This window comes from Aulonocara stuartgranti (genome assembly GCF_965226115.1).
Source record: "Aulonocara stuartgranti genome assembly, chromosome: 15".
In the NCBI taxonomy this organism is placed as follows: Eukaryota; Metazoa; Chordata; class Actinopteri; order Cichliformes; family Cichlidae; genus Aulonocara; species Aulonocara stuartgranti.
In genome coordinates, this window is record NC_138951.1 from 42,971,241 (window position 1) to 43,041,982 (window position 70,742).

Here is a 70,742-nt window from a genome sequence, read left to right on the forward strand (position 1 = left end):
CTGCAAGATATCTCACTATTTTTGACTTTTCTGAGCCTGTCAAGTCCTTCTTTTGACCCATTTTGCCAAAGGAAAGGACATTGCCTAATAATTATGCACACCTGATATAGGGTGTTGATGTCATTAGACCACACCCCTTCTCATTACAGAGTTGCACATCACCTAATATGCTTAATTGCTAGTAGGCTTTCGAGCCTATACAGCTTGGAGTAAGACAACATGCATGAAGAGGATGATGTGGACAAAATACTCATTTGCCTAATAATTCTGCACTCCCTGTACAGTGGTTGTGAAGAGTGCATTCTTTTTCGAAATGCCACCAAAAAGGACAAACCCGAAGCAAGTGGCGACTGAAACGACCGACCTTGGCGAGGCCTCGGCTGAAAATGACGGCGCTAAAGCTTACGCGCCCGCTAGTTCTGCACACGAGGAGTACACACAAGGCAATAAACAAGTGCTGTCTGCAATTGTTACTTTGGACGCCAAGATAACTCAAATGAAAGTGGACATTTGTGATACTCTGCGCGGGGAAATTGCAACGCTGAGGGCTGAAAATGATGAGGCCATTTCAGCTTTGAGAACTGTGATGGAAAACGACAATGTCCACCTGAAGGATTTATCAGAATCGGCTACAAGCACTTCCAACTCCGTGGTGAAATTAGAAGAAAAAGTTAAACAACTTTCTAGCAAAGTGGAACAACTGACTGAAAAATGCATTGATCTGGAAGGGCGTTCAAAGAGAATGTCATGTGACCCAGTATTCTGAGTTTCTTGGTGTTTTTGTTATTCTTTTCAGTCTAGTTTCATTTCAGTTTATCTAGTTACTAGGGGTGCAATGATACTCGTATCGATATTGAACCGTTCGATACAGTGCTTTCGGTTCGGTACGCATACAGTATGTATCGAACAATACAAAATTTTTAATTTATTTTATCAACTTTCCTTCTGACGATGCTGTCTGTGTTGAGCGCGGTAGCTCGTCAACGGAGATTTGCCGTGTTGTGGCGTTAACGTCATTTCAGATTAACGCTGACAGCACTACTGGGAACACAACGAATATGACTGCACATTTACTCCGACATCATCCTAGTGCAAAGACACGTGGAAGCAGACAAAAACAACAAGCACGCATGCTACAAACCATTTCTCTGTAATAAACTCTCTTTTCCAAAGATGAGTGATTCCTCAATCAGATACAGGGCTCGCAAAATCGCTAGCCCGACGTCCCGGGGCTAGCAATTTTTCCAGTCGGGCTACCAAAATCTATCTCTACCCTGCTTGTCGGGCTATCGTAGGAAGGAAAAATATATGTCAATGCTTTTGCATTCTTTCGGAAATGTAGCTGGGTAATTATGTCATTGGCATCGGTGAGCCACTGACAATATGTGACATATTGAAATCACGTTTGAATTTGCGCTTGTTTTTTGCTTTCACTTTGCAATCGCGCGAACTGTGTATAGAGAGCGTCAGCACTGATTGGTGAGTGACGATAATTTGCGCACCAATTCCTCTGACATCGTCTTATCAATCGTTAGCTTACTATGCAAACATGACAAGTGAAATCTCCCGCAGCTTAAACATGTGAGAGGTTGATCGCGCAGAGAATCGCTGAGCTTATGTGAGTGCGTGTGTAAAAGCAGCAGGATATTTTAGTTCTGCTGAGCCAAATAAGACAGGTCAGGGTGAAGAAGTGACAGCCAAAGAAAAGCTTACCACAAAACGGAGAAGTTATGACAAATCAGACTATAAGGCAAAAAGAAAGTGCAGCTTTATGGTTTCATGGACAAAATAATTTCTCTGGCTGCAATATGATGAGCTAAATAACCAGGGGTGCACATAATTATATTTGTTTTTTGTTAAGTTGCCTAATAATTATGCACAGTAATAGTCACCTGCACACACAGATATCCCCCTAAAATAGCTAAAACTAAAAACAAACTAAAAACTACTTCCAAAAACATTCAGCTTTGATATTAATGAGTTTTTTGGGTTCATTGAGAACATGGTTGTTGTTCAATAATAAAATTATTCCTCAAAAATACAACTTGCCTAATAATTCTGCACTCCCTGTATTTAGTCTGTGTGTTTCCGCTGACTCAGTGTCAGATTGTCTGTTTTTGTTTTTTTTGTTTTTTTTCCCAGATCGTCTGTTAACCTCACCACAGTTTTCATAGGGTTACCTCATTGTTTCACTGTGTTTCCTAGTTTACTCAGTGTTTATAGTTTTGTCATAGTTTTTTCACTGAGTGTCACATCCTTCTGTTAACACAGTGTTCATAGTCCCCTTAGTTTCCCTAGTTTCATGTTTTTCTTCTGCAATCAGCCACAGTGGCTCGCTTTATTTTTGAAACTACGTTTTGTCTCCACCATCTCTGCATCTGGGTCTACCTCATTCTTCACACCCGCGCACCCGCCGTGACAGTACGATCTGACCATGTCAGACCCAGCGGACAGTCTGGACGAGATTGGGGAGGAGCTGCAGCGGACCAGCCGGCTCATGATGCGCATCTGTGGGTGCACGGACCCCAGAGTGGTGTCCACTGGGTTGGCGGCCATAGACGCCATCCTTCAGAAGGCGCCGCAGCTCCGGCAGTTTCTCCAGCTTTTTGAGGCGTTTGACTCACTGGTCCCCCTGAAGGAGGAGCTTCGCGCCCGCGCGCTGGCTCAGAGTGTTGAACGCCGCCTCAGCACCTACGACTCCGACCCATAAACGGTTGTCGTTGTCATCGCTGCTGCCTCGTGAGCCGGAGGCAGTCACAGTCCGGTCGTTCAGTCTGACGTCACTAGCCGTATCTGGGCCTAAACTCCGCTGCAGGTCCATATATCAAACGATCACTATGGCATTACTGAGAGTTGAAAAACTGTCTAAAGTCTTTCATCTTTAATAAAATGATCAGCGTTCTGCTCTACCAGGTGTAACAATTGAGTTTAACATCCAGGCATCCATGAAAACGGAATTTATGACATTTAACAGAGTTAGAAGTTAGCAGGAAGTTAGCTCGCTAGCTTCTATCTAAATACAATATAGTATGTCCTGACTGCGGGGTTTTGGAAACAAATTAAAACGTACAGCTCTGTTATCACTTCCAGCGTAAATGAAGACAGAAAACTAAACAGCAGTGACGTTTGTAGGGTTACTGAAGTTTGGCTAGCTTTACCCTACCGCCTACTGGTGTTGGCCAGAGGGGCCGATGGCGCAATATGGCAGCCTCGCTTCTGTCAGTCTGCCCCAGGGCAGCTGTGGCTACAACCGTAGCTTGCCTCCACCAGTGTATGAATGCGAGAGTGAATGAATAGTGGCATTGTAAAGCGCTATAATAAATCCATTATTATTATTATTATTTTTAGGGGCTTTTTGAAATTAAATAGAAGAAGATACAAAACATTAAACATGTTAACAACACAAAAGCCATATTAAACGCAGACTACTTTGGCCCGGAAGCAGGATTTGTCACGTCATCACTTAAAGACCGGATTAAACTTTCTCCGGGTGTGGGTGTCACTACCCAATCCGTACCGGAAACCCGATCGGTACCACACATGCGCAAATCTTACGTCCCTTCCTCTATTTGCCAACATTGCGACAGTTAATGTATTTGAGTGACACGGTTAGCACCCAGTTAGCTCCTAGCATTTCTCAACAGCTCTGCCTGCCCGGGACATTTAAACAATGGATAATCCGTTTACAAACATATTCATGTTTTTCTCCTCAGCAGAGAGCCTCCCCCGATTTAACAACAGCGCCGTAAAATAAGAAGAATAGCGCCTAATTACAGACTTAATAATACTAACTTAAATTAGTATATAGCAATATGTCACATGAAGATTCATCAGCCAGATTAAGTGTTTACTGACAATTGGCAGTGATAGTGGACATCTTCGCACAGACAAGCATAAACACACTTGACTATCACTAAATCAAATTAAACATGCATTTGTCATTCGGTTTACTTCAGTTTACAATACGGTTCATTCGCTCGGTCAGCAGGTGGCGGTATCCTCGTGCACTGAGGAGTAAACTGCTGTTAAATGAAACAGAAGAAGAAAAAATCTCCACATGCGCAGTAAGGATCGGGGAGTCCTGATCCGTAACGATCTTTTTATTTTTCGTTTTTGTCTACATTATATTGAAATGCTTGATTATTGCAAACATTTTAAGAGATACTTATTATTCTTAACATCTTAACAGATACTCTGACCTGTAACTATCGTAAAACGCTACTAAATAATGATTATAAAATATTAGCTCTATTGCTAGCTAGAAGAATTAAATATATTTTGGATGATATTGTAGATGAGACACAGTCTGGATTTATGACAAACAGGCACATCTCCAATAGACTCGTCTTGGATATTCTGGACTACTCAGCATTAATATCTGATGACTCATTTATCCTAATCCTAGACTTCTATAAAGCCTTTGACTCAATTGAGCATGAATTTGTATTTCTTACACTTCAGAAATTTGGTTTTGGTGATATCTTCTGCAAAGCTATCAAAACTCTGTATTCCAATGCAAATAGTTCTATTAGAATGAAAAAGGGCACCACTTCTCGTTTTAGTCTTAATCAAGGGGTACGCCAGGGATGCCCGATTAGCCCTTATATTTTTTTTCTTTGCACCCAAATTCTTGCCTCTCATATTTCGAATAGCACTGTGAAAGGTATAAATATAGCAGACAGAGAGATTGTCATCAGTCAATTGGCAGATGATACCACAATTTTTCTTAAATATGCCAGCCAAGTGCCAATTGCTTTACATGTAATAGAGGATTTCTCAAAAGGGTCTGGATTGATGTTAAACTTAAATGTCAATTATTACCTGTCAAAGAGTGTAATGTTCAGAGTCTTTGTAATATAACAGTTAAAAATGAAGCAACATATTTAGGTCTGATTATCTGCAAAGATCAAAAAGACAGAATTTCACAAAATTTTCCCCCAATTATTAAAAAATCTCAAACCAAATTAAATCAGTGGTTGCAGAGACATTTAAGTTTAAGAGGAAGGGTATCTGAAAAGCAGAAGGTCTGTCTCGACTGACTTGTGCAGCAATTTCTCTGCATGTGGACGGCAAAACTTGTAAGGACCGAATGCTCTTCAACTTCCTCTGGAAAAATGGGACACATTACATCAGAAAAAGTGTATTGATGAATGACTATGAACACGGTGGTCTCAATATTTTGGATTTTACTACTCTAAACAATACATTTAAGATTAATTGGGTTAAACATTTTCTTAAAAATCCGGTATCCATTTGGAATTTTATTCCTCACTACATTTTCTCTAAGTTTGGTGGTCTAAGTTTTATCTTAGGTTGTGATTATAATATAGATAAGCTTCCAGAAAACCTTTCGATGTTTCACAAACAAGTTCTATTAGCTTGGTCCCTTATATATAAACACAACTTTACACCCCATACGTATTTAATTTGGAATAATAGGAACATAGTGCATAAAAATAAATCATTAATTTTTTTCTAGGTGGGTTGAGAAACAGATTGTTTTAGTAAATCAGCTGTTTAATCCTAATGGGCAGCTTATGCCTTATTCAGAATTCTTAAACACTTATAAATTTTCAGCCACACCCAAAGAATATGCCATATTATTTGATGCAATACCTACGGGTATTATAATGCTTTTTAAAGGTATTCAACCTTGTATATCATCTGTTTCTCTCCCCAACCCTGTGGATACACCCATAGGAAGAATCTGTTTAAAAAAACCATAGTAAAGGTAATAAAATAAGATTAGTCCCACGAGTGGGAAATTTCATGTTAAGGCTGCCGACCTATTGCACGCAATGGCGGCGCCAATAAGAATATCCGTGCTTTGTTCCAGACAGAATCTCTAACTGTTCTCCTTTGTCAGTGACATTAACTGGAAAAGACTATGGACAATTCCTAACAAGTATCTGGTAACGAATAAAGTAAAAGAAGTTTCCTTTAAAATACTGCATAAATTTTATTCTGCTAATCATTATATGACAAACTTCAAAAGGGACATAAATGTGAGCTGTGGATTTTGTGGAAGCCATCCTGAGACTGTGCAGCACCTCTTCTGGATCTGTTCATGCACTAGAACATTTTGGAAAGACTTCAGTAGATTCATTGCTGGACATCTCTATAAAGACTTTACTGTGAAACGGGAAAATGTTGTATATTGTTTCTTTTGAAGGCAAAAAAAAAGATGATGTTTACTTTATAATAAACTTGTTAGTTATCTTAGCTAAATTTTATTTTCACAAATGCAAATACAGTAACCAAAAGGCTAGTTTTAAACATTACTATAATGATGTTTTATGTTACATAAAATTGATTCATGGATCACTTAACAAAAAGGCTATGAAAACTATTACTATTTGTAGTAATTACAAATTATTTGAATGTTTGTAATTCTTTGTATTACACCCCCTGGCATATGTTAATTTTGTTCTGGTTGTATACATGTTCTGTATACTGTTTCTCAATAAAGTTTTTAAAAAAAAGATCGGGTAGCGACAGGGGTGCTCCGCTGGGAGGGGCGGAGCTGCGAGACTGGGTCAGTGTGCACACACAGAGAGCACTTCAGAGTACTGCGTCTGGTACTGCAGCAGGTAAGTGGGTGCCGGTTCAGTTGTGTTTATGTGTACTGAGTACATGGTAGCGCTCCAGAAAGCTACAAACTTAACTTCTTTACACCGAACCAAACTCCGTCTAAAAATGTGCTGATTTTTAGTGTCGCATGCTTTTCCGGAGGCTCGCGAGGTAAAAGTTTGGTGTTTCCGGATGAAAGCGAATCTGTTTTTAATTCGGCATTAGTGTTTGCTCCAAACTTCACGGGACTCCGTGAGAATCTGAATTTTGGCTTGCCAGGGCTCAGCTCCTCACTGTAACACGGTCGTTCACCTCAATGAAGACGTGCACGAGCCGTGCGGGGCAGGGGCGGATCTAGAGAAATTTTCTTAGGGTGGCATGAGGGTGGCAAAGAAATCAAATGGGGTGGCAAAATCAAAGCCTTTTTTTTTTCAAACACATATGCAGGTGGTTACATATGGTTAGTTTTGATTATATGTACTGTATAGCCTGTATAATAAATAAGTATGTAGCCCAATAAGTATAAAATCCTGAAAGCTACACAACATGAGGCGGTCTATTTACAAACACAGGTCTAACTTGAGTTTCACTGTTTTTTGTTAGAAAACAGTCACATTGTTACAGCTTAAATTACACAAAATGTCAGAAATCTGCACCGTCATGAACAAACATGTAAACCTAATTTTTCATGATTTGTTGGATTAACTCACTGAGGTCTGAAATACAACCGGCGATTTTGACTCCTTTTGAGTTTACGTTTGTATTTTTTTCCCCTTGCCTTGTTTGGTATCTTTTCAGCTCAACTGAATTTAGTTGTTTTTTTCACTGACATACTGCATTAGTATTACTGATCTGAAATCACACAAAGAACTTAAGATCCTAGTAGTAATTTTTTTACTGTAAAAAAAAACCACAGACATGTTGAGTAAATTTTTATAACTTGAAATGCAAATATAAATTGTACATTTTGTAAACATAAAGAACTATTTATCTAAAAATGCAGCCAATACACCTGCTGTTTTTTTCATTTTGTATAACCATTTAAAAATCTTACTAAAACTAAAATGAGAGAACAATCAGGTGTTGCAATAAGATGCCCCACAAATGATGTGTGTCAGTAAAAACAGGAGAACAGCACAGGGAGAAACCTGCAGGCCTGACAACAGCAGGTGTATCACTCCGCTGGTTTTCTACTTAGTCAGAATCAGAATCAGAATCAGAAAGGGTTTTATTGCCAAATGTTGAGCAGGTTTACAACATTAGGAAATTGCTGCGGTGCTTCAGTGCAAACATACTGTCATAAAAATATAAAAATAAGAATAAGAATTAAAAGTGCTAAGTGGATAGATATATACATGATATATACATGAGTGCAGGTGGTGATCAGTGCCAAACATGGAATGATGCAGTGAACACAGCGTAGGGTCATGTGTTAGTGGTGGGAACAGTCATACGGTTATTGTTCATGTGTCCGACAGCAGAGGGGAAGAAACTGTTCTTATGGCGAGAGGTTCTGGTGCGAATGGACCGGAGCCTCCTGCCTGAGGGGAGCAGGTCAAACAGACTGTGTCCAGGGTGAGAAGGGTCAGCTGAGATCCGAGCTGCACGCCGCAGTGTCCTGGAGGTGTACAGGTCCTGCAGAGATGGGAGTCTGCAGCCAATCACCTTCTCAGCAGAGCGCACAACACGCTGCAGTCTCTGTTTGTCCCTGATAGTGGCTCCAGCGTACCACACGGTGATGGAGGAGGTGAGGATGGACTCGATGATTGCAGTGTAGAATTGCATCATCGTCCGTGTTGGCAGGTTGAATTTCTTCAGCTGCCTCAGGAAGTACATCCTCTGCTGGGCTTTCTTAATGACGGAAGTGATGGTGGGCTCCCACTTCAGGTCCTGGGTGATGGTGGTACCCAGGAAGCGGAACGAGTCCACAGAGGTGATGGGGGTGTCAGTCAGGATGATGGGGGGGAGTGGAGCTGTGTGCTTCCTGAAGTCCACAATAATCTCCACTGTCTTCTGGGCATTCAGCACCAGGTTGTTGTGGCTGCACCAGGACACCAGACGTTCAACCTCCCTCCTGTAGGCAGACTCATCCCCGTCCGAGATGAGCCCAATGACGGTGGTGTCGTCTGCGAACTTGATTAGCTTGACAGACTGGTGGGTGGAGGTGCAGCAGTTGGTGTACAGGGAGAAGAGCAGAGGAGAAAGAACACAGCCCTGAGGGGAGCCGGTGCTGATGGTCCGGGAGTCCGAGACATTCTTTCCCAGCCTCACATGCTGCTTCCTGTCCGTCAGGAAGTCAGTGATCCACCGGCAGATGGGATCAGGCACATTCATCTGGGAAAGCTTGCCTCGGAGATGGTCTGGAAGGATGGTGTTGAAGGCAGAGCTGAAGTCCACAAACAGGATCCTGGCGTAGGTTCCTGGGGAGTCCAGATGCTGCAGGATGAAGTGTAGGGCCATGTTGATGGCGTCGTCTACAGACCTGTTGGCTCTGTATGCAAACTGCAGGGGGTCCAGGAGGGGGGCCGTGAGGGTCTTGAGATGGGAGAGAGCTAGGCGCTCAAATGACTTCATGACCACAGATGTCAGAGCCACGGGTCTGTAGTCATTTAGTCCAGTGATCCTAGGTTTCTTGGGGACAGGGATTATGGTGGAGGACTTGAAGCAGGCAGGCACATGGCGTGCCTGCAGTGAGGAGTTGAAAATGCCAGAAAACACTGGGGCCAGCTCGTTTGCACAGTGTCTGAGGGTGGCAGGAGACACACCGTCTGGGCCGGGAGCTTTTCGAGCATTCAGACTCTTAAACTGCTTCCTCACATCTGCTTCATGAATATGAAGAGTTGTGGTGGGAGGAGGTGGTGTGAAATCCTCTTTTGTGTGGGGTGAGGAGGGGGGTGTTGTAGGTGAACAGTTTGAAGGTGGTGATGGCTCTATGGAGGGGGAAGAGGTGGGGGAATGAGTGTCCAAAGTGTCTCTATTGTTGGGGCCGTTGGAGGTGTGAAGGCTGCCTGATGGCTCGTCAAAACGGCAGTAAAAGTCGTTGAGGGTGTTGGCCAAGAGCAAGTCATCAGTGGAGTGGGGGGTTTTAGGCTTGTAGTTGGTGATATTCCTAAAACCTTTCCACACAGAGGCCGAGTCATTCTCTGAGATCTGCTGCTGCATCTTCTCAGAGTGCTGATGTTTAGCAATGTCCACTTCTTTAGTGAACCTGTACTTGGCCTCTCTGTAGCAGTCCCTGTCTCCGCTTCTGAACGCCTTTCTCTTTTCCAGCCACAGCTTTTTGAGTTTAGGAGTAAACCAGGGTTTGTCATTGTTATAACTCACCCTGGTGCGTGATGGCACAATGCTGTCCTCACAGAAGTGGATATAGGAGGTGACAGTGTCCGTAAACTCGTCCAAGCTGTTAGAAGCAGCCTTCATTGTGTCCCAGTCTGTAGACTCCAAACACGTGCGAAGCTCCTCCACAGCCTCGTTGCTCCACAGTTTTTTGGTCCTCACGACAGGTTTGGAGAGCTTCAGCCTCTGTCTGTACGCGGGGATTAGGTGGATAATGACGTGGTCAGAAAGTCCGAGTGAAGCGCGGGGCACCGCGCGATAGGCCCCGCTGATCGTGCTGTAACAGTGGTCTCTGGTCGGGCATTTAATATACTGCTTGTATTTGGGAAGCTCATGGCTCAGATTGGCTTTGTTAAAGTCCCCAAGAGCAATGATGAGAGAGTCCGGGAATGTCCGCTCCATGTGCAGTATCTGCTCCGCGAGTGCGCACTGAGCTGCCTGCGCATCCGCATCTGGCGGGATGTAAACAGCAGCCAGGATGAATGAAGCAAACTCCCGCGGAGAATAAAACGGTTTGCAGTGAATGACAAGGTATTCCAGAGAGGAAGAGCAGTGCTGAGCAATCACTGTTTCATCTGTGCACCAGCCACTATTAATGTAGAAGCAGACACCTCCACCTTTGGTCTTACCAGAGAGAGAGGCCTGCCGGTCAGCGCGCAGCAGATGAAAGCCCTCCAGCTTGAGCGCGCTGTCCGGGATGTCCTCACAGAGCCACGTCTCCGTAAAACATAACACACAGGAGGAGGCAAAGTCTCTGTTCATGCTTCTCATCAGGGCCAGTTCGTCTGTCTTATTCCTGAGTGATCGTACATTGGAAAGGAAGATCCCAGGAAGAGCAGTTCGCAGTCCACGTCTCCTCAGACGCACGAGTGCGCCGGCTCGCTTACCTCTCTTTCGGCGTCTCACTTTCCTGATCAGAGTCTGCAGTAAATCTGCCGCGGATGCGACAAATATTGGAAGTAAATCCACAGGTGTTGTAGTCCTGTGGTTAAGAAGCTCTTCTCTGGTGTAAGAATATCCAGAGGAGTGCCCAGACACAGAAGTTATGCACAAAAACAAGACAGAAGTAACGCACTGAAGCACCAGGGCATCCATACGCGGCGCCATCTTGGATCGTGACAGTGTTTACATTGCAAATGTGCCTTTGTGACATTCATTAGTGCCCTCACTGACACACAAAACAAAACAACGACTACACAACACAATAACTAAACACTCCACACTAAACGTCACAGATCTGCCACATCTAAAAACTCTCTCTCTCGCTCTGTCTCGCTGCCGTTACCGTCACTCCTAAAACTTTTCCCTCTTCCTAAAACACCAAATCACACATGTTGACTTTTTTTAAATTGGCCGACATGGTGCATTTTCCACCGATAGGAGAGAGGTGGCTTTTCTTCCTTTCTTTACTGTTTTCGTGCTGTCCTTACAAAACGCTTAAAACACACACACACAAAAACGTGACGACAGTATTTAGAACAAAGCGTGGCTGATATATTTTTTTATCATAACTCTGGATTTACTGGCCTGTAATTAAAATTTAAAAACTTTGAAGTCCGAATTTTCAATGTGGCTGAAACAGAGACTCAGCGGCTGCAGCTTGTTGCTGTGTCAGCTTACATCAGTCATGTGATTTGGAGGTGCAGCGTGTCCGTGGACCACAGAGGGTTAACAACACTCACCTTCCATTTCCACAGTGTAACATCCACCCACCTGTGTAAAAAGCGAAATTCCCATGGTGTTGTTCAGAATGTGCTCTGGCACAATCATAAGCATCGCTTGCTACTGAAAACAAGAAAAAAGCCGGTCCTGCTATGGGCTGAACCATTTGTTACTGGTGAGGGGGGTTTATATTCAGTTTTAGCATTTATAGTCACTGTTGACTGTAACTACGCTCAAACTGTTAATGCTATCTTATTTTAGTAAACAACACTGTCATATCCAAAACTGGGGTGGCAGGGGATCATTTTAGGGTGGCACTTGCCACCCCATGCCACCCTTCTAGATCCACCCCTGGTGCGGGGACGAGCGACGTCAAATTCACGTAGTTCACCTGTAGTTGATGAGACAGGTGAGGCCGACACGTACAAAGACACAGAAGGCGGAAGCAGCGTGTTGGTCCTGCAGGACTCTGCAGTCTTTAAACTTTTTTTATTCTGCGTGTGCGCACGCGCGTGGTTGCTGGATGGTCGAAGTTAAAGACTGTGTCCTCCCTCCGCTGAGCTGTGCGATCCTCACGCACGTGTCACTGCCGTGGCAGATGTTTAATGATCGGATCCAGAGCAGTCTGTGCACCTGGAGCATGATGAGGAGGACACGGAGCCATGAAACTTGAGGAGGTTCCCCTCATGTGTGGAGGCGCAGCCGTCACGGCACACTCCTGCTGGGACACCACAGAACAGATGAAAAGTGTTGAGGTCACAGTGGGCTGTCCTAGTTTGGGGCATGTCCCTGCTGTCCTCCTGCACCTTCACCTGTCTCTGTGAGCGTCTGTTGTTATGCCTGAACCTGTGAGGTTTTATGGGACATCAAAGTGACGACCAGAATGCTATCAGGCTCATCAGACTCCTGCTGATTTGTTGTGGGGTAATAAAGACAGCAGTTTTCAGTTTTATTTGTCATATGCAAGTTAGCACAGGGTCAACATTGCAATGAAATGTATTTGATGAGCAGAAGACAGTCACTCAGCAGAATGGTACAGTGGAAAAAATAGTAAAGAGCAAAATGTTAATAAAATATAGTAAAAGAAAAAAGATTAACAGTTAACAGACTAAATATATATATGTATATATAAATATATGTACACTAGTGATTGAATAAAGAAAATCTTATATAGGAATGTGAGGGGGGGGGGGGGCAAATGGGATATTGCACAGTGGCAGGAATGAGCAGCAGTACAGACTGAACAGTACAATAAATTTTTGCATTTAATACAGTATTGCACTTTTTTTTCTCTTAATATAAATACCAATAAAGTGGAGTGACCAGGGAACCAGCAGCTCTTTAAAGTGTCTGAGAGATGAAAGAAAGCTGACTCACTCAGTTTAATGTTTAACTCACCAGTTAGTTAATAATCAATCAACAGATCAATATAAAAAAAACTGCATGTCATGTAGGCTGCATGTTACATAAGACTGCGTGATGCAGTACTCCTTTCTGAACATGAGTAGTACTACTTTATGTAAGACCGCAGTACCTCCCAGCACAGAGCTCATGGTCGGGGTCATTGTCGGGGTAACGGCTGTCCTGTGGGCACATTTCCATTTCCACAGTGTCAATCTGGACTGTACAACTCATAAGGTCAATGTTTGTGTTTCGCCTGTTGCCCTCATGTTTATGACATCACCAGGTGTGTTAATGACATCAGAAAGTTTTTATTCTGGGATCAGGGTCTAGCCCGACTCGCCGTCAGGAGAACTTCCTGTTGTTATGAGTGGAGGTCACGAAGGTCGTGTCAGCGTCACGCTGTTGTCCAGGTGACCGTTATACTTCGCCCACGTTCCTCTGAGCAGTACAGGGAATGTCCCATCAGACCTGTTTCACCAATCAACAAGACACCTGCTCAGCTGCTCATTCATAAGGCGATTAGTTGATTCTCCTAGCAGCTGATTGGTGATTCACTAACACAGTACAGGTACATGTAGTACAGGTGAGTTCAGTACATAATTTGATTTAAAACAACTGACCTGCTGTTTCCATGGCTACAGTGTCCTGCTCTGTGATTGGCCCCAAAGATGTCGTCAGTGAAGGTGCACCCCATAGTGAAATCAAGCGCTCTGATTGGTGAAGGGCCGGTGTGGGAGGAGTCAGAGCAGACCCTGCTGTTTGTTGACATCATAGGGCAGAAAATCCACCGATGGAGTCCTGCGACCAATCGCATCCAGTCTGTGGAGACAGGTGGGCCAATCAGCATTTTCACCTGTCTGACGCTTACCTGAATGTTGACCATGTCTCACCTGTCCTTCTCCCCTCAGCTGACACAGTGGGCTTCGCGGTTCCTCGCAGGTCGGGCGGGTACGTTGCAGGTGTGGGTCGCAACATTGTGGCTGTTGATTGGCAGACGCACAAGGTGACATCACTGGTGGAGGTCGATGAAGACAAACCGAACAACCGCCTGAATGATGGGAAGGCTGATCCGAGTGGACGACTGCTAACGGGTCAGTCTGCACACCTGGTTACTGTCTTACCTGCCTGTCTCTCTGTTGCTATGGTAACAGTGGGATGTGTTTTAGGTACGATGTTAAAAGATTACCCATCCGGGGAAAGGAAACAAGGAGCTCTGTTCTCTGTAGCCCCTGACCTCACTGTGACCAAACACCTGAGCCAGGTAACTTAACCTGCCTGTGATACTGACTAAGATAATCCTGTTGGTGTTCTTAATCAAGTGGCTGTATTAGGGCTGTTCGATATAACGATATATATCGGATGACGATATAAAGACATCTATCATTTCATATTACGCTATTGTTTGTTTCGTGGTGTCATAAAATAAACTGTTTACGGCAATATTTATTCATGGTTTTGATGGTCACTGTAGTTATTATTAATTTCTTAAAGTTCTCTCTTTCTCTTATATTTAATATAACCACACTACGGACGGACAAGCGCCTGTTTTTACGTGTTGTCGTTAGCAACAACGACGGTAAAACCATCGCGTGGCTCCGCTGTCCGCTTGTTTGTTTTCCACGTAAACCTTTCACAATAAAGCTCAAGATCCTGTTGAGACTTTTCAAAATAAACTGAATCACGTGAAAGATGCAGAGAGTTTACGGATGAGAAGAAAAAAAAAGAGCCGTCAGGTGCTAAAAAATAAACCTTAGACTCAAACTTTGAAAGAAAATGGTGGCCGTTACAACTATCCATCCATCCATCCATCCATCCATTCGCTTCCGCTTATCCTTTTCAGGGTCGCGGGGGGCGCTGGAGCCTATCCCAGCTGTCATAGGGCGAAAGGCGGGGTACACCCTGGACAGGTCGCCAGTCTGTCGCAGGGCCAACACACAGGGACAGACAACCATTCACACTCGCATTCACACCGCCGTTACAACTAATGTCTAAAAATGTATAGTTTCATGCATCAGTAAAAGCACTCGAATCCAGGTAAAGGACGCCCAGCTGGAAAAACTTCACACAAGTCGAGCTGCCCGAGATTCACAGAATTTACAGAAAATATTATATTTTTGTGATTTATATCGTTGTCAGGACGATAAATGTCTTATATCGGGATATGAGATTTTGGTCATATCGCACAGCCCTAGGCTGTATTAATGACATCAGCCAGGTTGGCAGCTCATTAAACAAGACAGTCAATGAGCCGTTGATACCTGACCATGTAAAATAAATGTACAGTCTCACTGTACCTGTCTGTCTCACCCGTCTGTCTCACCTGTCTGCCTCACCCGTACCTGTCTGGCTCACCTGTCTGCCTCTCAGGTGGACATCTCTAATGGGATGGACTGGTCTGAGGATCAGAAGACGTTTTTCTACATCGACAGTTTGGCTCTTACTGTCGACGCCTTTGACCACGACCCCAGCACTGGACACATTGGTACCTGTGTACTTATGCTGCACATTGTGTGTGCTTATGGTGTAGTACATCTGTATTTATAGCCGTGTTTCCTAGGTAATCGCCGTGTGGTATGCCACATTCAGGAGGGGGAAGGGATTCCCGATGGGATGACTCTTGATGCTGAAGGTCGTCTGTGGGTGGCCTGTTACGACGGAGGGCGGGTCATCAACATCGACCCTGCTACTGGTTAGTTCTGGTTCTGATGATTAGTTCTGGTTTCTGCCGATTCTGGGTGTTTCTGTAAGTGCAGTCATTTTAAAGTGGTGGTGATGATGATGATGTACCTGTCATACACTCACAGGTGTGCGGCTGAAGACGATCTCTCTGCCGGTGACGAAGACCACCTCGTGTTGTTTCGGAGGTCCAGACTACTCTGAGCTCTACGTGACCTCGGCCAGTCTTGGCCTCAACCAGTCTGAGAGCAAACAGCAGCCCCTGGCTGGAAGCACCTTCAGGGTGAGTTGGCAGCTCATGTGTTCCCTTTTAATAAACTTTTGACACTTGACTGTGAGAAGATGATGAAACACAAAGAGCTCTCAGACTGTTTACAGTAGATGGACGTACTCAACTTTTATGTCACTGACCCAAACTGGAGCTCAGACTTCTTGGGTCATGTGTAATATTGTAAGGTAAAGACCCTGCAATAATACAGAGATATCCCAACAATCAGACAACCCCCTACAAGCAAACACTTTGGCGACAGTGGGAAGGAAAAACTCCCTTTTAACAGGAAGAAACCTCCAGCAGAACCAGGCTCAGGGAGGGGCGGGGCCATCTGCTGCGACTGGTTGGGGTGAGAGAAGGAAGACAGGATAAAGACATGCTGTGGAAGAGAGACAGAGATTAATAACAAGTACGATTCAATGCAGAGAGGTCTGTTAATACATAGGGAAAGGAAAAACTCAATGCATCATGGGAATCCCCGGCAGCCTACGTCTATTGCAGCATAACTAAGGGAGGATTCAGGGTCACCTGGTCCAGCCCTAACTATATGCTTTAGCAAAAAGGAAAGTTTGAAGCCTAATCTTGAAAGTAGAGATAGTGTCTGTCTCCTGAATCCAAACTGGAAGCTGGTTCCACAGAAGAGGGGCCTGAAAACTGAAGGCTCTGCCTCCCATTCTACTTTTAAATACTCTAGGAACAACAAGTAGGCCTGCAGAGCGAGAGCGAAGTGCTCTAATAGGGTGATATGGTACTACAAGGTCATTAAGATAAGATGGGGCCTGATTATTTAACACTTAGACCCCCGGAGAGCAGTCATTTTGGTTTTCTATCTTAGACCCCTGCGGAGTCATCATTTTGCGTTTCTACCTTTAAAAGCCGGAGAGCAGTCAGTCAAATGCTGGAGTCGTTCATATGTATATTAGGTCGTTACCTAGGAATTCTGGAGGGAGGGGAGTGGGGGTGAGTGATTGAGGGGGTGGGGGAGTGGAGTGTTTCAGTTTGCCATCTTAGGGAGAAATCAACACATGTCCTTTGTATGTCCTTTGTTGCTGACATTTATTGATGAAAACAGTACAAAAAACCAACCATTTGTACACATATTTACAAATAATGATAAAAAGTGAGTGAGTACATTTCAACATTTTCAGCAATCACTCACAATCCTGGCACTGCCACGGTATCTGTCGTCTGCATTTACCACATGTGTACCTGTAGCAGTGAACACATCGCACAGTGGCCTGATTTTTTTTGCATCTGTGTACTTGGATTTTAGGTCGCAAGCCACCCAAAACTTGCTCCATGCACCACTCAGCAGGCCATTTGTAAATATGTGTACAAATGGTTGGTTTTTTGTACTGTTTTTATCAATAAATGTCAGCAACAAAGGACATACACCCATGTGTGTTGATTTCTCCCTAAGATGGCAAACTGAAACACTCCAAGTTGGTGACTTTTGGAGATTTGTTTCCCTGGATGATTGAGAATGCATCAAGATGAAACACAAAAGGAAGCTCACCGCTTTTAGCAGCTCCCCCACCCCCTCAATCACTCAGTGAGTGATTGAGGGGGTGGGGGAGTGGAGTGTTTCAGTGTTTCAGTTTGCCATCTTAGGGAGAAATCAACACATGTCCTTTGTATGTCCTTTGTTGCTGACATTTATTGATAAAAACAGTACAAAAAACCAACCATTTGTACACATATTTACAAATGGCCTGCTGAGTGGTGCATGGAGCATGTTCATTGGTTCATGGACCTCCCTGAACTAATGGCATTTATGGCAGCAACAAAAGCGGTGAGCTTCCTTTTGTGTTTCATCTTGATGCATTCTCAATCATCCAGGGAAACAAATCTCCAAAAGTCACCAACTTGGAGTGTTTCAGTTTGCCATCTTAGGGAGAAATCAACACACATGGGTGTATGTCCTTTGTTGCTGACATTTATTGATAAAAACAGTACAAAAAACCAACCATTTGTACACATATTTACAAATGGCCTGCTGAGTGGTGCATGGAGCAAGTTTTGGGTGGCTTGCGACCTAAAATCCAAGTACACAGATGCAAAAAAAATCAGGCCACTGTGCGATGTGTTCACTGCTACAGGTACACATGTGGTAAATGCAGACGACAGATACCGTGGCAGTGCCAGGATTGTGAGTGATTGCTGAAAATGTTGAAATGTACTCACTCACTTTTTATCATTATTTGTAAATATGTGTACAAATGGTTGGTTTTTTGTACTGTTTTCATCAATAAATGTCAGCAACAAAGGACATACAAAGGACATGTGTTGATTTCTCCCTAAGATGGCAAACTGAAACACTCCACTCCCCCACCCCCTCAATCACTCACCCCCACTCCCCTCCCTCCAGAATTCCTAGGTAACGACCTAATATACATATGAATGACTAGCCAATTTAGCTTCCACTTCCACCATTTGACTGCTCTCGGGTTTTATAGGTAGAAAGGTAGAAGCCTGGGGATGCAAGACCTTGTATGTGAGGAGCAGGATTTTTGAATTCAATTCTGGATTTAACAGGAAGCCAATGAAGGGAAGCCAAAACAGGAGAAATCTGCTCTCTCTTTCTAGTCCCTGTCAGGACTCTTGCTGCAGCATTTTGGATTAACTCAAGGCTTTTCAGGGAGTTTTTAGGACTTCCTGATAATAATGAATTACAGTCGTCCAGCCTGGAAGTAATAAATGCATGAACTAGTTTTTCAGCGTCACTCTGAGACAGGATATTTCTAACTTTAGAGATGTTGCACAAATGGAAGAACTCAGTCTTACATATTTGTTTAATATGTGCATTGAAGGACTTGTCCTGGTCAAAAATCAGAATCAGAAAGGGTTTTATTGCCAAATGTTGAGCGGGTTTACAACATTAGGAAATTGCTGCGGTGCTTCAGTGCAAACATACTGTTATAAATTAAGCTTAAATAGACATGAAAATAAAAATGAGAATAAGAATTAAAAGTGCTAAGTAGATAGATATATACATGATATATACATGAGTGCAGGTGGTGATCAGTGCCAAACATGGAATGATGCAGTGAACACAGCGTAGGGTCATGTGTTAGTGGTGGGAACAGTTATACGGTTATTGTTCATGTGTTCAACAGCAGAGGGGAAGAAACTGTTCTTATGGCGAGAGGTTCTGGTGCGAATGGACCGGAGCCTCCTGCCTGAGGGGAGCAGGTCAAACAGACTGTGTCCAGGGTGAGAAGGGTCAGCTGAGATCCGAGCTGCACGCCCCAGTGTCCTGGAGGTGTACAGGTCCTGCAGAGATAGGAGTCTGCAGCCAATCACCTTCTCAGCAGAGCGCACAACACGCTGCAGTCTCTGTTTGTCCCTGATAGTGGCTCCAGCGTACCACACGGTGATGGAGGAGGTGAGGATGGACTCGATGATTGCAGTGTAGAATTGCATCATCGTCCGTGTTGGCAGGTTGAATTTCTTCAGCTGCCTCAGGAAGTACATCCTCTGCTGGGCTTTCTTAATGACGGAGGTGATGGTGGGCTCCCACTTCAGGTCCTGGGTGATGGTGGTACCCAGGAAGCGGAATGAGTCCACAGAGGTGATGGGGGTGTCAGTCAGGATGATGGGGGGGAGTGGGGCTGTGTGCTTCCTGAAGTCCACAATAATCTCCACTGTCTTCTGGGCATTCAGCACCAGGTTGTTGTGGCTGCACCAGGACACCAGACGCTCAACCTCCCTCCTGTAGGCAGACTCATCCCCGTCCGAGATGAGTCCAATAACGGTAGTGTCATCTGCAAACTTGATTATCTTGACAGACTGGTGGGTGGAGGTGCAGCAGTTAGTATACAGGGAGAAGAGCAGGGGAGAAATGTCTGTGAAGGTTCTCAGTCATCCAGGTCATCGTAGTCAAAGGAGCTTGCAAAGAAAAGCGTCTGGACTTCTTTAAGTTGCTTGAAGACGTTTCACCTCTCATCCGAGAAGCTTCTTCAGTTCTAAGGTCAAATGGTGGAGAGTCCCAGATATAAACCTAGTGGGAGTGACCCCCCACAGAGGGACAAAAGGACCCCCTGATGATCCTCTAATCGCCTGAGCCAAGGTGGGAAACTGAGTTTCGGGTGTGTTCATTGTGAAACCTGGCCCCACCTTATCATGTGATTTCCTGAGGTCAGATGGCCCAGGATGTGAGTGGGCGTTAAGGCGTCTGGGAAGGATCTCAAAACTGGATTATAGATGGCAGAGAGTTGGTGTCGTAAACCCCCGCCTCTGTTCAAAGATGGTCGCTCACAGTGGACATAGATGGCTTCTTTCACTCCTCTTTCAAACCATCTGTCCTCTCTGTCCAAAGTGTGAACATTGGCATCCTCGAAAGAGTGACCTTTATCCTTAAGATGCAGATGGACTGCTGAGTCTTGTCCTGTGGAGGTGGCTCTTCTGTGTTGTGCCATGCGCTTGTGAAGTGGCTGTTTGGTCTCTCCAATGTAGAGGTCTGAGCATTCCTCGCTGCACTGTACAGCATACACCACATTGTTAAGTTTGTGTTTTGGCGTTTTGTCTTTCGGGTGAACCAGTTTCTGTCTGAGCGTGTTGCTGGGTCTGAAATACACTGGGATGTCATGCTTGGAGAAAACTCTCCTGAGTTTCTCTGATACGCCGGCTACATAGGGGATGACAATGTTGTTGCGTCTGTCCTCCCTCGCTGGTGTCTGATCTTCTTTTCTGTGCCTCTTTGCTGACTTTAAGAACGCCCATTTAGGATAGCCGCACGTTTTGAGTGCTTCCTTTACATGTGTGTGTTCCTTCTTTTTCCCTTCAGGCTTAGAGGGAACATATTCTGCCCGGTGGTGTAGGGTCCTGATTACTCCAAGTTTGTGTTCCAAAGGGTGATGGGAGTCAAAGAGGAGGTACTGGTCCGTGTGTGTGGGCTTCCGGTAAACTTCGATGTTGAGTTTGCCGTTCTCTTCAATGTGCACAGCGCAGTCCAGGAAAGGCAAACAGTCGTCCTTTGTGTCTTCCCTGGTGAACTTGATGTTCTTATCCACAGCGTTAATGTGCGCAGTGAAGGATTCCACTTCTTGTGTCTTGATTTTGACCCAGGTGTCGTCCACATATCTGTACCAGTGGCTGGGTACTCTTCCTTTGAAAGAGCCAAGAGCCATTCCTGCGGTTTAACTCATTGGTGTGTGTTATCTGGCTTCATGGACAGATAGAGCTGGGTGTCATCTGCATAGCAGTGAAAATGCATGCTACGTATACTAATAGTTGGCTCAACAGTGCTCTGACTGTTTGTCAGCCTGGCTACAGAGCTGAAGAGAAACCTGGGGTTCTTATTTTCTTCAATCAGTGACGAATAGTAAGATGTTCTGACTTTGCAGAGGGTTAGTGGTTAGGGTTAGGGGTTATGTCTCTAGGGGCCACCGCATATATTTATATGTAAACATATAAATAAATCCACTTTTTTTTTTACATTAGTAATTTCTTTTGTGCATAATTTTATATTGTTGTTGATAATAGATTAATTAAAATGGTAAATGGCCTGCATTTGTATAGCGCTTTTCTAGTCCCTAAGGACCCCAAAGCGCTTCACACTACATTCAGTCATTCACCCATTCACACACACATTCACACACTAATTAAAGCAACAAAACAACCTGAAGAGCTGGTTGGGAGCCGAGAGAGCCGGCTGTTTTTAGTGAGCCGAGCCGAAAGAGCCGGTTCTCCAAAAAGAGCCGGAATTCCCATCACTACTGCCCTGACTCGTGTGTGTGTGTGTGTGTGTGTGTGTGTGTGTGTGTGTGTGTGTGTGTGTGTGCGCGCGCGCATGCACAGGTCACAGGACTCGGGGTCAAAGGTCGACCTTCATACGCTTTCTCCGGATGAACTTCAGGAGAAGACCTGATCCATCAGTGACCTCTAACAGCCAATCACAGCACAGATCAACATGATGAACTAATCAACATGTTTACTGATTACTTGTCAATCAATCAGTGTACTGATACATGATTAACAATCATCAATAACACAGATTAATGATGCTTTGTGTTGGAAATAAAACCTGAGTGACAGAGGGATTGTGGGTAATGTAGTGTCAAACAGAACACACTGCATCATGTTGACAAGGTGCGCTTTATTAACACACCAAGTGCAGAATCACCACCAAACACAAACACAGACACGTACAAGCATTGCTACACGGTGATCTAGAAAATGTCTGTACATGTAGAAAACGTTGTGCTGCCATTTTTTTGTCTTCTTTGAATCTAAATGATGAAGAGGAGAGAAGGGGAGGGGCTTCAGTCTGAGACTGGACCTCTAAAAGGAAACGGGGACTGCAGAAACACCACAGAAACATCAGTGGGAGTCGAGGTGTGTCGAGCACAGAGCCCCACCTGCCAACTTCACTGTCGTCGTGAACCTGCTCAGGTGGATTCCGGTCCACAGGTGGGAGCTCCTTGTGTTTCAGCTACAGCGGCCCCTCGGTGCCACACTCCAGATTGCAGCGCTGAGTCGTGACCTTTGGGTGACCAGCTTTGCAGGTGTGTGTGCATGAACAGCTGGAAAACAGCATATTGTGGCTGGTGAGGCTCTGCAAGTTAACAGGCTAACTGACAGATGTGGGCTCAGGAGGGTGGAGAAGGGGCGGAGCCACAGATAGAGTGATACTTCAGTGAGGCTCTGGTACCTGCAGTAAGGCCAGTAGATACAGTAGAACACAGTAGAATATAGTGAAGGTAGAACCCTGTACAGTTAAAGAAACAGACCGGAGAAGCCCATGCACTCTGACCCCCCCCCCCCCCCCCGACCTTTGACCCTTCGGATGTTTGTTAGCCCTCGTGGTGTGAAAAGGCATGTATGCACCTTTGCTCCAGTCCAAACCCAAATGCTGCTCTACAGCATCGTCTGTGGCGAGGCACAACTTTGTTTTTAGCACCGCGGGTTCTCGGTTGTCACGCCAACGGCGTTCAGAGCCGCATGATCTGATTACAGGAAGTGGAATTCTACCTGACCACAGACCACATGATCTTTGTCAGGAGAGGTCAAAGGTCAGATTCAGTCTGTAAAGTGCTCTGAGTAACATCTGCTGGGAAGGTCATGTGATCTAATCAAGTGTTATTTTATGTCTGTGGCGAGGAGGAAAGGCAATGATTAGGACTATATCAGTTCAGCTGGAGGGACGCTGCCCCCTGATTGTTCTGCCACGCTGCTGGACTTCAGTCAAATGGTGTTTAAAACACCTGCTGAAGTGTTTAGCTGACAGCCAAAAAGCCAATCACAGCAGGACAGGGCATCCTTCCGATCGATCCGGTTTAGCTGAGGTCAGGTGTGTGGGCGCCCAGTCTATGCACAAAGAAACCAATAAAATAACATAGAAAACATGATGTCATCAGTTAGAGCGATCAGAAAAGTTCAAAGTGCTAATTGGTCCCATCAATGAAAAGTGGGCGTTGTCACTCTTCGTGACTTCTCAGTAGTGCTCCTCGGTGTGGGCGGGGTCACAGAAGAAGCGAGAGCTGCGTTTGGCAGTCCGAGCCGTGAAGGGGACGGTCTTCAGAGCTGTAGATAAGCGAATAAACAGTCAATCAGAGGACAGCTGACACGCCTGCTGTGGTCACTCACGTGCCTTGGCAACATGTTTACCTGTTATGATATCCTCGATAGCGCCGTCCTTCCCCTCATAAACATGGCGGCTGTCTTTTCCTTGGCGCCTTCTGAGCTCCGTGATCAGCTCCTGCTGCTGCCGCTTCCCTCTGTGGGACGGAGACTGAGAGGGGGAGGGGCTTCAGTATTAGACGCTGTGACACGTCACGTCACCTGATCGATCGATTAGTGATCTGAATAAACCTAAATCTGACCCCCTGGAGCCTCCTGACCAATCAGAGACTGTTGAAATCATGATGTCAGCGAGGACAAAGAATTACTGAGCTTCTGTCATGGTCTCCGTGCCTGCCCAGCTGGCCCCGCAAGGCTACATGTGTTTGTTTTGCTTTCTCTCTCTCTCTCTCTTTCTGGGCGGAGCTCACTGCGGGCTCCCGCCCTTGGCCCACACACCTGTCCACTATTTGAGGCTGGGACACAGATCTTCTCGTCGCTGGATGATTGTACTACAGACTTTTCCTTCCCGTACCTGTGACCTCCCTGCAGTGCGTGTGTGTGAGGCTGGGCATGAAGACGAGAGCGAGTGTGAGAGAGCTTCCCCTTGGTCCCTTGGAGCCTGGATTTTCCCCTCACTGTATATATTGTGCACCGGTGTTGTAAATAAACTGTGTTTGGAAACGTCAACCTGCTCTGCTCTTGAGTCCTTACTCTCAGTTGTGACAGCTTTATTTTTAAAAACAAAGATGTAAAGAAACTTTCAGAGAACCGAGGTATTTTAAAAATACCTGAAAACTAAACATTTTGGTTTAATGTAGGAATTCAACATGGAGGTGCAAGCATAAGCTCCTCCTCCATCAGGAGGTCACATCCAGCTGACATAATGGGAGCTAAGTAATGGATTATGTCATGAAGTTTCACCCTGGTCTCCTCTTCCTCCTCCTGCTGCTCCTCCTGTTCCAGTTTCTCCAACAACATCTGCTCCTGACGCCTCCTCTGCTCGTTCTCCTCCTCAGCCAGCTGGAGACACACAGAAACATATTAATGCAAAACTAAACTCAACTGATATAGGCCTACTATCAGAGAGGGAGCATGGTCTATAGACAAAGGTTACCCACCCTGTAGGCTTTGATGAAACGAACAAAGATTGGGAAGAAGACAGACGGCGGCATCGTCTTTGAACTCTCTCCGAAAAACTTCACGGCATCTTCAAAGGCATCCTAAAGTTTATACACACACACACACACACACACACACACACACACACACACAGAGAGAGAGCTGGTTATCATCAGTCTACCTGTTCTCGTACCTTAAAAAGACAAACAATACATAAAACTGATTAAGAAACAAGTTAGGAACATGTGTAAAGCTTGTAGGTTTAGTGTTGGTAGTGTTGTGGGTTTACCCCTCTTCTTCTCCTTCTACCTCTTCTTCTTCTCCTTCTTCGTCTTCTCCTACCTCTTCTCCTCCTTCTTCGTCTTCTTCTCCTCCTTCTCCTTCTACCTCTTCTTCTCCTTCTACCTCTCCTTCTTCTAATAATAATAATAATGGATTGCATTTATATAGCGCTTTTCGGGACACCTCAAAGCGCTTTACAATACCACTATTTATTCACTCTCACATTCATACACTGGTGAAGGCAGCTACAGTTGTAGCCACAGCTGCCCTGGGGCAGACTGACGAGGCGAGGCTGCCATATCGCACCATCGGCCCCTCTGGCCATCACCAGTAGGCGGTAGGTGAAGTGTCTTGCCCAAGGACACAACGACCGAGACTGTCTGAGCTGGGGCTCGAACCGGCAACCTTCCGATTACAAGACGAACACCCAACTTGAGCCACGATCGCCCTTCTTCTTCTTCCTCTTCTTCTCCTCCATCTTCTACTCCTCCTATGTGCTCGGCTGTTTGGTGTTCACAGTTTGAGCTGATTCTGCAGGAGGAATTGCACCTGAATCATGGCTGTGTGGTAACACATGGTGTATGTGTGTTTCTCACCTGAGCAATGCGTGCGTCCTCCTGCAGTTTGCTGAGCCGTGATTCGTTCCTGCTGATGAAGTCTTTGAGCGTAGCATTGTGCGACACGCTGAACTCTCTCCAGGTGAGCTCCATGCCGCGCTGGAGCTCCTTCACATCACTCAGCACGTTCTCCAGACTCACTGCACAGTACAGGTAAACGAGCTCAGGTAAACGGGCTTCTCGCAGGGAGCGCAGCGTCCTGATTGGCTGTCAGACTCACCTGCGGCAGCCTTGTCCACGTAGTGAAGCTCGTTGTAAAACAGAGACACAGCAGGATACTTCTCTCTCACCACGTTGCTGATGTAATGAAGCAGCGTTTGTGTCCTGTCGGTTGACTTGGTCTCCAGTAACTATGCAGAAAACGCACAACCATGGTAACCGCAACAAACAACAAGGCTCTAGAGCAGGGGTGTCAAACTCAAATACACTGTGGGCTAAAATTCAAAACAGGAACAAAGTCGCGGGCTAACGTTAATATTTATTGAAATATATTTATTCCTCCAGATATAAGAATGAATCTTTTCTTATGGACTCAAACACGTTTTGCTGAAAAACTGAATATGGAACAAGCAAAGCTTAATACTAAACAATATATATATTAGCTGTATAATACCAGTAGGCCAGCTCTAATAGTAATTTGGTATGGCTTCGCGGGCCAAATGTAATTAGGCTGCGGGCCAAATTTGGCCCGCGGGCCAGAGTTTGACACCTATGCTCTAGAGTGTGCTCCAAATAAAGAACTTTGTGATGAGAAGATTGTTCGTTAATCATTTACAAATCAATACTGTCTGTATGGACAGCAATTAAAAACAAGGTGAACATGTAAAGCTGTGGCGTTAAGCGATGCGGTTGGAAAATTTGGGTGCACCTAACTTTTGTGCTGGTGCACCTAAGAAAAAAAGTTAGTCTAGAGCCCTGAAACACACAAACGGTCACAGCTGCGTGTTGGGGCCTATTAAAGCTCGCTCTGGGGATATGTCCACACTAATGCGTTTTTGTTTGAAAACGCATTGTTTTCTCTCCGTTTTGGCCTCCCGTCCACACTGAGATGGCGTTTTCCCCAAGGAAAAACGCAGCGTTTTTGAAAACGCTCTCGAAAACGAATAAATATGAAGACAGTGCATTTGCGTCGTAGTGTGGACAGTGAAAATGGAGACTTTCGAATCGATGATACATTTTAGTCATGTGATGCAGTCATGTGACCAATTAAACAAAGATAGCAGTTGTTTTGTTTGCTATCAATTTTGACAGCCCTATTAAAGATAAATATCAGCTTGTACATGCTTCAGGTAGCTTTTCTTCAAATTATTTAATTCTCACACGCTTTTGCAACTTTGTTCTTTTGTGTTACTCGCAGCAACAACTCCACCTCATTGTTAGTCCATTTAAAAAACGTGGTGCTTTTCCTTGACGCTTTGCCGCAACGTTTCAAGGAGTTGGAAAGTAAATAAACGGCTGACGGAAATGAAGGGGGCCGAATCTTCTTGCGCTTCACGCAAGTACTGGAATGTAAGCGTTCTCGTCCGTTTCAATGTGGGCGCACAACTCTGTGAAAATAACTGAAAACGCTAGTGTGGACGTGGATTGTTTTCAGATGAAAACGCCGTTTTCAAATCTATCCGGGCTAGTGTGGACGTAGCCTGAGCCTTTTGGTGGGATTCACTGTATCAGACTATAAATAAACCCACCAGCAGGGGACGCCTGTGCTGATGTCTGATGGAGGTCTGCGAGAAACTGGTTCAACCCAGCTGCCATGGCAACACACCAAGTTATAAAAGTCAAGAGATCTATGACTGACTCATGTGACACAAGATGTGATGTCATTGCTTATTTTGGTACATAAACTCCAAACATGTCAGGCAGTTAAACGTCAATTATTAGAAATTAAAGCTGTTTAAGTGATAAAGATACTAAATTCAAAATAAAATTAATTAAAATCATGTTGTGCTGATTGGTCGGATCAGTGATTCAGTGTGTGTGTGTGTGTGTGTGTGTTACCAGGTCTAAGCTCTGCAGCTTGAATCCATACACCGCTCCTCTCTTACTGCTGTTCATGTAGTTTCCCAAAGCCAAGATGATCTACGACAACACACAGCAGCTGAGCATGAGTATTGATGACACTGACTGATTATTGATACAGAAACAGAGAATCAGGCAGAATATCCACAGGTAACCTCAGACTGACCTCGAGGATCTTCTTCAGCTTCTGAGAGGACTTTATAGAAACTGAGGCCGCGATCATGGCGTGGAGTTGCTGAAAGGAAACAAGACGGTCAGATGGGTCACACCTGTCGATATACTTGCATACCTTCCTATCTGTATATCTGTCTCACCGGTGTTAACATCTGGACGTTGTCGTTGAAGTTGCCCATGAAAGTCATGATGGTCATGCGCTGACTGAGTCTCTCAAGGCGACTGAACTGCATCATGAAGCGATCTTCGTCACTTAGTGCCTCCAGAGGTTTTCGGTCCCTCTCATATTGCCGTAGCAACTTCAACTCAGCCTCCGTCGGCAGGAAACGTGTCAGACACTCTACAAAGTCCACCCGAACGGTCCGGAGGTCAAACCTGGAGAGATGATGGACTGGGTTGATTTGATAGAGTGACTCGGAGTGTACACAGGTACCTAATAAGCCACTTAAACACACCTGTAGAGGGTCACCTGATTGATTTCAGGCACATTGCAGTATGGCTGACTCAGATTCAGTTCTGAGGCCTGAATCTGAAGTCTGATTATCACTGATGGAACCCAGGCCAGGCCAGAACCGACTGCTTTTATTGGGGTCATGGGATGCTCACTATGATGCTGTTTAAACTCTAAAGTACTCTGAGACAGAGGAACTTCTATGATGTCATCTCAGGCTGGGTGTGAAGGCAGTTTGTCTGATGAATGGAAGCCACCATGAGTAAATTCTCAGCTAACAGAGGTAACAAACTCCAAATGTTAAAAGCTCTGATATCGGAGGCAGAGAGAAGAAGGTCAAGGATCAAAGCTAGGAAGAGATCGATGGATCATAAAGCAGCAGCTCTGGTGGACAGAATCATATGCCCACCTGAACTCACCTGTAAACACACTGCTGTTGTGCACTGCTGTTATATAAACATAGCTACATTCAATTTTGCCTATTTCTGACTCTGGCACCAAGCTGGCATCGCTGGCACCTGTAACCTGGTGCAGTTCCACCTACGTTTGGATGGCACGGCAGATGACCTCTGACCCCTGGCCGGCCTTCCTCAGCGTGATGGCCAGGTTTTTGGCTCTGTTGGCCTCCAGCAGAGAAACTTTGGACGGAGCTTTCTGAGGAAGCTTCTGTCTGGACAGCGTCAGGTCCACAGCTGGACCCTGAGCCTTGGTCTTAAACATCTCCTCGAACTCCTCCACGTTCAGGTCCTGAGACACACACAGGTCATCGCAGATTTTAAACAGGTGAAAAGCTTTTGTCAGCCCTGAGTGATGCCTCTTGCTGTGGATGTTACCTGCAGGATGGACTCGTCATCAATGTCATTGAAGATGGTTCCGTTTATCTGACTTGGCTTCAGAGCTACCCAGTTCAGCACCGGCATCCTGAACTTGGTCTGGATTGGCTTCTTTATCTTCACCGCTGTGCGAGACATGTGAGCAGGGAGACATGTGAGGAGAGGACGAGACTGGCCTCAGATTGGTACTGCGAGTGACTAAAGTCCAGCTGTGTGTTCAGACCGATCAATCAGTTTGTGCCAAACTGCTGAAGGTTAACAGGCATCACTGCACCTGTTACTATTGTCAGGTACAGGTGCGACAGGTGAGCAGGTCTGTATGGGACAGACCAACAGAAGTCTGTTTTTCTAGCATAACCAATATAGGTCTTCAACTTAATTCATGGATGAGCATTACTTTGGGTCTCATCAGAGCCAATCTATCCCTCGGACTCTATTTTATTTATTTATATCTTTTCTCTTCTCAGGTAAGAGTAGGTATGATCCTTCAGTCTGAACACACATCATAGAAGTGGGATCAAACATATGACTCTGACTGACAATTGTGGCAGTTGATTAATTGAGAAACCAGCCACTGACTGGCTGCGGCTGGTTTCCAGGTGATGGAGGAATGGAAGAAGATGGAGGGTGGGGAAGTAAGGGTGTTTTGTGAAGATGTTAGAGAAAGTAAACGTACAGAACAATTTGAGAGCACCCTCTGTGAGCAAAACAGAAGAAAAGAAACAACATGTTAGTAAAATGGCAGTTAACATACACATTTATCACACTGACTAATATTTCTGGACTCTCATCGGCTGAAGGTGTGACATATTTAATTGTAAGGAATAGACAGCGTATATAAAGAGATCTGAACTGTGGTTATTTGTGTAAACTGAGAGCTGAGTTCTGGTGAAGCTGCTGAAGTTGAATCAGTTCTGTAAATTTTATTTTGATAAAATGTGATGGAACAAATATCTCTAATGTCTTTTATTAGTGACGATGGTATAAGTAGGATAACAGTCTGAGATTTGAGCTCCATTTCACTTCAGTGGTTCTTCATCAATAGTACAAACAATATGCAACTTTTTCTGTATGAACAGAACATTAAACTGAGAAAAATCCAAAAAAGTAATACTCTGTATATATCAGCATCCATTCACCAATGGAGACTGTTGGAAATATTTAATATTTAATAAGAAATTAACTTCCCAGAAGTAAATATTAACCACCAGAGAAGACCGTCATGACTGAAATTTGCAGACAAGGACTCTATGACCTCTTGGACTTCAAGGACACGTGTTTATTTAAGTCTGACCATCAGCCACCTGCAATCCAAAGCAAAGCATTCATCCAAGGAAAAATGATGCAAACCAAACCTTAACCAACCTAAACTCCAAACCAAACAATCAATGAAAGCCAAACTCCAAACCAAAACAAACCGAGCAAAACCAAACTCTCAATCAAACTAGAGTCCAAACCAAACTAATCCAAGCCAAACCAGCCAAAGACCAGATCAATCTTAACCATGTCTGTTGTTGTGATTTGGTGATGTATAAGTAAAACTGAATTGAAAATTGAATTGAATTGAACTGAATCAAACCAAAACAGTCCGCACCAAACCAAACTCTCACCTAAATCAAATCTGGACCCAACCAAATAATCAATACCAACCCAACCTAAACCAAAAGAATCCAAGCCAAAAGCCAAACTCTCAACCAATGGTTCGGTCAAATCCAAACTTCAAACCAGACAAAAACAACCCGAGCAAAACCTTGCTCTTAACCAAGCTAAACTCCAAACTTAAACAACCTTAACTCCAAACCAGAGCAACACAAATTCGAAATCAATCCAAATTCTCAACAAATTCAACTGAGTTCAATGTCACCAGTTATCACCACCATCATCAAACAAAGGCTCAGATTCACTGACTACCTGCTCTGCATGAGTACCATCTGGCCTCAACAGATCTTCTATTTATGGCTTTTCCCTGATCTGATGTATTACCTCTCCAACATTTCAGAAACAAACTCTGACTATGAAGAAGACAAATCTACAACCAAGGAAGAACAACCAAAGGTTGAAAACCCCGGCCTCAAACTAACACAGATTCACTGAGATTTGCTGACCCAAACTACAACCACCTCCTTCTGTTCAACCTTTGCAGACCTTAGTTTTTCACCCAAATGTTACCAAAAACCAACTTCTCAACTGAGAAAAGTAAAGAGAACTAACAACTGGCTAAAAAACAAGAACAGCTGGTGTCAGCTGGAGTCAGCATGTTTATAGTTTCTATTATTTTTTTTTCGTAATAATGATTTGAAACTGATGTCTATAGTTCATGTCCTGATTAACTGTAACTGAGTTTACTCCTCACCTGGCTGCAGTAATGTACAGGTGTAGTGTTGGTGTGGTTACAGGGGAAAGGACAGTTTGATGGTCAGGTTTGGTTCAGTTCTAAACAGCCTGTGAACCCACTGTTTGCAGTCTCACCTGCAAGTCCAGAGTTAAAGATGACTGTAGGTGACCCCCCTGTTCCTGGGAGTGGTGGGGCCACAGGTGGAGGAGGCGGGGGCATGGGGACGGAGGAGAGCTCACTGGTCCGACAAGGTGGAGGAGGGGGAGGGGGAGGAGGAGGAGGACCAGGTGGAGGAGGTGCTGGGTACGGTCCGTTGGACACTAAAGAGGAAAAAAAAAGACAATGTTATTACTCATTATACAGGTGATACTCAGCAGTAAAGTAAAGTAAAAATCACGAAGTGCTTCACAGAAACGGACATACAACCTCAAACAAACAAAATCAACCAAAAGCAAGTTTAAACAGATATGTTTTTAACTGCTTTTAAAAGAAATGACTGAGTCCACAGATCTCAAACTCAAAGGGAGTGAGTTCCAGAGTCTGGGGGCCACTGATACAAACGCTCTGTCACCTTTTGTTTTTAGCCTTGTATGCTGGACAACCAGCAAGCCCTGGTTGCAAGACCTCAGGGACCTGCTGGGGCGATAAGGAAGAAGATGATCGCTGATGTAAATGGGAGCTACACCGTGCAGGGCCCTATAGGTCATGATTATAATCTTAAAACGGACCCTGAACTTGACAGGGAGCCAATGCAGTTGAATCAGCAGGGGAGTGGCATGGGAGTATTTGGGATGCTTTGTCAGAAGCCTGGCAGCAGCATTTTGAACACCCTGCAGTCGTTCCAGGGAGGCATTACTTAAGCAAGTAAACAAGGAATTACAATAATCTAAGTGAGATGAAACAAAAGCATGAAGAATCATTTCCAATTCAGAGCGTGACACAATGAGCTTAGCAATATTTCTTAAACGGTAAAAACTAGAACGAACCAAAGATTTAATGTGTGTGTCCAGCGTCAGAGCTGGGTCAAATGTAACACCAGGGTTCCTAATGGAGGGTTTAATATAAGAAGCAGGAGGGCCTAGATTTTTAACCACGAGGGGAACAAAATTCTCAGGAGCAAAGACAATGACTTCACTTTTATCAGCATTTAGTTGAAGATAATTATCAGCCATCCAATCTCTAATGGGATCTAAGGACCGCAAGATTTGAAGCTTAGAAGCATCAGTACCTGCAAGGTTCAACTCACTTGTGCCTGGCATTGGTGGAGGAGGAGGTGGAGGAGGTGGGGCCAGCATGCCTGGGGCTCCGCCCAGCCCCGGTCCCGTACTGTGATAAGCTACAGTCTCAGGGCTGCAGGAATCAATCAAAATCAATCAAAAACAAAATCCTTAGCCAGAAGTTTTTAACTGTGAGATACTACAGCTTCTAGGTCCTGTGATTCACCTAGGGGACAGGTTAGGACAGGGTGGAGGTGACGGAGAGGCAGAATCAGCCACCCCTCCATCGCCCTCTCCTCTCTGTGGTTGAGGAGCTCCGGGTCCTCCGGCCTGCTGCGCTTCCTGAGCCTGACGCTCCAGACGACTCTGACGTCGGATCGTCTGGTCCTTTTCCCGTACCATACGCCGCAAGGTATGCACCTGTGAGTTAGCACTGGCATACACATCCTGCAGAGGTAAGCGGTGATGGTGAGTCAGGGGCAAGAGTGGTGCCAAAGAACAGTCCAACATTTTATAAAACCCATGTTTAAAGTAGTATTTCAGCCCTGTAAACTCCACATTATTCCCTGTAGATGTCTCTTCATCATTATCACCATCTGACCTACTCTTATACCTTTATTTGCCTCATTTATTTGCTCCATGGTGACAATGTACATGTGGTTTCCACAGTAACAAGACTGACCCGGAGTTGGTCCAGCTCTTTGTTGGTCTGCATCAGCTGTTTCTCCAGTTCCACAATCTTCAACATTGCTTCGTTCTCCACATCCAGCAGACGTTCTGACATCTGAAGGCATATAGAGAAAGAAAGAGGCTGGTGAAGGTCAGCACAAAACCAGAGATTTATCATAATGTCTTTTAAGACTTGACCCCTTTGTTTCCACCTGTCTCCCTCCACCTGGAGGTCTTACCGTGGCCAGGTTCTCCTCCAGTTCCTCGACTCTCTCCAGAGCAGCAGTTTTGGTCTCTGCATCCTCCAGCAGTGTCCCGACATCAAATACGTTGTCCAGGTACGCCTGAATCTGAACCTGCAACCTGTCACTCTCTGTGTGCTTTAGCCGCTGAGGTGAAACAGGTGAGGGCACAGGTGAGGAGACAGGTTTTGGTGAAACACATCATTTTCTGAACAGCACTAGATGTAAATTAAAACCACATTCTGTCTGAGAGTGACTGTGATGCTCTGATTGTGGGTTTCTGTCTTACCTCCAGGTGTTCTTCCAGGTTGAGTTTGGTGAAGTCATATTGCAAGTGGACTCTGAAGTTCATGTCCTCTACAGAGTGAACCACAATGTTGATGAACTGCATGCAGGCCACCTGGAAACATGTTTCACTGCCCATTATTAACCTGATGATGTCACACCAGGCAAGTATGACGTTACCAAAGTCACACAGATGTAAACTTTGTGAGCTGAATGGATCTTAAATTTCATGCAATTAATTTAAAAGAAAAATCTTGAAATATTAGGTCCCATTTGAGACAAAGTTACCAAGAAGTCGATGTTGTCATCTTCATTCTTAAAATGTTCCATCAACTTTTCAAAACGCATTGACTCAGAGCACACCTGCAACACATCAATCAATCAATCAATCAATCAATCAATCAATCAATCAATCAATCAAACAAACAAACAAACAAACAAACAAACGTATGCTGTTTACTCTCTTCTCATTTTCCCAGTTTGTACCTCCTTTCCTTTAATATAATTTCCTCCCATCTGAGATGTGATGGGAGGAAATGCAAGAAGTCGAATCAACAGGTTTTTAACAACAGGAGAGCTCTTTAGTCCAGAGCTTCATTTTATAATAACGCATACAGATGATCACTCTGGATGCCATTACCTTGGCCTCCAGTAACACCATGAAGAAAACCTTTAGTTGTTCTTGACCAGGATATGTCCTTCAATGCACATATAAACAAACATCTTTAGGACTGCAATATCTCTAAAACTAGAAATGTCCTCCTCCCTTCATGGTTTGGTGATTCCAGCTCTGTGGCACACCTGTTTCATACGTTACTTTCTCCTTCTCATGTATCCTGACAGAGACCCCAAGACAACAGGAGGCACAAAGTGGAGAAATGACAAAAGGATTACTTGTTGTTTTATGTTTAGAGTGTGTTGTTATTTTGTTTACAGTTTTAAAGTTGTCGAAGGCCGACAGGATGATCTCGTGCCCTCCTCTGACCAAACACACTGCGGCCAACAACTCCAAGACCAGAGCCTTTGTCCTGATGAAGAAAATGCATCAAATAAATTTTTAAAAAGCTATTTATAGAGAGAAAAACAAGCTTCACACACTAATTAACAAACAGTGAACAGAAACAATGTCTACATCTGTGGTTTAACTGACTTTGTGGCTTTCTTCTCAGGAGCTGTTTGAATTCACTCAAAGTTTGTATTTTCTAACACGCAGGTGTATTTTGTTCTCTGCCAGCGAGACAGATACAGCAGTGGTAATATTTATATTAGTTGTATCTGCAGATGTACCTTGGGTTCCTGTTGTTGAGGCTGAGAGCAATTTCATTGACAGCGTGAGGATGAGACATCACCATGTTGAAACCGTACTGATGAAGATGAGGACACAGATGAAGGTCAGTAATGTTTCCGGCTCTACAATCTAAACTTTACAGATTTAGGACAGGTTTGACTTCAAATTGACACAAACGTTCTGTCACCGGGCAGATTAAGTTACCTGGTAGTTCATGATGGCTCTCAGACACATGATACAAACGTGAACATCATCTTTCTTGCACACAAGTCGTGAGTTCTTGAGAGTTCGACGACTCGGCAGCGTGTTGGATCGAGTCACCAGAGTCGAACTACAAACAGAAAATTCACGTTAGCACACCTAGGTGACTTCTGGTTTTATTCATACATTATGTTCTGCTACCTGATGGAGTGTCGAGCTGCTCGGGGTACAGAGGAGGATGGTGAGGGGAGGCTGCAGTCACCATGGAGATCTTCTATCGAACGACTCCAGGGAGAGTCGATGGACGACACCTCGCCTCCAGCCTCTGACTGTTCTCCATCAAACCTGAGCACAAAAAGTTTGTAAAATGTTTGTAAGTCCCAAACCTGCTCCAAACTAATCACCTGAACACTACATTTCATCTGTCGGTGTGATCGCACCATAAAAAGATCCGACATGTGAAGTTCAAAATTCAGACCGAAGCTCAGAAAGCAAAGAGGAAGCCCTGTCTTTACTCACGTGACAGCGTACTGAGCAAACGACAAATATTCAACCAGAACATCAAGACCCCTATTCTCCTCATTCAGAAACTCTCTCACCCACCTGCAGACAGACGGGAGACAGATGTTAGACAGCCATGAGACTGTTAGACAGGTTAGAGAGACAGACAAGTGTTCTGACAGACAGGTACCCAATGTGGTTTGTACGAAGAGAAATCTCGAGTTCTCTGAGCGTCTGAGTTGATTCCTGAACTCTTCTCCTGAACTTCTGCAGACAAACACACAAACTGGTCAATATTTAAAAAAAATATAAACACAGGCCGTAACTGAAGGACTACCAGCAGGACTCTAAAAGAAAGTTTTCTCTGTCAGCGCAATAAACTTTAAACTTTGCCATCTTACCTTCCGTGTGACGGCCGGGTCGAGGAAGCCTCTCAGTTTCTGGATGTAGGTGTGAGGAGGATTCTTGACCTGAAACCTTTCCTACATCAAACATAAAAACAGTGGGACTAGATGGGATCAGATATGAAGCCCCACCCACCACAACGCCTGTCTGACTTTTACTGGGGAAAATAATTCTAAATGTCATTTTTTAAAGAAACTTTAAAATGTTATTAAATTTGCTCTCAACTTTATCAGCTGCAGGATTTTGTCAAATCTCAAATCAACAGAAGTGGGGCAAATTACAGACTGGAACCAAAGGTACGGGGACCCAGAAAGTCCAAGAACCCTAGTCAGGGCTCTAGAGTGCGACCAATTTGGTCGCAAATGCGACCAAATTTTTCAGTGGTGCGACTAAAAAAAAATATTTGGTTGCACCTGTGCGACCAACTGTTCGGGTAGCAAAAAAAAAAAAAAAAATCTGCAACCTTCCCTGTGGTCAAAAAGAGACACACATTATGCCCCTATCGTGGACTAAACCAATCAGAGATAGTAAGGGGCGGGACCTCTCTGATTGGCCGTGGTCCCGTTGAAAGTCCAGGTGGAAGTGGGAGGTGAGTAGCTTGAATAAAGCGATATCAATTCATTAAATCCTGAATCGACTTTTAAATATAACTGTGTTTTGCCAGAAACGCCAGATTCTCAGATTAAAGCTCACAAAACCATTTCAACAACAACCAAACAGCAAATGAGAGCAGGTACACGGACTCCACACAAAGACGTAAACACAGACCCGACGCATCAGAATCAACTTTGTCTTTCTCGGCTTTCTCACCCGACGGCCCGTAGACGGACACGCTGTCGGAGCTTGTTCAGTACTGAAGAAATTTAAACTTTAAATGCCGAACATTGTAGAATATTTTTAAGGTTATCTGCTATAAAAAGCCAGACCAGGAAAATCTCCTTCATGTTTTTCTGTTTTATTCTCAGTTACTTTCACACAAAGGCATCTGCTGTGATGTTCACAATTCTGAAGAAGTCAGTACTGATAAATGATCAGAATTATAATATTTCTGTCTGAGGCTAAGTTGAATCGAATCGGGACTTTGAAAACCAGAATCGAATGGATTATAGAAATCAGTGATGATACCCAGCCCTAGTGAGCAGCCTGGGCACGACAGAAGTGGATGTAGCTGTAATAGGAAAAGAACTATTGCTAACTTTTCTGTTAAGTTAAGGCCTGATCCTTCTGAAATTCATAGCCAGTGCTCTGACACGGTGTCATCAATCTTTGAATGCTGAAAAAGCACAGTGTATCCAGAAAAACACATTATATTATAGAAATTATTATAAAATTTGTGTGCGCCTAACTTTTGTGCCGGTACGCCTAACTTTTTAAAGTTAGGCGTACCTGTACGCCCAGGCAAAAAGTTAGTCTAGAGCCCTGCTAGTCTAAACCAAGAGATATGACATATAACCCAGAAATAACTAAAATGACATACAGGAGAGATGTAAAATGACCGTGAAGAACAAAAACAGCAACAAACAGCTGGAAAAAGTCTAAAATTACATAAAATGCCACATTAGAAACACATAAAACAATCTGTTTTGTAAAATGACCAAAATGGGATAACAAATGACCCCAAAGTCACACAACAAATCATATCTGCACCGTTTATGATTCGTGTCTCTTTCAATATTCAGATCAATGAGTTGAAGCTTCTTAACAATTTGTTCCTGCAGTCCCATAAACATCCACCTACCTGATCACAGATAAGCTCCCACTTCTTTTCATTGTCGTAGGAACGCAGCAGACGCACCTTGTCAGGTGGCAGGTTCATTGAATTCTGAAAATCAGACAGTTTTATTGCTCAAACACGTCTAGAAACAAAAAAGACAACATTTTGAACCCTTAGTCCATGAATACAGACACAAACCCTTAAAGAAAATCAAAGTAATATGTAAATCTCAACCCCCAAACCCTAAATACAGAATGAACTCTAAACTCCCAACTCTTTTTTTTTTATTCACTAAACAGCCCAAGACAAAATCTGGATGTTCCAATTCACATGTCTGTACTTAAATCCACAGATTAAATAAAAGAGTCAGTCATACCAAAGGTTGCTCCAAAAACAACAAGATTTGAGCCTTTGAAGATTAAAGTGATGACGATCAACTGATCCTGGATCTGCTGGTTCATCCATGAATTTTTCCATGACATGAAACTTACTTTGTACCAGTTTTATTCAGTGTAAACACAATTAAATGATGGCTGTCAACCAACCATGATATGCTACTCCTGCAGGAGGATCCTGCTGTTACTAGTGGACCATGTGACCACTATTAAGTGATTCTTTAGTTAGCTTGACTTGTGACTTTTAGAGATACTGAGTCAGGTCGTATACCTTCAAAGGTCAGCTGTTTCATATTTTCAGTGGATAGCTAAAGTGGCTTATAGCCCTCATACTGAAGCTCATGTCAGGGTGAAACTTCGAGCCCTCCTATTGGTCCAGTCCCAGAGCTGCTGATCATGGTTTCCAGTATCAACGTGTTTCCCCTGTCTGACTTGGCTAATCTAATTCTCTTGTGTTTTTGAAGACCTGAACAAACTGTAGAGGGGCTTTGAGCGTGAATCTGAAGACAAGCGTGTGAACAGACTCTTGAACAGACCCAGCTGGTTCTGATGTGGTTCTGAATGTTCCTCCCTTTAGATCCAGATTCAGACCAGGATCTGTGTCTCCTGAGCCAGACTACATCACAGTTTACAGAATGAACCTGCAGAACTATAGACCTCTAGGACCAAAGACCACAGGAGAAGTGACCTGGAGAACCAGAAACCCAAAGAGGGGAAACTTACAGATCCAGAGCCCTGCAGAACCACAGGCATTTAAAACCAGTAGATCTGGAGACCAGGATCTCATGGCCTGGTGATCAGGTTCTGCAGAGACCACTAACCCACGCCAGACCTGCAGAGTGTGACTGCATATTTTCAGCATGCCTGTGTGTGTCTGTGCGAGTATCCTACCAGTGCGATGGAGAACCTCTCCTCTAGCTCGGCCGGGTCTGGCATCGGGAGTCGAACCGGAGCAGCTCTGGACCGGATGACGGCCAGCTGGCTCTCCATGCTCTCGGCGTTACCCATCACATGCGCCGTGAACACACACCGAGCAGGAACACGGGAACACACCCACCCACAGCAGCACACACACTCAGCACACACACAGGAACATGTGGTCGACCATCACTATGAACGTAGATGGGTGGTCGAGCTGCTGAAGGCCTGTCTCTCTCTCTCTCCTGTCTGACTCCTCAGACGATGAAGAGCGTCTGCCTCCTCCTCCTCTTTGCCTGTCTCTCTCTCTCTCTCTGTCTCTTTGTCTCTCTCCCTCACCGCTGCCACTGCCGCTGCTGATGCTTCTGCTGCTGATCCAGATGAAGCCTGCTTGGCTGCTGTGTTATTGTGTGTTTGTTTGTCTGAAATGTGTGTGTGTGTGAGCGCGCGTGGCAGATCAGTCGGTTAATCCTCCCCCTCTCCTCCCCCACACGAAGAAAGAAAGAGAGAGTCGGCCTCCCCCCTCTTTGTCTCTCTCTCTCCCAGCTGCAGTCTCTGTGCAGCTTGCTCCACCCTCCCTCCACCCTCTCTCTGCCTCCTCAGACAATGAACCTTCTGCTGCCACAGGCCCCGCCCACCAACACACACACACACACATGCAGCGCTGTGAGTAATCTGACTCTGGATCAGCTGTGTGTGTTTTCATTAGTCTATAATAAACAAGATTTGTTGTTAAACATGTAAATCTTGGGTTTGATCCCACACATGTGTTACCATGGACACAGATTATTTACAGCAATAAACCATGTTTCCAGCTTTCAAACATTAAACGTGCTTGTATTGTAGTTTTATGATTTTAACTCTAAAACAACAATATTAAATTACACATGTACCAAAGAAAACTGCAGACTAACGAACACTCCTCCTTCATTTGTCACACAACTTCTTCACAAATAACATTTTTACCATTAATTCAAAAATGACTGATCACCATCTCACAGACGTAACTTTATGTACAGCTACTTTCAGTACCATTGATACTCATTTAGACTCTTTATATAATATCCTATTAGAGCGATTAGAGCACACTGTAGGTATTACAGGTACTGCGCTGCAGTGGTTTGTATCATATCTATCTAATATACTCCAATTTGTGCATGTAAATGGAGAGTCCTCTTCACACACTAAGGCCAATTATGGAGTTCCACAGGGTTCAGTGCTAGGACCAATTCTGTTTACAGATACCCAATAACACACACCAATGAGTTAAACTGCAGGAATGTCTTAAAGACATAAAGACCTGGATGACCGCTAACTTTCTGCTTCTTAATTCAGATCAAACTGAGGTTATTGTACTCGGCCCTGAAAATCTTAGAAATATGGTATCTAACCAGATTCTTACTCTGGATGGCAATACCTTGGCCTCCAGTAACACTGTGAGGAACCTCATTTTTGACCAGGATATGTCGTTCAATGCACATATTGAAATATGTAGGACTGCTTTCTCACTTTCCTCTGAAAGCTCCTCGAATATCCAGCCTGAAAATATCTAAATGCCTTCATTAATTTTTACTTAATAACTCAGTGATTTAGTAAGTGTGACTTAAAAATGTATTCAAATGTTTTAGAGTTAAACAAAAGCTCATCAGCAACAACCAGTTCTTTTCAGTCACTGCATCTCTTCCTACTCCTCCTCAGCAACAGGACAGCTCCCTCTGGAGGACACTGAGAAAACTGCAGGTCAAACTGAGAGGTCTGATTAGTGTGTTTGTGGTAATAGAGATCAATAAAGCTGATTCTGAATCTGTACTAATAAAAGCTCCACCGAGCAATCAAACAGCTGAACCGTCACACAGGATGCATCTGCCTTTAATCTGACAAGCTCATGATCTCCGACATTTTATAGTGTAAGGTTCCGGCTTTGGTTTCCTGCACAATAAAAGCCTTGCAGCTTGTCTCTTCTGAGAGGCTTTTATTGTGAAACATCCACAGGAAGTGGGGTTTGAACTGCAGATCACAGATGAGCCAAAAACATGTGGATCAGTACTTCTGTTTGTGTACCTCAGTGTGTATTTGTACACAGTATGTCAGTTTACTTTCTCCACCTCTCCAGGTGTATCCAGGTGTTGCAATAGATGCCTCGCAGCTGCTTGTCTCTCCAAGTGCATTGTGGGTGACTGCATCTGTTTCTTTGTTGTAAAAACAACGGATCAGAGACTAAAACGTAAGCCCTGCACGCCAGCCTGCATCACACGCGGACAGGTGAGACAGACAGACGGATGGGCTTTCTCTCTCCTCTTCTCTCTTTCTCATCCCCTCCTTGTTCCTTTTCCTCCCTCCTCCTCCTCCTCTGTTGCTGCAGTGCCTCTCGCCTCCATCTGGTTGTCGTCATGGGAACGGTGCTGTCTCTGTCTCCGGGCTCACGGAAAGCCGCTCGGGGCCCGGAGGAGCTCGCGGTAAAGAAGCCGCTGGAGGAGGAGGAGAAGGACGGAACAAGGAAGAAGAAGAGGCACCCGGTGCTCCTGCACGCGCTCAGCTGGAAGAAACGGCTCGTGGCCGCGCGAGCGAAGAGGAAGGGAGGGAAGAAAGTGAAGCCCGCAGTGTCCGAGCCCAGGCACGTGCAGCAGGAGCGCCGCGAGCCCAGAGTAGCGAAGCCCGGACACAAACACGGACCCATCCCGGTGCCCGTGCCCACGGTCCCAGACCAGAACCAGAGACAGGCCTGGCCCGAGCCGCTCGTGTCCCCACGGAGGGTGGTGGTTCAGGTGGGTGAGTCAGTGAGGGGTGCTCATGTGTGTTGGCAGAGGTCATCAGCTGGTTTTTAATCAGAGACACGTAGACAGACAGACAGTAAGTGCATGCGCTTGAAGGTCAGAACATTAGGAACAGTGAAGGCAGAAAAACGTGATGCTAAATAATAAAAATGGAGAAGCCGTGAAACCTAACAAAGGAATCAGGAATAATAGATGTAAAATAATTAATATAAATTCATTCATAAAATAAGATTTTTATAAAATGGGGGTGTAAGAAGAATTATTCTGAAATTAATAATAACTAGAAACTCTGTGGTGAATACAGTTTTATTGTTAAGGGTCTGAGGTGGTTCAAAGACAGTTTTCAGTCTAAAAAACCCGGAGGAAAAAAACTCCCATCTGATTATAAAGTTTAAAACATCAGAGGGCACCACACACATCCACCCAGAGGACAGGTTCCACCTACAGAACCTTCAACAGAACCTCAGGTTCTACAGAAACCCAAACACTTTGTTCTACTTCCTGTGTTACAACAAAAAGCTTCCTCTCCTCGCTCCTTGTTTCCTTGTCTTCTCTGCAGGCGTCCACAGGTGAGCTCCTACGCTGTCTCTCCGACTTCATGTGTCGCCGCTGTGTCAAACTGAAGGAGCTCTCATCCAATCAGATCGTTCTGTGGTTCAGAAACGTGGACCGAGCGTTGCTCGTTCAGGGTTGGCAGGTGAGAGCCCATCTGTGTGTCTGTGCTAGTCTCACCTGTCCAGAGCTGTTATCTGCATTCATTTACCTTAACCTCAGGGTTTAACATGTGTGCTTACATGAAAGGGGCAGGGCTTGTAACTCCTCTGGCCAGTCACGGTGTTTACAGTGGTGACAGCTGAGTGGCTTATTTCCAAAGGAAGACAAACTGTATATTAGAGAGATATGAAGGTTTCAGACATGCTACAGACTGAAAGTAACAGACTGCTCCACACAGAGCACTGTCGGTGGAAACGTGTGTGTGTGTCTGTGTTTGTGTGTGTGTGCACTTTAACTTCATGTTGTATGTTTTTATTTCATATCTACTGTGGTATTTAATAAACATGTCATGTTACTGTAGGTTGTTGCTGTGTTTACAAACTGCTGCTGAAAATTAACCTCAGCATCGATGTTTGGGCGTTGCATGTTAAAAATGATAAAACGTTACATTCAGGTCATGTTAGCACAGCTGAAAACTGGAGGAGCATGCTTGGTTTTGTTTGGCTTGGTTTGGTTCTGCTTGGTTTGGTTTGGTTCAGTTTGGCTTTGTTTGGTTTAGGTTGGTTTGGTTGGGTTAGGCTTGGTTTGATTGGCCTCCTCAGTTTCTGTGGGCTCGATTATTGTCTCAAGAGAACATCAGACTTCAGGGAGATCGATGGTTGGTGGCAGTTCTGAGACATGAGCCTCTGAAGCCTTGATCTCTTTCAAATCCCTTCTCCAGAAATTTGCAGTGGCAGTCAGAATGAAGGAAGACGGGTGGACGAATAACTACATGAACAAATCAGTCCTCCTCTTACTTCCAAGATAAGATAAGATAGAACTTTATTAATCCCTCGGGTGGGTTCCTCTGGGAAATTCGACTTTCCAGCATCAAGTCTGAACTGGGTTGTTTAATCTTCAGTTTGCAGCCGTCTGCTTTTAAGGGGTTAATGATGTAATTTTAATAAGGAGAGATCACTTGGATGAATTGAATGTAATTCACTGAGATAGAGAAATTATATTATTTTAAATGTATTCTGCCATTAGACTCTGATGACCCGTCATGGCAAAGTGGACTACCAGTGGTGATAGGATTTAGAACAGGACTCCTGGGAGTCTAGACACTGGTTTGGATGGGGCTCCAATTGAGGTGTCTATGAGGTGGAGATGGGATGGAGGTGGGATGTACAAATGAGAGTCTGAAAGGGAGAATGACTGAGAGCATAGATTGAATCTATGCAAATTGGGGGCTGATTGGCTCAAAGATGGCGGGCGATAAAATGAGCCTAACACCCAGGAAAGCAGGTGTATGCTTATTGAACTTAGGCATAAGCTTCATAATGATGTCACTTGGATGTCTTCTGCTATTGGTCAGTCATCATCGGTGGAAGTGTTGTGACACTACGAACTATAATAATAATAATAATAATAATAATAATAATAATAATAATAATAATAATACATTTTATTTATAGGCGCCTTTCAGACCCTCAAGGTCACCTCACAGTAGCACGTAAACGTGAACTAATAGATAACAATGATATTAATCCAGAATAATTCACCTATTAGTTCAGCTGCTCTTTCTGTAGTACTAGTACTGTTGTCCCTTCATTGCCCTGTCATTGGCTGGCGTTGGCCAGGTGATAGAGCATGTTGTCTGCTAAATGGAAGGCTGATTGTTTGATTGAGATCAGTCCACATTTTGAAACGTGTCCTTGGGCATTGTACCGTCCTCAGAAAGACCACTATAGTGGGTCCGGGATGGGCGTGAGGTTCTGGGGGCGCTCCGTCTCTGGGCTGGGGCCCGGGCCGGGCCTCGGGGGCTTGGGTCCTGGTTGGTGTGTTGCTGGGGTTGTGGGCGGGTGGGTGCATGGGGGCCCAGCCCTGGAGCAGGGTGCCGCCGGTGCATCGAGCCACCTGGGGGGCTCTTCAACTGGTGGGGAAGATTGTCACATCTTGCAGGAGCTTTCCTCTCCTCAGGGGCTCTCTCTGCGGGAGGGGGAGATACAGGAGAGGTGGAAGAAGATCTCAGCCTGGGTGTTTATTGTCTTATGTAGTCTGGAAGAAGAGTGGATGGTGGGGTGGGTGCAGTTTTCTCTGTGGTGGGGTTGGGTGGACTGTCCCGGGCTCTGTGGGGCCGGGAGGCGCTGCTGCGCTGGGCCCCGGTCTGGATGGGCCTGGGCCCCCTTTCCCTGGCGGATCGCGGAGTATGGGGGTGCCTACTGGGGTCAGCGGGGGAGCTGGCCCCAGGGAGGGGTCACTTGCCCCTCCCTTCCTTCCCTCCCCATCTCCAGCTGCCTCCCTCTTCCCGCTCCACCACAACCACCCACACATGCAGGACCTTGGAGTAGGGGTATGTCACCAGGGTGCAGAGGAGACCCCCCCCCCCCCCCCCCCCTTCCCCGTCCCCTTCTGGCTGCCTCTGCCTCAATTTTATCCCACAACTTAGACATTCACATTACTCACACTCTCATTACACATACATATAGGATCTTGGGGGTGGGCACGATACACGGAATCCAAAGTACCATCAGGGTGTACACCCCACCCCTGGTGTCGTTGCCCACCTCTCAATTTTGAATACACGTAGACACTGAGGGCTAGCAGGAGGGACCATGCGCTTACCTGCTGCTCTCTGGCAGGTAGCTCCATGCCCTCCTGGGTTTTAAATGCACCTTAGAACACACATGCATCAACACTACAATGAGCGGGTGGAGGGAGGTTTGGAGTCTTCTCTCACCCCCATTCTCTGCGACCTGCTGGAGCGGGGGGGCTAGGAGGAGGAGTTGGCCGTCCGACTGCGGTCTGGAGTGTGGGGCCTTCCTGCTGCTGCGGAGTCGGGGCGGTCTGCCTCCCCCCACCGCAGGGAAAAGGGTAACACCACCTGGGTCTGGGTGCAGTTCCCCCCTCCAGGGCCAAGGGTACCTAGACCCGGTTTGTAGAGTACGCTTGGGGAGTGTGATTGTGTGTACAGCGTCTCTTTATGTCTGTCTCCACGTTGTTTGAGTGTGGAGTAAGTGCATATGAGAGCATGAGGGTGGGAATGGATGTTTGTATATGTGTGTGCCTGTATTTCTGTGTCTATATGTCAGGTTGGGTGTCAGGCGCCACCTCTCTGGGGACATCTTAGGCCCTCCAAGGTATGGAGGCCTATCTCCCCCTACCACCACTTCCCTGCCAGTGGCGGACTCCCTCAGACATCGGTGCGTTGGTGGTTCTTTGTGTCCGGGGATGGGCGTCCAGGTACACACCGGCTCACTCCTTGGCGGCCGCTTATTGGGGCCTGGGGCCTGGGGCTCGCTCGGGCCACTTCGGAGGTGGGGTGCCCCCGGCCTCTCGGCCTGGGGCTCGGTCACTCAGGCACGGCTGGCTGCCGGCGGAGCTCACGGGCGCGTCACTGCAACTCCCCCTGGCTTCTGCTCCGCGGCTGCTGAGTGAGCCCTCATCTGGGACTCTCCTCAGCTCTTTCTGGGACAGTGGCGCGGCTGCCCCTCTGTTGGTCTTCCTTGGTCTCTTGTGTTCTGGGGGCCTCTGGATGTCTGGAGTTTTGATCTCCTCCATACCTGCTTCATGCCCTGGAGGACAGGGCTGTGGCCCCCCCACACCCTCTAGCAGATCATTACATGAAGGAACCTTTAAAAAACAAAAAACAAAAACAAGCGCGTCCATGCTCACAGGTGTACACACGGGTGATCACACCCACAAACTACACCCTTTTTGGCTCCTACCTCAAAGCACACTGTGTTCTGTTGATCTTATGTGCTGCACAATAATGTTTAATATTTAGTATTTACTGTCATATTCCCATATATCATTGTGAGGTTGTTTATTCTATTACTCTTGTTCTCTTCTGCTTGTGTTCTTTTTTCTTTCTCAGCAGGTGACCCAGGTGATCGATATATGCATTTTTTTTTCTTCTTTTTTTTTTCTGCTCATTCTGTTGGTTTTTGTCTTTTGCCCTTCTCCCCTGTCCCTCTTCTCAGCTGTTTCTCTTTCCCTCTTTCTTTCTCCCCTTCTTTCCCCCAGTCAAGTCTGTCCCGTATTCAATAAGTGAAAATAAAATGAACAATAAAAGGTGAATCAAATGGACCATTACGGCAAGGCTGGGATGGTCAATTTGGTAAAGTAAATCCGTTGGGTCTCTTTCTTTGCCTTTAGACAAAAATTCTGATGGCAAAAGAGCCAAACGGGACAGGCAAAAAAAAAAAAAAAAGAAAAAAAAAAAAGAAAGACCACTATAGTGAGTGTAAAACAGCTCTGTATGAGTGTGGATGGACGTGTGGATGGATGAGTGGACAAATGTGTGGACAGATGTGTGGATGAATGAGTGGATAGATGTGTGGTTGGATGAGTGGACAGATGTGTGCATGGATGTGTGGATGAGTGGGTGGATGGACGTGTGGATGCATGTGTGGACGTATGGGTGGACAGATGGGAGGATGGATGGGTGGATGACTCTAAGACTGGTTGTAAAGTCCACTCTCGGTTGTCCCCCTGCAGGACCAGTGCTTCATCAGTCCGGCCAGCCTGGTGTTTGTGTACCTGCTGTGCAGGGACGTGGTGGATGAGGATACTGCTTCAGAGCACGAGCTCCACGCCACATTCCTCACCTGTCTCTATCTGGCCTACTCCTACTTGGGCAACGAGATCTCCTACCCCCTGAAGCCTTTCCTAGTGGAGTCCAGTCGTGATGCATTCTGGGATCGAGCGCTAGAGCTGATCGAGCGCCTTAGCGGCAACATGCTGCGAATCAACGCTGATCCACACTTCTTCACCGAGGTGTTTCAGGACCTGAAGAAGCAGGGCACATCAAGAGCGAGGGAAGCGGAGAAAGATGGGAAACAGCAGGAGAAGGAGGAGTTGAAAGAGGGGCAGGAGGAAAAGATGGAGAAGAAGGAGGACGTCAGCAAAGAGAAACCTGAGGAGCAGCAGCAGCAAGAGAAGGAGGGGCCGAATGAAGACGATGAAGAAGGCAAGCTGGATGATCTGGACCGCTAACAGAGAGAGGAGATCGGCAGTGTTTGTTACAGAGACTTGCCCAGCAACCATTGACCCGCTAGGGTCTGAATGTAAACCGCTGTTAGCGCGGCGACTGACAAGCGGCAGGCGCGATGCCAAAAGTTTTACAGACACTAGCTCACTTTAACTGCATGATGTCAATCAAGCTTGTAGACAAGTTACCATGGCAACCCTACCATCTCAAGCCTTATTTTGTTTAGTTGCACAATTTGGGGGTAGGGACAGAAAGCATCACACGTGACAGCAGCATGTTCAGGTCAACGCTGGTTTTGGTTCTGTTCTGAGGTTTCGTTTCTGAGTTGGTGGGGTTTTTTTGGGGGGTGGGTGGGTGTTTCTGGGTTCTGCCATTCTTTAAAAAACAAACCATGTATTGTTTTTTTTTAATGGGACTGACCTGAATGCGGCCCGTCTGAGGCGGTCCGCTGGTTAGAGTTGGGGTAACAGGTGACAACCCCTACAAACATGCAGGTTAGCATGTGGTGATGCATAATGATTAAATCTGGAGTTTTAATGTGTTAATGAAATAGTATCACTTAGTTTTATAAGGACAGAGGCAGTGATGCTGTACGCCCTGTACCTGCACAGGTGTGTGCACGAGTGAGTTCCAACCAGAAAGAAAACCATCTATTTTCTTTTGATAGAGTCAGAAAAGCTGGAGGGGGCAGACATAGAGCTTTAAAACGACTCATTTTTTATTACGTCTGACTCATCGTAGATGGAGTGCACAGGGAGATGTTTGTGGTTCATGAACTGCAGGTTTTTTTGTTTTTTTTTTTAATCATTGGACGTTGATCAGCAGGACAATTGGTGATCGTCTCAGCTCTGAAACTGTCCTGTGCTGATCAGCAAGCTGCTTCAACTCGTTTCCTTCCTTTACTTTAGCTGGACTGAAGTTACTCACTGAGAGACAGGGATGCAGGAAAGGTTCCAGGTGTTTCACTTCATGTGGTTGTGCAGATGAAATCGTCTTTGAAAATAACTTGTTATTGTATTTATTCAGCTCATCAGAGCCCAAAGTGTATTTATTGATCAGAATCAATATTATTGAATGTTGAGTGGAAGATCTCCTCCTCCAGGAGGTTAGGGATGAAAATCTGACATTTTAACTTCCTGTAAACATAGTCCCATTAACAGAGCTGTGTAATGCAGATTTTCTCAGACAGGTCGTGTGACCTGGCAGTCAGCTGACGTGATTTTGATGTTTTCTGTCTCTGGTCTGAAAGTTGAATGTAAAAGCAGTCAGATCGACTGACCCTGCTGAACCATCATCATAAACAACAAAAGTCAGCTGTGTGTGTGTGACCTCTTATTTCCCTTTTCACCTGTGGTTTCATCTGCAGGCCACACTCTGTTCTACCTGCCTGTATCCATGGAATGAAAGATGAAGGTTTGAACCTGTCTGCTTGTGTTGTTTGGGTAACCCTCGGTCTTCAGACGGGACGAGAGTTCAGACCTGAGTCCCAGTTCATCCTGTTAGCCCTTTAAACTAGATCTTAAATGTGCCACTACGTGCACACTGCTAAATCTGAAGTGGCCAGAAGTTTGTGATGTGATGACAACTGCAGTCGTGGTTATTTCAGCCCCCTGACTGATGCCGAGACTGAGAGACAAGACCCTAAGTCAGGGGTGGGGAACTCGAGAGCTGGTGTCCTGCAGGTTTTAGATGTGTCCTTCTTCTTCTGAATCTGAATCTGTGTAGGGTTTATTGGCGGTTGGCAAACAGCAAGATGGTGCATTACCGCCACCAACTGGTGTGGAGTGTTAGATGTGCACTTGATCCAACACAGCTGATTTAAATGACTAAATGACCTCCTCAGCATGGCTGTATCCCAATTCAGGGTCTGCAGCCTTAAAGTACGCAGCCTCAACGCTCCTCAAGGGCCGCGTACTCAAAGACCGCTAAGGCTGGAAGTGTGAGGCTTGTGAAATGGGACGGTCTAGCCTCCGTCGCGCTGCCCAGCTTGCCTAGCAACCATGATAGCTGGAAACATGTGGTTGACAGAAATGAAGGAGAACATATTTTGCTTGTTTGTTTTTTTTCCACACGAGCTTTGTGTGATTTAATAAGTATCTGAGGCTGAGACCACAGGACTAAAACATGATTGTTGGGCTTCATATCTGTACTGAACAGTCATATAAGATTAGTTAGTAAATAACAGTTAGCTAATGTTGTTCATGAGACTAAAGTCAGTGTAAATATGATATGGCCAATATAATAGTTATTATATTAATCATTATTAGTTATTACAGCAGTGAGTTTGAACTCTCAAATCAAATCACTTCTATTGTCACATCACATGTGCAGGTACACTGGGACAGCACATGTGAGTGAAATTCATGCGAGTGAACTCTGTGTCAAATACTGAGCTTCAGTAAAGATTCAAGTTGCAGTTATTTATATGTCCTATCACCTTAAATCTTCATTCAAAGACACTCAAGTATCTTTGACAGTGTATATATAGATGTATCATATATAAGAGACAAATATTGTTCGTTTAATTTGTTGGCATTACTAAATTTGTCTCAATGCTTACATATATGTGTAAAAAGAAAATGTGCGAGCTGTGATAACTGTTTCTGATAGAATGAAGAGTAGACGGATATATGAAATATTCCTTTATTGGGTGAGAAAATCAGACCATGTCATAACTGCTTTAAGTCATACAGAATAGACATCAGAGCCTTAAACAGGCTGACTTCTGCTAAATGGGTCAAACTGGGCAGAAAGTCTACAAACTAGGGCTGCACGATTTTGCATAAAATGAGAATCATGATTTTTTGGCTTAGAATTGAGATCACGATTCTCTCACAATTTTCTTTTCCAGTATAAATATTTATTACATATATTAACTGCACATCAACTTCGTAACAGTTGAGACTGAACATAAAAACAATAAATAAACATAAAAACAACAAATGTCTCACGTTTTGTTGTTGCTGCAAAATGTTGTACTGCTTGAAATTCCGTCTCCACCATTGCTCGACACTGCGTGTATAGAGCAGGTAGTGCAACAATAGAAAAAATAGTTGCGGGACGGCACTGTGTAGCGTTTGTCTAGGGTGTTGATCATTTTCCTGAATCCCTCGTTTTGCACAGTGTTGATGGAGCCATATCTTTGGTCAGGTGATAAGTGATAGCCTCCGTAATTTCTTTGTGCCTGCGGGAGTTCGACGGGTATAGGGAAGCGCTGTATAAGGTTCCCGCTATTGATGTTTGGGTGGTTGACCGGGACGGATTTTCTCCTGTCACTTTCTCGTCATCCCTGACGTGCTCTCCGTTGTTTTTTCCCTGCTAATTTTAGCATCACACGGCACAGCTTCTGTATCACATGGTATAAGGCTCCGCCCTTGTCATTTGTTGAGCAGGAAGAGTGAGCGCTTGTTTTCATGCAGAGTACGTCCCGGATCAAAATGCGGTACAATCGTCGTCGTTGTCTTTTTTTTTTTTTTTTTTTTTTTTAATCGTTGTCATTTGGAAATGAGATCGCACATAAGTATGAATCGAGATCGCGATTTTCTAACGATTAATCGTGCAGCCCTACTACAAACGCATAACATCCTTACAGAATATGATATAACACTATAGATCAACTTAGCTCAGAATATATAAAGCATATAAACAATTACAGCAATATGATGCAACAAACACAGCAGTGCTACTGATCCAAAATACTCAAAGCTTCATAGAACTGAAACAAACATTTATTTTTAGCTCCATTCTGCTGCTGATACATACTTTAGCTTTCTGAACATTAAACTTGTTGCTGCCTTTCATAGTGTGTAACTTGAAGGCCCTGAGTACTTTCTCCCACACTGAAAACACTGGGATGATCACATTATTTGAACATTACCTAATAAGACTGATTCAGGACAGACAGTTATGTTAAACTTTCCTAGCAGTCCTTCACAAACAGGGAACAGTATGGAGGCCTATCTCCCCTCACCACACTCCCTGCCGGTGACTGATGCCCTCAGGGGCCGGTGCATTGGTGGTTCTTGGTGTCCGGGGCTGGCCGCTCAGGTATGTACCGGCTCACTCCCGGTGGCTACTTGGCGGGGCCTGGTGCCCGTTGCTCGGTCAGGCCTCTTCCGGGCAAAGGGGGGCCCTCGGGCCTCCGGCCTCTGGGTCTGCGACTCGGTTCACTCTGGCACAGCTGGCTGCCGGCAGAGCCAGCGGGCACGCCGGTGCAGCCCCCTCTAGCTTCTGCTCGGTGGCTACTGGGTGACCCCTCGTCTGGGGATCCTCAGCCCTTCCCATGAGGGTGGCACGGATGCCCCTCCGGTGGTCCTCCTTGGGCTCTCGCACTCTGGGGCCTCTGGATGTCTGGGGCCTGGATCTCCTCCATGCCTGCTTCATGCCCTGGGCGACGGGGCTATTGCTCTCTACATCCTCTAGCAGACCATTACATGGGGAAACCTTTTGAATACAAGCATGATCCACACAGGTATGCACACGGGTGTTCACTGTTCATAGACGTAAATTACACCTTTCTTGGCTGCTACTTCAAAGCACATTGTGCGCTGTCTGTCCTGCGTGCTGCACAACAACATTCAATATTTAGTATTTACTGCTGTTTACACTTAGCTAGATTAATGCGATGTTTTTTTTTGCTTGTTTTCTATTCTTTCTCTCTCAACAGGTGATCCAGGAGATTTTTTTTCCCCTTTCTCGCTGTTCCTCTCCCCTTCTGTTTTTCTTTTCCTTCCTCTTTCTTTCTCCCTTTCCTATCCCTCACTCATGTCTGTCCCGTCTGTAACAAGTGAAAATAAAATAAAATAAATAATAAAAACAAAGGTCGATTAAATGGACCAATACGGCAATGCCATGATGATCCATTTGGCAAAATAAATCCATTGGGTCTCCTTGTTGGTCTTCAGACAACAATTCTGACGGCTAAAGAACCAAATGGGACAGGCAAAAAAAAAAGAGAAAAAAAAGAGAGAGAAAGAAACAGAGAGAGAGTGCAGGACAGACAGACAGGTGACAGTCTCAGGTGTACACACTGCTACACAACAGCACCAGAGAAGCAGGATTTAGTGTTTGTGTTATTACGAGTGCTAAACAAGAAGAGTCCCAGATGGTACAGTGGACACATGTGTGACTGCTGTGATTAAAGCATCTTTCTTTCAGCTTAACGAGTGAACCGTCAGCTTGTTCAAACACACGTTAAAGTCCGTTTGGCTCGACACCACCGAACAGGGGCAGCAATATAACATAGCTAACATTAACAGTGCAGTGAATCCTGCTTGTGCCGTGATGTTCAGGACTGCAAACCGAGCAGCATCACTCACTTTCAGCTTGTTGTGTTTGTGGATATATGACTGACTTTAATTATCCATAAAATCATCAGATTCTCTGTAAGATTAAGGTCGACTATTGAACGGCGTATATTTTAAAGTGAAGGCTTTAAAACAAAGTTGGTACTAACATCGCTAATGTTTGAAACTTTGCCGACCTGTGGCCAACAGTAATGATTTAATGTTCTTCGTTATTAAACGTTTGCACGTAAATAAGTGACACAATTCAGTATTTACTTTTAAAAGTTTACTCTTCGGCTGCCTCGCTTCAGCTGTCCGCTTTTTTTTTCTGCAAAATTATCCACACCCATCGCCGCGCTATAAAGTCTGGGATATGTTTGAAGGATACACCAACTCATCCTTAAAATTCAGGGAAATAAGGACTCATTTGAGGGCCGCATTTTGAGCAACCTTCGAATTGGGACAGCCTCTGTCTCGTCACTGTGACGTAATCAGCCTTAAAATGCAGCCTTTGAGGCAGCAGACCCTGAATTGGGATACAGCAAACATGTCTTGAAGTTCTCCAGAGTCCTGGTAATGAACTAATCACTTGATTCAGGTGTGCTGACCCAGGGTGAGATCTAAAACCTGCAGGACACCGGCCCTTGAGTCCTAGAGTTCCCGACCCCTGCACTAAGTCGAGACCTGGAAAGCTGAAACTTGGATAATCAGTGTCTGTGTTCACTCGATTACAAAAGAACTAAGTTGGTAAGGAAAAGACACATGACAGAAAGACAGGCGGGTTGATGGATGGATAACTTGATGGATGGATTACATAACACAACGTAAGCACATCTACAGATGTGAACACAGGTCACATGATCCCAGCAGTCATGTGAACACAGCCTGGCATAAACTCTTTTTTTTTAAAAAGAGGTCCCAGTGTGAGTAATCCGTCCAGTGTGCCCGGTAGTCCATGGTTATGCTCAGGTTTACTGCGTGAACTGGGGCTCATCTCACGCAGCATTACAGGTATTAACCTAATCCAGCCACAGATGTGTTTCTCCAGCTGTCTCTGTTTCACTGCAGAGCCGCTGCATCACTGCTCCGCTTTTTCAGAGTAACCCAGGCACAGGTCATATGATGCAGCTCTGCTCACTGCCCATTGGTCCAGATTTGCTGCAGAAAGAGAGAGATGAGAGTGGGGTGAACAAGGAAGTAAAGTCACTCTTCTTCGTCTGTTTCATTCAGCAAACTTGCAGTGCTCCCTGCAGCACTGTCAGGGTGAGCGCTGCACTTTTCGGTTTACGTGTTTGTACCTCAGCTGCTGCTTCATTATTAATAAATGATGACTAAATCAGACCAATATCAAATTCAAATTCAAAATTCAAATTTTTATTTGTCACGTACACAGTCATACACAGTACGATATGCAGTGAAATGCTTAGACAACTGCTTGTGACCTAAAGACAAAAAAGGAAAAGGCTATGAATAAGATAGGAAATAAATTTAAAAAAATTAAGAAGTGTAAATTTAACTAGGAAGGAATAAAATATAAAAAATTAAGGTTAAAAATGAAATAACTGAACAACACAAATTAGAATGAAGGGTAAATTTAACTGGGAAAGAATAAGATAAAATATATAAATTAAAGTTGAAAATAAAATAACTGTACAACAAAATACACAATACACAGTATAGAACTATATAAGAAGTATGAAGAAATATAAATAAATAAATAAATAAATAAATATATACACAATAACAGCAGCTGTACAAGTATTAACTGGAAATGAAGAATATAATGTCCAGTGTTGTGCAATCCACATTATGTCTTGTGCAGTGCAAATATGCTTAAAGTGATTTTAGTGATGAAGTGAAAACAATGTCCAGAATGTCCAGTGTGTGTGTAAGAACTATATGTGTGGGTCAGTACTGTGTGGTGGTGTGATTGAGAGACCGTATCGCCTGCGGGAAGAAGCTCCTCCTCAGTCTCTCTGTGTTGGTCTTCAGGGAGCGGAATCGCTTTCCTGACCTCAACAGAGAGAACAGTCTGTTGTTGGGATGGCTGAGGTCCTTCACGATCTTCCTGGCCTTGGTCCAGCACCGCCTGCTGTAGATTGAGTGCAGGTCAGGGAGCTCGGAGCAGATGGTGCGCTCAGCTGACCACACAACCCTCTGTAGAGCTCATCTGTCTTGCATGGTGCTGTTCCCGAACCAGGTTAAGATGTTTCCCGTCAGGATGCTCTCTATGGTGCACGAGTAAAAGTTCCTGAGCACCTTGGAGGGCAGTTGGAAGTCTCTCAAGCGTCTGAGGTGGTAGAGACGCTGACGGGCCTTTTTCACCACGGTGTTGATGTGACAGGACCATGACAGGTCCTGCGTGATGTGAATTCCGAGGTATTTGAAGCTGTCCACTCTCTCCACTGGGCACTCGTTGATGACAGGGGTCTGGTAGTTCCTCTCCTGCTTAGTGCTGAAGTCCACTATCAGCTCCTTTGTCTTACTGACGTTTAGAAGGAGGTTGTTCCTCTGGCACCAGTTCTCCAGATTCCTAATCTCCTTCAGGTAGGCCGTCTCATTGTTATCAGAGATCAGGCCCACCACGACGGTGTCGTCAGCAAACTTGATGATGGTGGTGGAGCTGGTAGTGGCCACACAGTCATATGTGTACAGAGAGTACAGTAGGGGGCTCAGAACACACCCCTGGGGGGCTCCAGTGCTGAGAGTGGTGGAGGCTGAGACATGTCCGCCCATCCTTACTGCCCGTGGTCTGCCAGTTAGGAAGTTGGAGATCCACTGACACATACAGTGGGGCAAAAAAGTATTTAGTCAGCCACCGATTGTGCAAGTTCCCCCACCTAAAATGATGGCAGAGGTCAGTAATTTGCACCAGAGGTACACTTCAACTGTGAGAGACAGAATGTGAAAAAAAAATGCATGAATCCACATGGTAGGATTTGTAAAGAATTTATTGGTAAATCAGGGTGGAAAATAAGTATTTGGTCAATAACAAAAATACAACTCAATACTTTGTAACATAACCTTTGTTGGCAATAACAGAGGTCAAACGTTTACTATAGGTCTTTACCAGGTTTGCACACACAGTAGCTGGTATTTTGGCCCATTCCTCCATGCAGATCTTCTCGAGAGCAGTGATGTTTTGGGGCTGTCGCCGAGCAACACGGACTTTCAAACTCCCGCCACAGATTTTCTATGGGGTTGAGGTCTGGAGACTGGCTAGGCCACTCCAGGACTTTCAAATGCTTCTTACGGAGCCACTCCTTTGTTGCCCAGGCGGTGTGTTTTGGATCATTGTCATGTTGGAAGACCCAGCCTCGTTTCATCTTCAAAGTGCTCACTGATGGAAGGAGGTTTTGGTTCAAAATCTCACGATACATGGCCCCATTCATTCTGTCCTTAATACGGATCAGTCGTCCTGTCCCCTTGGCAGAAAAACAGCCCCATAGCATGATGTTTCCACCCCCATGCTTCACAGTAGGTATGGTGTTCTTGGGATGCAACTCAGTATTCTTCTTCCTCCAAACACGACGAGTTGAGTTTATACCAAAAAGTTCTACTTTGGTTTCATCTGACCACATGACATTCTCCCAATCCTCTGCTGTATCATTCATGTGCTCTCTGGCAAACTTCAGACGGGCCTGGACATGCACTGGCTTCAGCAGCGGAACACGTCTGGCACTGCGGGATTTGATTCCCTGCCGTTGTAGTGTGTTACTGATGGTGACCTTTGTTACTTTGGTCCCAGCTCTCTGCAGGTCATTCACCAGGTCCCCCCGTGTGGTTCTGGGATCTTTGCTCACCGTTCTCATGATCATTTTGACCCCACGGGATGAGATCTTGCGTGGAGCCCCAGATCGAGGGAGATTATCAGTGGTCTTGTATGTCTTCCATTTTCTGATGATTGCTCCCACAGTTGATTTTTTTCACACCAAGCTGCTTGCCTATTGTAGATTCACTCTTCCCAGTCTGGTGCAGGTCTACAATACTTTTCCTGGTGTCCTTCGAAAGCTCTTTGGTCTTGGCCATGGCGGAGTTTGGAGTCTGACTGTTTGAGGCTGTGGAAAGGTGTCTTTTATACAGATGATGAGTTCAAACAGGTGCCATTCATACAGGTAACGAGTGGGGGACAGAAAAGCTTCTTACAGAAGACGTTACAGGTCTGTGAGAGCCAGAGATTTTCCTTGTTTGAGGTGACCAAATACTTATTTTCCACCCTAATTTACGAAGTGTCAAACAGTGTCTGTTTGACTTCTGTCTTTTCTGTCCCTCTCTTGGCTTTAACACTTTTTCTTTGCTCCTCCCACTCTTGTTTTTTCAACTTGTTTTTCTTAAAAATTCTTTCCTACTTTTGTTCTTTTGTTTGTGTTTTTCTCTTTGCATGACTTTCTTGTCTTTACTTCTTTTCCCTTACTTGTGATCTATTTGTCTTTATTTGTTTACTACTTTTCTTTTTGTTTGTTTTTCTTGACTTTCTCGTCTTTCGTGACTTGTTTTCTTTTGTGACCTCTTTGTCTTTTTTTTTTCTTGTCTTTCTACTTTTCTTCATTTTCTGCTTGTTAAGTGTGCCTATGCCAAAAGGCACACTTATTACTATTGCTCGGATTTATTATTATTATTGTGTGGATGCCCTCAAGGGCATCCACACTATTGAGATCCTGTTTCTCTTTATTGTGTGGATGCTTATTGAGTTCCTCTTGGGACTTCCGTACACTTTTTGGCACTTAACTACACTACTTCCACAATTTTCAGCCGATTTTCACCGTTCAAATTGTAAACTATTCTGCTATTTCTGCTCATGATGGCTATGTCTTTTGGTATTTTTCACTATTATACTTTTTAAAATATTAAGCTTAATTTGTCCCATTGAAATGAATGGGAAACTTCTGCAATTCTGCTAAAATTTGCTTGTTTTTGAAACTTAACTACTTCCTCATATTTTCACGTAGAACAACCATTCAAACTTTAAAATGTTCTCAAATTATTGGGCTATTCAGGTATAAATCAGCTTTTTCAAATCTTTTACCGTTTTACTTTTATGCCTTTTAAAGTTTTCAGTTGCAAAATTGTGATTTTTCACAAAATACATGCGTTGTTATGGTTGCTATGCACTTGGCTTCCAGTGTGCCACTGAAGGTTTTGCAGTCTTCTCTTCATGTCTGAACAACTTCTTGCTACTTGCTCAATTTTCACTGCACCAAACTCATTCGCACAAAGAAGAGGTGGAGAGACTGACAATTCTGGTGAAATTAGCAGAAGCTGCTTAGAATTGTGCTGATAAGAGGTGAAAAGGCTAAATATTTGGCAGAAAAGAGGTGAATCAGAAGAATTTCTGCTGAAAAGAGTTAAAGAAGCAAAAAGATGAGCTGAAAAGAAGTGTATAAGCAGAAGTGCTTGCTGAAGATGGCTGTATGTGTAATGACACACTGGAGAGTGTCAAGAAAGCAGAGCGCATGCAAGCAGGGAACATGTATAGCAACTGTCACAGGTAGGATTCGAACCTCTGCCACCGGGTCTCACGGCAGCTGCCCTACCCTCTGAGCCAAATGAGTTCTGGTCACAAGCAAAGATATGATGAGAGGGAAAATGTGCACTGTGGAGCAGAAGCTCAAATTAGCAGAATAGAGGTGAAGAGGAAGAACTTTGTTGTGAAATGAGATAAAGAAACTGAAATTTGTGCTTAAAACAAGTGAAAAAGCTGAACTCTGAAATCCTGCTAAAACAGCAGAAGAGGCTGATATTTTTCAGCTACTCATTGAGCCAAACTGGTTCTCACGTAACTGAAAAAAGGTGGAAAAGCTTAAAATTCTAATGAAAACAGCAGAAGAGGCTGAGATTTGTGCTGATAAGAGGTGAAAATGCTGAACCAATAAGATGTAGTGCTTCTGTCTGCTTCATCAGGCTGTGTACTTGTATGTATTTCTGCCATAGACTGTTAACAAGAATCTGAGGTCCATATTAGAAAAGCTGCTAAAATCATAAAACTTTGCAGAATTATAATAAATTATCAATATGTATTACCAGTCTGTGATAGTGTATAAATTTGTAGTTAAAAAAAACATGTGGGCCAAGGTGGAATCGAACCCACGACCTTTGGTCTGAAGAGCCGTGTCATTACCAATCGCGCCACCCGGAAAGGGGGCGGGGCGCCTTAAAAAGCAGCGTGATCAGCAGTCAGAATTTGATCGCGGTGAGAGGTGAAAAACGCCGTTTTTTGGAGTTACAAAGCGTCGTGTAACTCAAAAACTAGGTGGGATAGAAGCATAATTCTTGCACTGGGTGAATCAGTGGACTTTGGTGTACTTTGACTGCGATTTACATAGCTCTTTGTACCTCCGTCGCGGAGATATGACGAGAGAAGAAACGGCTTCATTTTCAGAGTTTGAAAAATGAGAGGACATATTTCCACCCCTCAAACATGTTTTTGCAGAAACACTGTAATTTCGCTTAAAAATAGTATGAAATAGCAGTAATACTATGATTTGGCAGAAATACTACTTTTTAGCACAAATACTATTGTACAGAATGGTGTACGTCAGTTTAATGCTGGGTGGTGCTGCAATAGTAACTATCCTCGGCTGACATCCAGGGATTAGATTACCACAGGTGGAGTTTATTGGCGGTCAGATGGATGGTACAGGATGTGGAGAGGTGATATGGTGTGGTTTCTATGATTAAGAACAGGGTATGCATTACAACATGCATACAGATTAAAGATTAAGAAAACTGGCAACAAATTCCTCCACTACAAATCAGTCTGATACCACTTCTTACAGGGTTCACGTTTACTAAGTCACTACCCAGAAGGCGCCACAAGAGGGCACTCCAACACAAGAGATGACCTATTTACACTGATGCGATTAGTAAACAGTCAGCCCCTTACTGACTATGATTTGGCAGAAATACTATGACTTAGTAGTAATACTATAACATAACAGATTTCCTAAAAAAAATATGAAATTGCAGTAATTCTATGACTTGGCAGAGATACTACGTTTTAGCACAAATACTATAACAACGCAGAAATACTATGACTTAGTAGTAATACTATAACATAACAGTTCAATGTTCTTGCACAAATACCACAATATGGCAGAAATATTATGTTTTAGCACAAATACTGTGATTTGGTATAAATACTACGATTTGGCACACATACTATATTCCGCAGATACACTATAACATAACAGATATTCTACGACTTAGTAGTAATACTATAACATAACAGAATTATTAATTGGGCACAAATATCATGATTTGGCAAAAATACTATGATTGGGTACAAATACTATGATTTGGCAATAATACTGCATTTTAACACAACTACTGAGATTTGATTGAAATACTATGATTTAGAAGAAATACTATTACTCCATACAAATACGATGCTTTGGGACAAATACTATGTTTTGGTTCCAATGCTATGATGTGCAACAAATACTATGATTTGGCACAAGTACTATGATTTAGTACAAATACTATGATTTGGCAGAAATACTATGCCTTAGTAGTAATACTATAACATAAGAGATATACTATGGTTTTGCAGACATACTATGTTTTTGCACAAATACCATGATTTGGCACAAATGCTATGATTTAGCAGAAATACTATGATTGGGTACAAATACTATGATTTGGCAATAATACTGCGTTTTAACAACAACTACTGAGATTTGCTTGAAATACTATGATTTAGAAGAAATACTATGACTCCATACAAATACGATGCTTTGGCAGAAATACTATGATTTGGCAGAAGTACTATCATTTAGTACAAATACTATGATTGGGGTTAGGGAAAATGAAGCTCCTCCCTGCACGAGGAGGGCAGGAGCGGTGCACGGGCCATACTTTACTGACCCTTCCCAAGACCCACTACGTGAACACCACTCCGTCTTCCGTGTCCGTTACTCTCCGGTTCCAGATCAGGTAAGTACCTTCCTCATTTAGGCTTCCAGGTAAGTACCGTATTTTTATTATTGTTGTTTTTAATCCAATTGTATTAATATGCTTTTCTTACAGGTTTTTAAATTGTTTTTACCTTGCTTTTAGTTTTCAATCAACTGGTTTTTAATTGTGCTTTTAATAAAATTTATATTTTTCCAATGAATTTCAGTCTCCGTGTTGTTTTTCATGAATTCCAAATTTTAGGTTTCAAATTAGTTTTTTAGGCCGTACATAAACAAGAAAATGAAAAAACAGCAAATAAACCTCCCCCAAAAATAACAAACTAAAATAACAAACTAAAACAACAAACAAAACATTTTTATTAATGATGCATGGCTTGCGCTAGCTTTCGGCGATATTGTGCCTTCTTCAGGCTATGCTCATGCATCGGTGGCCAAATTCAAATAAAGGAGACTCCTCTCTGCCCCTCCTTTTATAGGCTTTTTTGACTCCTCCCTACGGTGCTTTGTGTTTTTCCTTTTTGGGTTTTCTTTTTAGTTTTTTTACTCTACTTTCTTTGGCTTAACCCTATCCTTTTCCTTTCCTTTCTCCTTTCCTACCCTTGCTTTGCCTTCTGTTTCCTTTTGCTCCTAATTCCTGCTTCCTTTCCTTTGGCTTACATACCCTCCTTTCCTAATTATACACCTGGCCTTCATTTTTGTTTATTTCTTTGTGTCTTTGGCCGTTAACTTGGGGTTCCTTTCACTGGGGTTGAGGGGAAATCAAAGTTGGGAGCACAGACCATACCTGCTCCCATCTCAGGCATCCAGGACCCCCCCAGTGGAGTTCCAAATGGAATGTCATAGATGCGGTTCGAGAGGTGGGGGGAGGAGGGGTGTAGAGGTTAGGTTTAGGGTCCACTCAAGGGGTGGGGGATGACCAACCCTCGTGTCCAAACAGGGTGGCAAGTGGTTAGGTTTAGGGTTAGGATGAGTGTTTGGGCCCCTCCTCCAATTGGAGGCGGGCGGTGCACGGGCCATCCCTCGGTAAGGGGCCTGGACCTTGGATTGTCCACGGCGTCCGCCATGGCGCACCAGGGTCCAGTCAGAAGTCCATCCAACCATGGTGAGTTGGATGGAGGCGAGTGTCTTTTTAAATTGGTTTTTCTACCAAATTTTAAATTAAATTTTTAAAGTAAATTTTTAAAGCTTTAACTTAAATATGTAATTTTTAACTTAAATTTTTAAAGAAATAAAATTAAAAAATGAATTGGTTTTGAAAAAAACCTTTTAGTTATTAAAGAAAAAAGAAATCAAATTACAATAGGCCAAATGAATATGAATTTGTGTGCCTATGTGGCAACGTTTCGACCTGTGAAGGTCTTCTTCAGGCCAGGCACACAGAAAAACAAATGAAAAACAGGCTTGCTCTCAGAGGTCTGCTCTGTCCGATGGCTTGGAATGAAATGAGCAGCGAGTGCCTTCCCCTTCTATTTATACCCTCCCACTTTTTTTCAGTTTGAATTTAGTTTTAGAAAGCCAAATTAGTGTTTTTACCCTTACGCTTTTAATTTTTCGAATAGAATTTTTACAAATGTATTTTTTAATCACTCCTCACTGGCAAAAACATATTTTTAGAAAGATTTTAACTTTTTAACCATGTAAATAATTTATAATCGTAGAAACAATTTTTTAACCACATTTAACCATGTCTACTGTATTTTTTTATTATTGTGTATGTAGCATTTTGTTGTAAGTCATGAATTGAGTGTTTTTAATTAATTGTAAATAATTTTTATCCAGTAATTAGGGTTAGGGCCAAATCAAAAAATATTTAATTATGAATTATGAACCCAATTAGGGTTAGGGGTTAGGTGAAAACAGGCCACCAAGGGCCTGGCAGGCACTGACCATCGTGGGGGCCGAGGGTTCTTGCCGGGAGGTGGAGACCCTGCCCGGGTGTTCCAAAAATTGCCCATATCTTGGGTTAACTGTCTTGGGGCCGTCGCGACGTTTCGGCTGAGTTGTGCCTTCTTCAGACTGGCCCGGTAATAATGACTCTTTTTATTTAGGTTCTTTCTCTTCCTTTTATTTAGGTTTTTTCAGGTAAGTATATTTTAACTTTACTTTTTCTTCTTTTTTTAGGTTCTGCGACAGGTAAGTATTTTTTTACTTTATTATTTCTTCTCCCTTCTTTTTTTAGGTTTTTTTCTTTCCTCTTTTTAGGTTTTTTGTTCAAAGTTGAATTTCAAACCCCCCCCTGGTTAGGGTAAGGGTTTGGGACAGGCAGGGGCATCTCCCACCCCCACGAGGCACGGGCAAAGTTAGGGGTTAGGTGAAAACAGGCCACCAAGGGCCTGGCAGGCACTGACCATCGTGGGGGCCGAGGGTTCTTGCCGGGAGGTGGAGACCCTGCCCGGGTGTTCCAAAAATTGCCCATATCTTGGGTTAACTGTCTTGGGGCCGTCGCGACGTTTCGGCTGAGTTGTGCCTTCTTCAGACTGGCCCGGTAATAATGACTCTTTTTATTTAGGTTCTTTCTCTTCCTTTTATTTAGGTTTTTTCAGGTAAGTATATTTTAACTTTACTTTTTCTTCTTTTTTTAGGTTCTGCGACAGGTAAGTATTTTTTTACTTTATTATTTCTTCTCCCTTCTTTTTTTAGGTTTTTTTCTTTCCTCTTTTTAGGTTTTTTGTTCAAAGTTGAATTTCAAACCCCCCCCTGGTTAGGGTAAGGGTTTGGGACAGGCAGGGGCATCTCCCACCCCCACGAGGCACGGGCAAAGTTAGGGGTTAGGTGAAAACAGGCCACCAAGGGCCTGGCAGGGTTAGGGGGTTAGGGTTAGGGTTAGGGTTAGGGGTTAGGGTTAGGGGTTAGGGTTAGGGTGTGGGGAAAGAATAGGCCCGGCTATGCCGGAACCTAGGTGCACGGTCCATCCATGGGACTGGTATTGGTGCCCCCTGATCAAAAAATTACCCTAAGCGGGTGTAGTGCACTGTGGTGGGCCATTCGCGACGTTTCGGCTTCTCTTGAGCCTTCCTCAGGCTGGCCCACCCGCTTTTGTGTTCTGTTTCGCCACTCTTGGCCTTTTATACTTTTCTTTTTCCTTACTGTTTTTCTTAACTTTTTCTGTTTCTTAGTTTTTTCTTTACTCTCAGTTTTTTCTGCTTTAGCTCTCCCTTTTTCAAACTTTTTCTGTTCTTTGTTCTTTCTGTTTTTCTTTATCTTTCTCTTTGTATTTCTGTTTGTGCTTTATTCTTTCTTTTGTTCTTTATTCTTTCTGTTTTTCTTTATCTTTCTCTTTGTATTTCTGTTTGTGCTTTATTCTTTCTTTTGTTCTTTATTCTTTCTGTTTTTCTTTATCTTTCTCTTTGTATTTCTGTTGTTCTTTAGTTTTTCTCTTGTTCTTTATTCGTTTTCATGCTCTTTATTCTTTCTCTTTATTTTTCCTTCTTTAAATGGCACCCCCTTCCTTTTAGACATCCCGTCCTGTGTTCTGTATTTTTCTGTTGTGGCACCCCCTTCCTGTAAATCCTTTCCTTGTGTACTGTTTTTTTCCTCTGACTTGCTTGTCTTTTGTTCTCTTTATTTAGGCTTTTAAGTGTCCCTTAGGGTTAGGGCTAGAAGGGGAGGGGGGAGGGGGGCAATGGGGTTAGGGTAAGGACAGGGTAGTGGGTGGGGGGCTCCCCACAATGAGGGAGAGAGGCAATGGGCAGGGGCACCACCAATCCCAGGAGGCACAGGCTGGTTAGGGTGTGGGGAAAGAATAGGCCCGGCTATGCCGGAACCTAGGTGCACGGTCCATCCATGGGACTGGTATTGGTGCCCCCTGATCAAAAAATTACCCTAAGCGGGTGTAGTGCACTGTGGTGGGCCATTCGCGACGTTTCGGCTTCTCTTGAGCCTTCCTCAGGCTGGCCCACCCGCTTTTGTGTTCTGTTTCGCCACTCTTGGCCTTTTATACTTTTCTTTTTCCTTACTGTTTTTCTTAACTTTTTCTGTTTCTTAGTTTTTTCTTTACTCTCAGTTTTTTCTGCTTTAGCTCTCCCTTTTTCAAACTTTTTCTGTTCTTTGTTCTTTCTGTTTTTCTTTATCTTTCTCTTTGTATTTCTGTTTGTGCTTTATTCTTTCTTTTGTTCTTTATTCTTTCTGTTTTTCTTTATCTTTCTCTTTGTATTTCTGTTTGTGCTTTATTCTTTCTTTTGTTCTTTATTCTTTCTGTTTTTCTTTATCTTTCTCTTTGTATTTCTGTTGTTCTTTAGTTTTTCTCTTGTTCTTTATTCGTTTTCATGCTCTTTATTCTTTCTCTTTAGGGTTAGGGTTAGGGGTTAGGGTTAGGGTTAGGGTTAGGGTTAGGGTTAGGGTTAGGGTTAGGGTTAGGGGTTAGGGTTAGGGTTAGGGTTAGGGGAGAAATAAGTTGGGAGTCCGGTCCCCGAAGGGGGCCGGGCTCCAATGCACTGGCCATGCCTGCTCCCGTCCCAGGCGGCAAGGTCCCCCACGGCTTTTTATTGTATTATCTTTTTATAGTCTCATTAATTTGATTTTAAAGTAATATTTAGGACACATCATCAGTAGTGGACCCTGGAATCATTGGATGTTTCGGCCATTATCACTAGACATCCTCCTCCAAGGAAGGCCCTGCCAAGGTTGATCACGCCTTGGAGTGTGTCATCAATTAAATAAGACAATAGTCATTAATTAATGCCTTTCTGGGCTTTAATTTTTAAAGTTTCCTAATAGTAATTAAGTAATGCCTTTCTGGGCTTTAATTTTTAAAGTTTCCAAGAGGCCAATCGGGCCCTGTCAGGTTCAATCGCCTTTTAGAGAGTTAATTAGGCCCTATTTGGGTTCATGGCAATCTAACGTATGTCCGTGACTTTGAGAATTTCACTCAAGAGCCACCCCGGGCGGTCTGCGCTTGGGGGGACGAAGGCAGTGTCCAAAGGTCGCCTGCGAATGCCCCAGCCGCGGAGACGTGGAGGTCTCCGATTGATTGCATGTCTGCACTTGGGGGGACGAAGGCAGTGCCCGAAGGCCGCCTGCGACTACCCCAGCCACGGAGACGCGGAGGTCTCCGATTGATTGCATGATCCATATGTCCTGCTCAACTCACAATTATTAGCTTTTAGCTTCTGCAGGTTTAAAGTACTAATAATTATTGACTTTTAGCTTCTGCAAGTTCAGAGTATTAATATCATCTCATAAATGCTTCTCCTTCAGTCGTTTCCTATATTTGTTATCATGTATTCTCACATACCTGCACCTTGTCCTTCGAATGAGGTTTCCTCCCTGGTCTGTCTGCCACCTGCTCCCTGTGCTCCATGTGCTCTGCCTGGTCTGACTTCCTGGTTCCCATCATGCACCTGATCGATCTCCAGGGCAACCACTGTTGTGTCCTTGAACTGTCATCATTAGCTTTAGCCATAGCATAATGTTAGCTTCCATATTAGCATCCATGAAACTCAATATAAAGATGACTAGTCCCATGTACAAATTGTACTTTATCATGTGTCACTGTCATACAATTGTTAGCATTAGCTTAGCACCTTGGCTTTCTTGTTAGCATTAGTTTAGCATTTTAGTTTTCTTTGTTTTTATTGTTTTAATGGCACCCCCTTCTCACATTCCTTTTTTGGTTTTCTTTGTTTTTATTGTTTTAATGGCACCCCCTCATCATATTTCCTTTCCAGCATCAGCTAAGCACCTTGGCTTTCTTGTTAGCACTGGCTTAGCACTCTAGCTTTCTTTGTTTTTATTGTTTCAATGGCACCCCCTCATCATATTTCCTTTCCAGCATCAGCTAAGCACCTTGGCTTTCTTGTTAGCACTGGCTTAGCACTCTAGCTTTCTTTGTTTTTATTGTTTTTTGTTTTGTTTTAATGGCACCCCCATCTCACATTCCTTTTTTGGTTTTCTTTGTAAGTGGTTAGGTTTAGGATTGGGAGGGGGTCGGGACACCCCCAGCCCAGTGAAGAAAGCCCCCAGGGAACCTCACGCTACCCAGGTGGGTGGACAGGCGGCACGGGCTGGATAGGGGAGAAATAAGTTGGGAGTCCGGTCCCCGAAGGGGGCCGGGCTCCAATGCACTGGCCATGCCTGCTCCCGTCCCAGGCGGCAAGGTCCCCCACGGCTTTTTATTGTATTATCTTTTTATAGTCTCATTAATTTGATTTTAAAGTAATATTTAGGACACATCATCAGTAGTGGACCCTGGAATCATTGGATGTTTCGGCCATTATCACTAGACATCCTCCTCCAAGGAAGGCCCTGCCAAGGTTGATCACGCCTTGGAGTGTGTCATCAATTAAATAAGACAATAGTCATTAATTAATGCCTTTCTGGGCTTTAATTTTTAAAGTTTCCTAATAGTAATTAAGTAATGCCTTTCTGGGCTTTAATTTTTAAAGTTTCCAAGAGGCCAATCGGGCCCTGTCAGGTTCAATCGCCTTTTAGAGAGTTAATTAGGCCCTATTTGGGTTCATGGCAATCTAACGTATGTCCGTGACTTTGAGAATTTCACTCAAGAGCCACCCCGGGCGGTCTGCGCTTGGGGGGACGAAGGCAGTGTCCAAAGGTCGCCTGCGAATGCCCCAGCCGCGGAGACGTGGAGGTCTCCGATTGATTGCATGTCTGCACTTGGGGGGACGAAGGCAGTGCCCGAAGGCCGCCTGCGACTACCCCAGCCACGGAGACGCGGAGGTCTCCGATTGATTGCATGATCCATATGTCCTGCTCAACTCACAATTATTAGCTTTTAGCTTCTGCAGGTTTAAAGTACTAATAATTATTGACTTTTAGCTTCTGCAAGTTCAGAGTATTAATATCATCTCATAAATGCTTCTCCTTCAGTCGTTTCCTATATTTGTTATCATGTATTCTCACATACCTGCACCTTGTCCTTCGAATGAGGTTTCCTCCCTGGTCTGTCTGCCACCTGCTCCCTGTGCTCCATGTGCTCTGCCTGGTCTGACTTCCTGGTTCCCATCATGCACCTGATCGATCTCCAGGGCAACCACTGTTGTGTCCTTGAACTGTCATCATTAGCTTTAGCCATAGCATAATGTTAGCTTCCATATTAGCATCCATGAAACTCAATATAAAGATGACTAGTCCCATGTACAAATTGTACTTTATCATGTGTCACTGTCATACAATTGTTAGCATTAGCTTAGCACCTTGGCTTTCTTGTTAGCATTAGTTTAGCATTTTAGTTTTCTTTGTTTTTATTGTTTTAATGGCACCCCCTTCTCACATTCCTTTTTTGGTTTTCTTTGTTTTTATTGTTTTAATGGCACCCCCTCATCATATTTCCTTTCCAGCATCAGCTAAGCACCTTGGCTTTCTTGTTAGCACTGGCTTAGCACTCTAGCTTTCTTTGTTTTTATTGTTTCAATGGCACCCCCTCATCATATTTCCTTTCCAGCATCAGCTAAGCACCTTGGCTTTCTTGTTAGCACTGGCTTAGCACTCTAGCTTTCTTTGTTTTTATTGTTTTTTGTTTTGTTTTAATGGCACCCCCATCTCACATTCCTTTTTTGGTTTTCTTTGTAAGTGGTTAGGTTTAGGATTGGGAGGGGGTCGGGACACCCCCAGCCCAGTGAAGAAAGCCCCCAGGGAACCTCACGCTACCCAGGTGGGTGGACAGGCGGCACGGGCTGGATAGGGGAGAAATAAGTTGGGAGTCCGGTCCCCGAAGGGGGCCGGGCTCCAATGCACTGGCCATGCCTGCTCCCGTCCCAGGCGGCAAGGTCCCCCACGGCTTTTTATTGTATTATCTTTTTATAGTCTCATTAATTTGATTTTAAAGTAATATTTAGGACACATCATCAGTAGTGGACCCTGGAATCATTGGATGTTTCGGCCATTATCACTAGACATCCTCCTCCAAGGAAGGCCCTGCCAAGGTTGATCACGCCTTGGAGTGTGTCATCAATTAAATAAGACAATAGTCATTAATTAATGCCTTTCTGGGCTTTAATTTTTAAAGTTTCCTAATAGTAATTAAGTAATGCCTTTCTGGGCTTTAATTTTTAAAGTTTCCAAGAGGCCAATCGGGCCCTGTCAGGTTCAATCGCCTTTTAGAGAGTTAATTAGGCCCTATTTGGGTTCATGGCAATCTAACGTATGTCCGTGACTTTGAGAATTTCACTCAAGAGCCACCCCGGGCGGTCTGCGCTTGGGGGGACGAAGGCAGTGTCCAAAGGTCGCCTGCGAATGCCCCAGCCGCGGAGACGTGGAGGTCTCCGATTGATTGCATGTCTGCACTTGGGGGGACGAAGGCAGTGCCCGAAGGCCGCCTGCGACTACCCCAGCCACGGAGACGCGGAGGTCTCCGATTGATTGCATGATCCATATGTCCTGCTCAACTCACAATTATTAGCTTTTAGCTTCTGCAGGTTTAAAGTACTAATAATTATTGACTTTTAGCTTCTGCAAGTTCAGAGTATTAATATCATCTCATAAATGCTTCTCCTTCAGTCGTTTCCTATATTTGTTATCATGTATTCTCACATACCTGCACCTTGTCCTTCGAATGAGGTTTCCTCCCTGGTCTGTCTGCCACCTGCTCCCTGTGCTCCATGTGCTCTGCCTGGTCTGACTTCCTGGTTCCCATCATGCACCTGATCGATCTCCAGGGCAACCACTGTTGTGTCCTTGAACTGTCATCATTAGCTTTAGCCATAGCATAATGTTAGCTTCCATATTAGCATCCATGAAACTCAATATAAAGATGACTAGTCCCATGTACAAATTGTACTTTATCATGTGTCACTGTCATACAATTGTTAGCATTAGCTTAGCACCTTGGCTTTCTTGTTAGCATTAGTTTAGCATTTTAGTTTTCTTTGTTTTTATTGTTTTAATGGCACCCCCTTCTCACATTCCTTTTTTGGTTTTCTTTGTTTTTATTGTTTTAATGGCACCCCCTCATCATATTTCCTTTCCAGCATCAGCTAAGCACCTTGGCTTTCTTGTTAGCACTGGCTTAGCACTCTAGCTTTCTTTGTTTTTATTGTTTCAATGGCACCCCCTCATCATATTTCCTTTCCAGCATCAGCTAAGCACCTTGGCTTTCTTGTTAGCACTGGCTTAGCACTCTAGCTTTCTTTGTTTTTATTGTTTTTTGTTTTGTTTTAATGGCACCCCCATCTCACATTCCTTTTTTGGTTTTCTTTGTAAGTGGTTAGGTTTAGGATTGGGAGGGGGTCGGGACACCCCCAGCCCAGTGAAGAAAGCCCCCAGGGAACCTCACGCTACCCAGGTGGGTGGACAGGCGGCACGGGCTGGATAGGGGAGAAATAAGTTGGGAGTCCGGTCCCCGAAGGGGGCCGGGCTCCAATGCACTGGCCATGCCTGCTCCCGTCCCAGGCGGCAAGGTCCCCCACGGCTTTTTATTGTATTATCTTTTTATAGTCTCATTAATTTGATTTTAAAGTAATATTTAGGACACATCATCAGTAGTGGACCCTGGAATCATTGGATGTTTCGGCCATTATCACTAGACATCCTCCTCCAAGGAAGGCCCTGCCAAGGTTGATCACGCCTTGGAGTGTGTCATCAATTAAATAAGACAATAGTCATTAATTAATGCCTTTCTGGGCTTTAATTTTTAAAGTTTCCTAATAGTAATTAAGTAATGCCTTTCTGGGCTTTAATTTTTAAAGTTTCCAAGAGGCCAATCGGGCCCTGTCAGGTTCAATCGCCTTTTAGAGAGTTAATTAGGCCCTATTTGGGTTCATGGCAATCTAACGTATGTCCGTGACTTTGAGAATTTCACTCAAGAGCCACCCCGGGCGGTCTGCGCTTGGGGGGACGAAGGCAGTGTCCAAAGGTCGCCTGCGAATGCCCCAGCCGCGGAGACGTGGAGGTCTCCGATTGATTGCATGTCTGCACTTGGGGGGACGAAGGCAGTGCCCGAAGGCCGCCTGCGACTACCCCAGCCACGGAGACGCGGAGGTCT

General features: G+C 44.3%; 3 protein-coding genes across 6 annotated transcripts; 2 read left to right on the top strand and 1 right to left on the bottom strand.

Moving 5' to 3' along the window:
* Positions 1–6,491: 6,491 nt before the first annotated feature.
* On the top strand, positions 6,492–21,899 carry rgn (regucalcin). Its single transcript, XM_082506046.1, has 8 exons — positions 6,492–6,590; positions 13,614–13,803; positions 13,881–14,063; positions 14,139–14,233; positions 15,340–15,454; positions 15,530–15,661; positions 15,777–15,931; positions 21,719–21,899. The coding sequence occupies exons 2-8, from the start codon at positions 13,641–13,643 to the stop codon at positions 21,767–21,769; spliced, it is 894 nt and encodes a 297-aa protein (XP_082362172.1). The 5' UTR covers positions 6,492–6,590; positions 13,614–13,640; the 3' UTR covers positions 21,770–21,899.
* Positions 21,900–21,996: 97 nt separating this feature from the next.
* Positions 21,997–39,718, bottom strand: fmnl2b (formin-like 2b). Of its 2 annotated transcripts, XM_082506021.1 has the most exons (28): positions 39,121–39,718; positions 37,859–37,942; positions 36,117–36,197; positions 35,906–35,982; positions 35,734–35,817; positions 35,416–35,559; positions 35,218–35,344; positions 35,013–35,089; positions 34,660–34,753; positions 34,014–34,088; positions 33,730–33,840; positions 33,438–33,587; positions 33,212–33,313; positions 32,756–32,976; positions 32,559–32,662; positions 31,447–31,632; positions 29,654–29,674; positions 28,978–29,102; positions 28,689–28,891; positions 27,834–28,068; positions 27,686–27,754; positions 27,499–27,579; positions 25,721–25,850; positions 25,480–25,640; positions 24,601–24,702; positions 24,404–24,502; positions 23,528–23,651; positions 21,997–23,443 (listed from the first exon to the last, which is right to left on the bottom strand). In XM_082506021.1, exons 1-28 carry the CDS (start codon positions 39,235–39,237, stop codon positions 23,355–23,357), a joined length of 3,273 nt encoding a protein of 1,090 aa, XP_082362147.1. In that variant the 5' UTR covers positions 39,238–39,718; the 3' UTR covers positions 21,997–23,354. The 2 variants fall into 2 exon arrangements, with proteins under 2 accessions (XP_082362147.1, XP_082362148.1); XM_082506022.1 differs by lacking the exon at positions 29,654–29,674.
* Positions 39,719–41,229: 1,511 nt separating this feature from the next.
* Positions 41,230–47,931, top strand: LOC309688976 (cyclin-dependent kinase 5 activator 1-like). Of its 3 annotated transcripts, none has more exons than XM_082505080.1 (4): positions 41,230–41,409; positions 41,510–41,912; positions 42,481–42,618; positions 47,115–47,931. In XM_082505080.1, exons 2-4 carry the CDS (start codon positions 41,538–41,540, stop codon positions 47,610–47,612), a joined length of 1,011 nt encoding a protein of 336 aa, XP_082361206.1. In that variant the 5' UTR covers positions 41,230–41,409; positions 41,510–41,537; the 3' UTR covers positions 47,613–47,931. The 3 variants fall into 3 exon arrangements, with proteins under 3 accessions (XP_082361206.1, XP_082361208.1, XP_082361207.1); XM_082505082.1 differs by having other exon boundaries at positions 41,230–41,371; XM_082505081.1 differs by lacking the exon at positions 41,230–41,409 and having other exon boundaries at positions 41,488–41,912.
* Positions 47,932–70,742: the final 22,811 nt, after the last annotated feature.

Bases quoted from the DNA above. Each gene is read 5' to 3' on its own strand.
- fmnl2b (XM_082506021.1), bottom strand. From the start codon at position 39,237: ATGGGTAACGCCGAGAGCATGGAGAGCCAGCTGGCCGTCATCCGGTCC. The intron at 37,943-39,120 runs GTAGGATACTCG...TCTGATTTTCAG, and splicing joins AGAGGTTCTCCATCGCACTG to AATTCAATGAACCTGCCACC. The intron at 23,444-23,527 runs GTAAACATGTTG...GCTTATCTACAG, and splicing joins TATCGAGGATATCATAACAG to CTCTGAAGACCGTCCCCTTC.
- rgn (XM_082506046.1), top strand. From the start codon at position 13,641: ATGTCGTCAGTGAAGGTGCACCCCATAGTGAAATCAAGCGCTCTGATT. The intron at 14,234-15,339 runs GTAACTTAACCT...TCTGCCTCTCAG, and splicing joins TGACCAAACACCTGAGCCAG to GTGGACATCTCTAATGGGAT. The intron at 15,932-21,718 runs GTGAGTTGGCAG...GCGCATGCACAG, and splicing joins TGGCTGGAAGCACCTTCAGG to GTCACAGGACTCGGGGTCAA.
- LOC309688976 (XM_082505080.1), top strand. From the start codon at position 41,538: ATGGGAACGGTGCTGTCTCTGTCTCCGGGCTCACGGAAAGCCGCTCGG. The intron at 41,913-42,480 runs GTGGGTGAGTCA...TCTTCTCTGCAG, and splicing joins CACGGAGGGTGGTGGTTCAG to GCGTCCACAGGTGAGCTCCT. The intron at 42,619-47,114 runs GTGAGAGCCCAT...GTCCCCCTGCAG, and splicing joins TGCTCGTTCAGGGTTGGCAG to GACCAGTGCTTCATCAGTCC.